The sequence below is a fragment of the Rhea americana genome, unplaced genomic scaffold (assembly GCF_003343005.1).
Source record: "Rhea americana isolate MKP2758 unplaced genomic scaffold, rheAme1 scaffold_9, whole genome shotgun sequence".
Taxonomy (NCBI): domain Eukaryota; kingdom Metazoa; phylum Chordata; class Aves; order Rheiformes; family Rheidae; genus Rhea; species Rhea americana.
Genome location: NW_028187088.1, coordinates 156,571 through 218,479, shown reverse-complemented (window position 1 = coordinate 218,479; position 61,909 = coordinate 156,571). Strand labels below are relative to the sequence as shown.

The 61,909-nt window shown below is 38.5% G+C and overlaps 2 protein-coding genes across 2 annotated transcripts; one reads left to right on the top strand and one right to left on the bottom strand.

Moving 5' to 3' along the window:
- The first annotated feature begins 1,177 nt into the window (after positions 1-1,177).
- GYS2 (glycogen synthase 2) lies at positions 1,178-50,069 on the top strand. Its single transcript, XM_085323958.1, has 16 exons — positions 1,178-1,362; positions 10,504-10,685; positions 13,406-13,597; positions 16,701-16,886; positions 28,328-28,472; positions 33,507-33,624; positions 34,041-34,161; positions 36,854-36,960; positions 39,723-39,782; positions 40,515-40,593; positions 41,316-41,429; positions 43,054-43,180; positions 45,056-45,151; positions 46,644-46,807; positions 48,015-48,095; positions 49,174-50,069. Exons 1-16 carry the CDS (start codon positions 1,242-1,244, stop codon positions 49,393-49,395), a joined length of 2,115 nt encoding a protein of 704 aa, XP_085180084.1. The 5' UTR covers positions 1,178-1,241; the 3' UTR covers positions 49,396-50,069.
- Positions 50,070-53,982: 3,913 nt separating this feature from the next.
- On the bottom strand, positions 53,983-59,693 carry SPX (spexin hormone). The gene is made up of 6 exons (XM_085324131.1): positions 59,629-59,693; positions 58,624-58,704; positions 58,439-58,496; positions 56,963-57,025; positions 56,281-56,367; positions 53,983-54,041 (listed from the first exon to the last, which is right to left on the bottom strand). Exons 1-6 carry the CDS (start codon positions 59,632-59,634, stop codon positions 53,983-53,985), a joined length of 354 nt encoding a protein of 117 aa, XP_085180257.1. The 5' UTR covers positions 59,635-59,693.
- Between the last annotated feature and the right edge of the window lie 2,216 nt (positions 59,694-61,909).

Genomic DNA, 61,909 nt, shown 5'->3' with positions numbered 1-61,909 from the left:
TTGTCTTAAGCAAGGTCCAGCCATGCTGTTATAAAGTCCACGCTTGACAGCACAGCTTTATGTTTAACAGTCTCAGAGACATGTCTAATCTCACCTGGAGATCTGATCACTCCTGAATTCTGGATTTGGGCAGGTTGCTTTCTAAGCTCAGAATTAGATTCAGCATACACAGCTGTCTCAGAAACACGGGATTCTTGACTAGACACATAGGCATGTAAGTACCTTCGAAGCAGGCAGCCATCCCATGGAGYCTTGAGGATCTTAGGTTTGGAGTTAGCAGCCTGCATCCCCCCCTCCCCCATCCCCGATATGAACACAGCATCCCAGCGGTGTCCTAGAACAAGACGGGCATACTGTTCCCTGCCTCACTACTCACTAGTTAGTTTCTCTAGGTAGGGAATCTGGGCCCAGAGGCCAGAAAAGACACAGAAAAAGAAAAAAAAAAGATGAAAAATYGGGGAGTAGGACTGCAGGGAAAACCACCAAGAGTGTGCCAAAGTAGGGGCAGAGCCTTTGTGTCTGTCTTTGTAAAAGTTCTCAGGGCTGAAGGTTGCTCGAGAACAGAACGAAGTTGACAGCCTGGAGATGCAAGAGGAATTAACTATTGAAAAAAGGAAAAGCTCATAGATTGTTGAACCAAGTAAGAATAGGTAACAGTGTTTAACCTCGTAAGTCATCTTCGAGATATCATGCAGAAGAGTCTACTTATCCTGCTGGTAAGTAGCCAGGGGAAAGAGAAGGTCTATGAGTGTTAACCGGAAGGGTTTATCTCGAGGGGAGGATTTGGGGGCCGGGCTCAAAATCAGGTGGTGAACTCGGAGTGTCCTCCCAACTGGAGTTTGCTCAGGGCAGTGCTGTGTTTACAATTGGCGAGTTTCAGTTATCCCTGAGGTGGTAGATACTGAAAGCTGTGGCTGGGGAGCTCAAAACTGTTTTTTACCTCCCTCTGAGGGAGAAAACAGGCCTAGCCCCAAAACACTCAAGACCTTGCTCAGTACAGTCTTAAATTCTTACCTCTACCAGCAGCTGCTTCTCAAGCCCTGAGGATTTCACTGAGCCAATTTAATGCTGGTGGTCAGACAGTTTAAACCCATTAGCTCCCAGCTATCTGAGTAAATTTTCTGCTCCGAGCCCAGCACACCGACAGACTACTACAACCAGAACTGCAGAGAGCCCCCACAGTAATCGGACATTTGATAACTGTTGTGGCCTGTGTGGTCAACGTTAAAGGGCTGAAGAAAATGCCGCTGGCTAGATCACTGTCTATGACCTCTCTTAATGGTCTTCCTCAGTGGGAGGATGAAGACCTGCCAGTGGAGGACTTGTTACTCTTTGAAGTTTCTTGGGAAGTTACCAACAAAGGTTTGTACAGCACTCAGGAGTGAATGTTGCTATTTTCAGGTGGAGGGTGTGGAGGGCGGCATGAAGGGCTTGGGCACAAAAGATATTAAGCATAGACTGGGTGAAAGCTGGCTGCGGAGTTACTGTATTGGAAGAAGTGAGTGTGGCATCCATTTGTGATTATGCATGCTGTGTATGGGCTGCATCTGCATGTGCTTATATGGAATGAGCATATATGAAAGCAGATGTCTATTCTATGTCTTTACATGTTTCAMCATCAGAGCTAGGGTGTTTAGGTGAACATCCAAGTGTTACAGTGGAGTGTGCACATGTATGATACGTAGATGTTGCTGTGTTTGTATTTGTGTTTTACCTTCCATGCAAATCCTCTTGGGAACATAACATAAAAATAAGCTGTAAAACAGACATCAGATTGAGAGAAGTTTATCAGTCTCCCTCTGCTTTCTGTAGTAGAATGGAGAAGAGGCCAAATTTGAAACATAGCTACATTGAAGCCACAAAATAAAAAACGTAAGTCAATGACCTGTAGCCTTTGTGCCAGCTGAGACTCTTTGGTCTGGTCTTAGCACAGATGGTGCTAAACAGGGACTTCATGCTTTGTGCATGTGTACAGTTTTGCAGTATGCCTACTACATGCAGCTTGTCATGCAAATTGTACACTGCTGGTCTTGCAAAGATATTTTTGCTTCTATTTCTAATTTGGTCATGAAATTGTCCAGTTTCAGTTAGGCATAGTTCGCAAATGGGGAACAGGCTCCTTTTTATCACAAAAATGAGCTAATATGAGTAAATGATTGACCTCATATAATCTCATTGTCCTGGCAGATAAATAAAGAGATTAGTTAGAAGAGTGGATCTATAATCTCTAAGCTTTTAACCCTAAGGGGGAGATGTGTGTGCGAGGAACAGACAGTGTTAGGGCTTACCTTTGTGGTGAAACTGGAATTGCTATTCTGTGATACCTTCCAGTATTTAATCTGCACTGCAAGTGCAATTTTACTTTGCTCTTATTAGTGCAAGGAGCAGTATTAATTCACAGAGGTAGCAAGGAGTAACTTCTGCACTTTGAATTTCTGTAGGCTTATTTTTCAGTAGTTTCAGTCAGTGTTTTTGAATTAATTTTACTGCTGTTGGTATTTGGGACGTGTAGCATTTGCTTTTTAGGCACRCTATAGAAGCAAGCCACTTGCAAGTAGATGGCAGCAGAAATCTAGCTAATTCCAGGTGTTCTTACTAGCATCCCAGTGCACTCCATGGTATATAGATTTGGACTCACTGCTCCAGGCAGTCATTTGTACTTACTGCTTATAGAAGGTTATAGAAACCACACAATACTTTTAAGAAACACAACTAGATTAATCTGTCTTTCTCTGTATGTACAAAATACAGTGTCATCCATATAGCTCTTGTTGATCTCACTGAAATCAGATCAGCTTGACACAGCTAAAATTTATTATTCTGACATTTTGTGAGAGAATTAATGTTTGTTGAATTAGTTTAAACAGAAAGGGCTATTAATTACACCACTTACTGAACCCATATATTCAATCAGAGCTGACTGAGCTAGTTGTAGCAAACAATTTCTTCATTAGGACTGTATCTCTACAAAGTTTTCATTAACCAACCCTGACTGTAAGCATTTGTGCAAAAAAAAAAAGAAAAAAAAAAGAAAAAAAGAAAAAGAAAAGTTTAAGCTTATTTTTCTGAAACTCTTGATTCTAAAGTTTTTTCTAAAGCTTCCATGCAATTGAATGTCTAAGTCACATGGTGAGATACTGTTCCCTCATGACCTAACTTTTTATAAACAGTTCCTGGAAAATGTTAGGGCACTATGTTTCTTAGGAGAGAGTGTGGCTCCAAAAGTCAGGGACAGGCATCATGGAAGATATATAGGCTTAGGAAATTGTAGCTTACACTGTATTTTCCCTGCCTTCTTTAGCATAGGGAGGAACTGTTTATTTGACTAGTAGGGTGACCCACATAGATTTAGTATTGCTATTTGTTTTAGTGTTTTAGTTTTAGCTTGAGTGATGCTATATGTATTACTAATAAAGAGGAAAAGATAAGCATTAACTGGGTTTATTGCCTATAAGGCTAGTTTTGATAAATTACATGAAGGTATCTTTCCCCCTTTCTGACAATGCAAGGTGTATCCAAGTAGTTCAATAGGGAGCTGCTTCACACTGCTCAAAAAGTGTAAAGCTGCTGCTGCCTACAGGAGCAAACTCAAGGCTTTATATAAACTTTATGTACATTGCTATGTGTTTGGCTATGAGTGAGGTGCTTCTTAGTGATTCTTTCATTTCTCTATGACAGTAAGACTAAAAGCCTTTTTCTTYGTCAGGAACATGCTGCCAGAGCTCACATGCAGCCATCTATCCCATAACAGTAAATGGTACCCTGTACAAGTATCTCTGCCAAGCTATTTTCTGAACCTCTCAAGTACTCTTCAAGAACTCTTCYAGAGTGTGAGGATGATAAAGGAGTCCTGCAAATTGAAACATATCTGATTACACTGTGAGAAGGTCTCTGTGTGCCAGGCTGCCATGGGGAGTGTATGATTACTGGGATTTCCCCAAGCGGGAGATGAGGCTGGTTGATACTGAGGCATAAGATGCAAGCTGTTAGCGAAAGATGAGTCAACTCTATGAATTCAATGCTCAGTGATCTGACAAGGCGCTGTTATTTCCATTGTCGTATAATTTCTGTCTTAGTGGCTAGCAGAGTGAGGGTGTCTTTTTCTCTTTCCTAAGCCTGGATCTTTTAACACAAGCTCTAAATAGGTAGAATTTTCTATTTCTTGCTTCCTTTTTGTATTCTCTAAGGTGATAGGTGATACACTTTGACATATTTGCTTCTCACTTACTCTTCTTTCTCCTTTGCTCACGTCCTCTATCTGGAGCAAGCAAGTAAAAGCAAGAGAGCTGAAGGAGAGAATAAGAAATAAAAAAGCTTATTTACAAGTGTCACTATTCCCCCTCCTCCCCTCTGAATCATATGAACAGGAACTTGCCACCTAGAACATGCCTGAAATCGTCTTGCTCTGAAATTCTCCTGCCAAAGAAGTAGGAAAAGTGTAGTCTGTGATGCAAGATTTTCCTTACTTTATTTAACTCTCCACTGATGGGCAAGTCATGTACTGTGAATGACTGTTTCTGTGGTAGAGGGAGAAGAAGAATGGGTAGGGCAGAGCCCCATTGCACTACAGTGTAGCCTCCCCTGCCACGTGACCTGGAGCTCATGGTGGTAATCATGGTGACGCTCGGATTTTTTCACTCTTCTTTCCTCTCCTCTTCTGGCCAGCCTGCTTTAGTAAAGCCAAATCTAGTCATATGTCTGTGCGTGTTGCAAAGACGGATTGGTTTTCTTCCATAATATGAAGACTAGTAAAAACTTCATGGACAGGAGCTCAAACCAAGTGGCTATAAGCTATTTAGATCTAGTGTCCAAAGCCCCACAGATGGAAATTGTCAAGAAGGAGCAACCAAAAGCCATTACAGGAGCATGAAGACTGCTGCAGCATTCCTGGAAATTTTCCACGGTGATCTTTTGTCCTTACTCCATCCCCTTAAAACTCTTTTAAATGTTTCCCCACTGAAAATTTAAGTATTTAATCTGGGCAGGGGACAGGAGAAATCTAATTCTATTAGCTACTGTTAGAGCTGAGGTAGTGAGTTTTCTGATATGTTAATGGACAGAGCTGAGAACTTTGAAAATCTGATATCTGTTCTATAAAGATGTCTTTAAAATCATTCCATTAATATTTAGATTAGTATCTTCTTCTGGGTTATTTCTCAACACAGCTTTTACATAGAAAGTAGAGGAAAGCTTGAAAATGGTGGGCTGGTGGCCAGTTTGTATCATAATTCAGCTGTAAGTAGATTAGCCACTAGTAGATAAATCTTAAAGATTTTCTTCTATCCCTAATGAAATGAGGACTGTGGTAAAGCAAACCTTGGTTCAGACCTCCTTTAAGCAGAACTCAATATTCAGGTTTTATGGTGCAAATCTGGAAATGCACCCTTGGAAATGAAATCCTGCATGCACTGAAGTCGGTAGAACCAGTGTTTCACCTATTCCATGTGAAACACCTTTCCATGAAGAAAAATCTTTGAGAGAAGGTAAATGACTGAACTACCACATTGTGGGGAATGGGAATATGCTGGCATAAACTTAGCATAAGCGTAGCATCAAAGCCCTGTGCTTTCCTGGAGCTTGATGGTATGTCAATGTCAAAGTAATCTCAAATGAAATCTTTTAAACTGGGAGACACAAACAGAAATAGCTTCCATATTATGGACATCTGTAATAATTTTCAGTGTTTCTGTATTACTTCAGGGTATATTTGGAATACCAGAATTTCACAGAATTTAGAGAACTTCTATCTTCTGATAAGTCCTGACCACAAATGTAGTCAAAAACATGAAAATCTTCTGCTTTCTGAAGATACCATGTATTTTTTCATTTGACAACCTTATTCAGTTTATTCAGTAGTGCCCAGATATCTCAATAGGCAAAAAACAAACAAACAAAGAAAAAGCGTCAACACATCCCAYTCCAAAAAAAGCCTAACCAAATATTAGGGGGGGAAAAAGGAGTTTGAACCCTATTTTATCATTTATCTTTAGGGCAGTTTGAGGGAAAGGGGTGAAAGGATAGCTGATGTAACTAGTAGTTGTTGCAATGCAATTAATTTGAATTCAAAACCTGGGATCCCTCTCGGATTCCACAGCAACCTCAGCCCTGAGGAAAACTTCAGTGCTATCAGAATGGGCTGGTCAGTGCTTGCAAAAGATGCCGGAGAGCTCCCTGATTCTCTGTCTCTCTTTGTAGCACGGGTTTGAGAGGAAGGACTCCTGCACTGATCAGGGGTAGTCTCCACTTCTCTCAATTGCATCATTTCTCTCCATTCCTCTTTCACTTTTGTTATCTGTTCCTCCTTTTCTTTCTCCTCCTGCAGTGGTGGGTAGGTGGAAGGAAATAAAATGAATGGTAGACATCTCTGGTAGCTTTGAGAAGTGTTGGCCATTCCATACTCAGTCTCCCACTTCCAGAAAGCATTTTTTGGTAACACAGTTGCTCTGTAGCCCAGGAACCTACAGCCCCTTTCTCATCAGGTGACAGAAAGTGTTTGCAATATGTTTTTCCATATAATAGCTTGTGTCACAAAGAACAAATCACCTATTTTAGATCTTGCACAAAGCTAGGTCCACTTCTGCCTAATGCTGTTCTCAGTAGCAATATGATATGCGGAGACTGTTCTTGACTCACAGTCCATTTTTAGGTAGTTTTCTAGTACTATCCAAGTAGTACTACAGCCTATACTACTAATACTACCTACCTTAGGTAGTTATTYAGGTATTTAGGGAGTGCCATATTAAGGGAAGAATAAGGAAGTTAACCAAATTGTTGGAAAGTAATTTAAGAGTTTGGTCATGGTTTACATATTTACGTAGAGCCTTAGCTCTGTTACTAGTTASGATGTGCATTGCACTGCTTATGCACACAAGTATTTCCAGTCAATTCTAAGTAACTGAGAAGTTTTGAGAGGAACTTCCAATGAGCAAAATATAAGCTATCTCTTCACAGAAGATCATGTGTTCCTTGAATTTGTTTTGGGAAAATGTAATTTCCAAAGTCAATACATTATTCTAGATATTACTCTGTTCTTTTGTCAATGTCTTTTTAAAGGTATATCCAACAGCTGCCACACACATACAGTTTCATTTGCTCACTTCCTCTCATTAAAGCTCATGCAGAGACATGCCCTGTGAGTCGTATTTCCACAGTAACAGAGAAGACAAAAGGAAGTTTGGGGAACCAGGTAACCCAGAGCTTTTAATACAGCCATTTTTTGAACAGTCTTCACAATCTGCAAAAGCTACACTTTTGGTTTTATCCTTTTAAGAACTTTTCATGATGTTTCTGGCAAATCAGTGCCCTGAAGTGGTTTTTTACCTTGCTGTGAATCAGATTATAATGATAGAGCATTACTGTCCTCTGCTCCCCTCAGAATTCTGTGACCCTTCTCTGCCTGTCCTAGGCTTTCATGGGCTGACATGATCCAGGCTTGTTTTTTCATGTGCTGATGTGCATGATGATAAGTAAATACTTCTGTGAGGCACTTACGGTGGCATCTGTCTTGAGTTAAGTAGCAAGCAAAACCACTGTCATCAGCTGTTGGGGCAGGAATGCCATCACATACAGAGATACTAAGCAAAACCTTAGGAGAACAAACAYTCAGCTGAAGGCTATACAAAGAGAAGTTCCAGGCTGTATTCAGCTCCTGAACTTCAGCTTTCTCATCAGTGTTTCAATATTTGTGGATACTCTGCTACCTTGATGACCCCAACATTGAACACCTTGCCATGCGCAGGAGGGTGGTCAACTAACTGTCCCCAAACAATGTATGACAACTGTTCTTGTCATATATGGCACTATCGTATCATTGCAATTAGATACATTCTCTTTTTTCCAAGCCATCAGGCTGCTTTGCATGAAAATCTTCCCTTTTTGTAAGCCCAGTATTTCTGTCAATTTATACCAACTAGTTTTATGATTAAGAGTTCTACCAATCCCCTTATTTATCCATATACAATTAAAGTGCCTTATGTTCATATAACATATTTACCATGCCATTAGAACAAACAGCTTTTGTATCTTTCTAACTACATCATGTTAGTCATGAATATTTTGACTTGTTTTATATCATTAAATTAGATGTTTTTCAGTACTTAAGCTGTTCAGTTATTCCATGTCAGCTTGTGGGCTGAGATCTCAGGAGGGAAAATACAGTGTTACTCACCTAAGATTTCTCCAAATCCCTGTCCAGAGAGCACCCATGGTAGAGATGATGACTATAGGTTATTTTCTTAGCTTTCTGGTCCTARTGAAGTGTAGAAGCAAGAATGGTCCAAGGTATAGATTTCCTTTTGGAGTTTCATGGTGTGAAATTCCTGAACTGTGAGGCTGATCCTAGATTTTCCTAGGTGAGTTATTATGTTGTGTAATATTTTTTGTAATAATTCTGCTTAGCTAGCTGGTAGATTAGAACTGTTTTTTTTCTTTGTAAAATATCTAGGACCTAGCATCCTGAGACATCTTCATGTAAAATTAGTAGGGCTAGGGCTCTTTCAGGTGTTCCAAATGGGATACTTTTAATGCAAAGGACTTTAGATGCTCATGTTCGATGTGCATACAAACTTATGAAGTAAAATGGGTTCTGCACTTAGTGTATGTCTGTAATGATATGTAGAGAAGATACCCTTTCTTCCAGAGTAGATTGCCCCAGCAGATGYTTCCTGCTAATGGAGACATACTGCTGTAGTACTTAGGCTAGCACATTAACAGCTGGTGTGCACAACACTGCATTATGCAGTACAGACCATTATAGGATCTTCATTAAACTGAATTAACTGAAACATACATGCCTCTTCTAGGAACACAAACAAAAAATGTAGTTCTGACTGTTCACTTCCTCAGGGCTGCAAGATACCAAGCTTGGGAAAGGGCTTGCCACAGTTGTCAAGTGATACAGTTTACTACGTCTGGAAACAAATTTCCAAAGTGCTGAGCAGCTTCAGGTGCTCTACTGTAAATAGGGGCAGATTTTTAAGGTGAGTCAAGTAACCTCTGAAGATTCTCACAATCTTCAGTTGCACCTCTGGATATTCAAGAACCTTTTAAAAAGTAAGCCTGGAGTGCCTACTGTCAATCACTGGCTCCTTGTGTGAGTTTATATCATTGCTGAAAGGCATAATACAATCATCCTGCTTGGAGTAACACAAAACATTTCCAGATTCAGTGGAGGATGAAATTTCAAGTAGCTGTTGCACTAATTCTATTTTTATTATTTACAGGTCTGCAAACTTCTGCCAACTTGTATGAGTGTGTTGTTTGCTTGTACTCCTTGAGCTCCATCTATCTTTACCCTGCTTTAAGATCACTGGAGCTGTGCCAAATGTGCCTCTCATGTACAGCAGCTACCTAGCATCTGAATGTCCCTTCTCTTTTACTTTCTGGGTACAAGCATTCCATGTTGTTCTTCTGGAACTCTCATGGTGAAATGTCCGCTRTCTAGCACCATGGGCCCTGTGCCAAAGGGAGGTTGTAAGGCTGCCTGGCCAGTGCATGAATTAAAAGGCTGACTGTGGAGAAGTGTGAGATGAAGTGAAGTGAAGGTGAAGATAAGTGAACTTTGTGTACCATGTAGAAGACTAGACATGTCTGCATTTACTTATCAGGGGATGTTACTGTCTTGTTCTCTTCTACATTTTGATACTGCATTTACTTTTAAAATGGGAATGTTTTGGTGGAAGGTTCTGCAGGCACTTATATTGGCAGGGTGGGCTAAGTCCATTCAAGCTTTGGCAACTCTTTTGAGAGTTTTTTGGTGGCAGAACATGATACCTTTTGCTTTAAAAATACTGCTTTAAATCCATTTTCATGATCAGTGGTCAATAGAATTCACCAGTTCCTCAACCTCTCTCAGTGGTTTGTGTAAAATAAGCTGGAAGCACAGCTTGAGTTCTAACCACATGTATTTCCACATCACAAAGAATGTGTTTGGAAAYGATGACTGCTAGAGTAAAAAAGCAGGATGCTGCATTTGGGGTGCAGGAAAATCAAGGTTAGGCAAGGGAAAATGAAAGTGTGGACCTCAGGCTTTGAATACTCCAGTCTGGATTTCAAGATCCAAAAAGGGAACAACATAGGAATAAAGGTGTATATTTGATCCGTATTAGTGGCATGATTTCAAACGCCTAGGAGGAATAAAAGAATCACAGATTAGATAAAGTAACAGTGAAGGCTGGAAAGTATCCATCTGAGATTACAGAAGAAATTTAGGGCATCCAGATGCAGTCATTCAGGAGTAAGCAAAGCATTAGGAAATTACTATATAAGGATCACGCATGGTCTGCCATCACTAGATACTGTTAAATAYCGAGGTTTAGCCCTGGTCCTATGTAAGAGATTTAACTTCTGTTTATTTGACAGAATCTGGATTTCACTCTAAAATCTGAATGTGTAAAATGTTTTAACTAGAGGCATTTGTGATTCACAGGTGGGTTGGAGCCTGTTCCAGAGCTTTGTGTCCTATGCCCCTTTCTACCTTCTGTTCTTTGTGATCTTCTTTTTCAGTGGGAGGCATTTACACTGTGATCCAGACAAAAGCCAAAATTACAGCAGACGAATGGGGTGAAAACTATTTCCTGATTGGCCCCTATTTTGAGCACAATGTGAAGACACAGGTAGAAGCCTGTGAGCCTCCAAACCCTGCAGTTAAGAAGGCAATGGACACCATAAAAGGCCAAGGGTGTCAGGTAAATCAGATGTGCTGCTGCTTCCTAAAGCAACTAAGCTGACTCTGAGAAGATTACAGTTTTGGTTAATGCTCTTGCTGTTCCACTTGACACAGCAGTCCTGGTCAATGTCACAATGGGAAAGGCTCAGAATCTACTGTTAGAGCAGCAAAGTCAATTCATTAAAGGTTATTTTTGAGGAAGAACTAGTTTATCCAATTACAGGTTTTAGCAGTCATCTATCTACAAGTCTACTTAATTGGATTAATGACTTATTTCTCTGGTCTCTAAATGCAGTGAGATTTTAGTAGACATAATATGACCTTACTTTGACTGAACTTGTATATTACATTTGGCCTTCTTGTACTGTTGAATAAACTTCACCATATCACAGTTTTTCTCACATAGCACTATACTGAGTTGAAAGCCAGAAAAGGACAAATCACGAGGGGATTTTTTTTAAAAAAAGTATCCAGCTCATGAAGAATATGCTTCACCAAATCAAAACAACTAGTTTTCTGTTCCCTAGGCAGAGAGGTTAAGGTATTGCACAGAGGGTGAGTTAATCTGTTTTTCCTACACAGTTTTTAGCTAATGTTTGCTGTGTGATCTTAGTCGATGTGTGTGATCTCATAGCCTGTCCATGACTCTGTTTCTGCAACCACAAACTAGGGAGAGGGGCATAAAAATGCTTGATCTGCTGCAGGGAATAAAATCTGTGGTGTGGATAAAAAAGCTGTTAAGTTGCGAACAGTTACCGCCTTGAGAACAACTGATTACTTGAAAAGTGGTGAAAGATGATACAAGCCAGATATGACCTCCTTTTTTGAAAATCATGATCAGAAGTATAGAACCCATCTTGACTCTGGTTCAACATTGAGTTTTCAGGGAGTTAGCTGAAAGGAGAAAAAGTTGCCTGCAGGTATTTAGGACAGATGTGAAAAGCATTGAGGGTAACAGCCATGAAGCATTCATACAGCACTGTATTGCAGAGGAGAATGACACACTTTAATGTAGGAATTAATAAACTTCTCACACTGCCACCAGCTGTGGCACTGGTGATGTGTATCACCTTTGGAATGGCAGTTCCTGGTATGTAATGCCCTTTTATGTGTTAYGTAGAAGTGTATTGCCAAGTATAACTGTGCAACAACTTGGGAAAGTATCTATGGGACAATAGCATTATGTGATGCTTGGCATTGTTCATGCGGAACTTCAAACTTAAAGGTCTAATTTAACTACCCTTTCTTATTTCTTCTTAGATTTTCATAAGCAATTCATTAAGGTTTTTATGTTGCTTCTGCTGCTTACAAAGAGGGGTCTCTGCAAGCTATGGAATACACTTTTGTTTGGAAAATATCTAAAGACTTATGAGGTAGATTAATTGTAATTCTGTATACACTTTACGCTGTTTCAGCAATACATTCAGTTTAACCAGCCAATCCTGCCAGTCTCACATGTACATAGTGTTGCTGGTGTACTCATTTATAGCAGCAAATCTGTCCCAGGTACGTCAAGTATAGTTTTGATCTGTAATAATGACGCGCTAATTTCTAGAAGCTGTGCTTATCCTATTAACATTATGTCTGGATTTTACTTACGTGTCATAATGGATCCCTCCAGGGGACCTAGGAATGCTTCCAAACTCCTAGGTCGGGTGTGGTCCTTGGCCATATCCTAATTCTGTATTCTTTATTCCCTTTATTCTTTGTGTGAACAGGTCTAAGAGCCCTTTTCTCATTGTTTTCAAGACCCAACCTCTATCCAGCTTGTTCTAGTGTCAGTGTTGGGTTGAAGTCTTGAGAACCAAGGGGTAGGTGAATGAAAAGAGACTGAGTAGTGGCATAAAATATTCCCTCCTGTGAGGTACAAAGMATAAATGCACTGGACTCCCTGTAGTACCTCATTCAGCCTCTGCTGCTATAGCTGTTTTGTTTAGTGCAATTAACATGAAATAATTTGATTGTACAGACTGGTACAATCTGTAGCGTGAGCTCAGTTGTGTTGTGTTGTCTGTGACAGTTCAGTCTACTGTCCTTGGGCAGGTGTAGATATTGATAAGCAGCACTGTTTTATCAACATAGTTCTAAACACTTACAAATGTTTAACAGCACTGATGCAGTTAAACCAGGATAGCTATATTTTCTAGGCTGGTGTGGTTTTAGATATTAWTACTCATTCTGGTTGATCCTCCCACTCTGCCAAAGGACATCAACTATGCTGGATGGGCAGGAAGAGGAAATGTGGTGCTCCCAAGCTTCTGTCCTACAAATGCCATCATTGGTAATCTCACATAAGTAGCAAAGAATTGGTGACATGTYTGTTTGAAAGAAAATAATAATATTGAAATAAGAATAAAAATAGCATAGATATCTCAATAAGAATATAAGATAAGCATTCAACCAAGTATAGTCTTCCTAAACTTTTTCCATAAAAAATTTAACATTGCAATGAAAATGTAGGATAAGTCTTTAAAAAATTGTTCTTAAAGATTGTAGTTTCCTTTTACCCCCAGCCATTATTACTCCAGTCCATTATTACTCCATTTATTCTGCAAGCAGACCACAAATCCTGAGAATATGGGACTGTTCATAAATTTCCAAATAATTATATAACCTTTATGTATGTAATATAAAAATATATCAATATTCAAGGCTTGATGGATGAAAGTAGTGGCAGGAATTGTCCTTAACGTTCACTTTGTAACATTTTCTGGTAATATCCTTGCCTCTTTTCCATAGGTCTTTTTTGGAAGATGGCTGATAGAAGGCACCCCATATGTCTTACTGTTTGATATAGGATCAGCAGCCTGGAACCTGGACAGATGGAAAGGCGAATTTTGGGATGTTAGCAACATAGGGATCCCTTTTCATGACAGAGAAGCCAACGATGCTGTGATTTTTGGATCATTAACAGCCTGGTTTTTAAAAGAGGTATAGTTTTTAAATCCAGAGATTTTTAAAACCTTTGACAGCACTGGCTTTGCATTGCAAATTGGCTTTGGGATGTGACTGCTATTCTCCATACAGTTTGAAATCTATGACATTAAGAAAGTTCTGCTACTTCTAGATCAAATTTGTATTTATAACTGAGATCTTTACTGAATCATAGAATCATAGAATCAGTCAGATTGGAAGGGACCTCTGGAGATCATCTAGTCCAACCTCCCTGCTCAAGCAGGGTCACCTAGARCATGCTAGACAGGGTTGCATCCAGGCGGGTTTCCCCAGAAAAATATCTCCAGAGAAGGAGACTCCACAACCTCTCTGGGCAACCTGTGCCAGTGCTCCGTCACTCTCACAGTGAAGAAATTCCCCCTCACATTCAGGTGGAACTGCCTGAGTCTCAGTTTGTGCCCATTGCCTCTTGTCTTGTCACATGGGACAACTGAAAAGAATTTAGCCCCATCCCCTTGACACCCTCCCTTCAGGTACTTATACATGTTGATAAGATCCCCCCTCAGTCTTCTCTTCCCCAGGCTAAAGAGGCCCAGTTCTCGCAGCCGTTCCTCATAGTGCAGATGCTCCAGTCCTCTGATCGTCTTCATAGCCCTATGCTGGACTCTCTCCAGTAGCTTCATGTCTCTCTTGTACTGGGGAGCCCAGAACTGGACACAGTACTCGAGATGAGGCCTCATCGGGGCTGAGTAGAGGGGCAGGATCACCTCCCTCCATCTGCTGGCAACACTCTTCCYAATGCACCCAAGGAGACCAYTGGCCTTCCTGGCCACAAGGGCACATTGCTGGCTTATGGTCAACTTGTTGTCCACCAGCGCTCCCAGGTCCCTCTCTGCAAAAYCGCTTTCCAGCAGGTCAGYCCCCAGYYTGTACTGGTGCCTAGGGTTATTTTTCCCTAGGTGCAGGACTGTGCACTTGCCCTTGCTGAACCTCATGAGGTTCCTCTCCACCCAGCTCTCCAGCCTGTCCAGGTCTCTCTGAATGGCAGCACAGCCCTCAGGTGTATCAGCCACTCCTCCCAGCTTGGTATCATCAGCAAACTTGCTGAGGAGGCACTCTGTCCCCTCATCCAGGTCACTGATGAAGAAATTGAACAGGATGGGACCCAGTACTGAATCCTGGGGGACGCCACTAGCCACAGGCCTCCAACTAGACTCTGCGCCACTGATGACGACCCTCTGAGCTCTGCCTTTCAGCCAGTTCTCAATCCACCTCAYTGTCCACTCGTCTAACCCACAGTTACTGATCTTGCCTGGGAGACAGTGTCGAAAGCCTTGCTGAAGTCAAGGTACASAACATCCACTGCTCTCCCCTCATCTACCCAGCCAGTCATTCCATCATAGAAGGCTATCAGGTTGGTTAAGCAGGATTTCCCCTTGGTAAGTCCATGCTGGCTACTCCTGATCACCACCTTTTCTTCTGTATGCCTGGAGATGACATCCAGAATGAGCTATTCCATCACCTTTCCAGGGATGGAGAGGAGGCTGACTGGCCTGTAGTTTCCTGGGTCCTCCTTCTTGCCCCTTTTGAAGACTGGAGTGACATTGTCTTTCTTCCAGTCCTCAGGCAYCTCTCCAGTTCTCCAGGACCTTTCAAAGATGATGGAGAGCGGCTTGACAACAACATCCGCCAGCTCCCTCAGTACCCRTGGGTGCATCCCATCCAGGCTCATGGATTTGTGGATGTCAAGCTTGCCCAGAAGATCTCTAATCCTATCCTCCTCAACCAAAGGAAAGTCTTCCTTTCTCCAGACTTTCTCCCTCACGTTCAGGCTGCAGGATTCCTGAGGGCTGCCCTTAGCAGTGAAGACTGAAGCAAAGAAGGCATTTAGTAATTCTGCCTTCTCTGTAGCCTTCGTCACCAGGGTCCCTGCCCCATTCAGTAGCGGGCCCACATTTTCCCCAGTCCTCCTCTTGCTACTGATATATTTGAAGAAGCCCTTCCCGTTGTCCTTAACGTCCCTTGTCAGACTCAATTCCAGCTGGGCCTTAGCCTTCCTCGCGGCTTCTCTACATACTCTGGCTGCATTCCTATAATTCTCCCAAGTAGCCTGTCCCCTCTTCCACATTCTGTGTACTTTCTTCTTCTGTCTGAATTTGGCCAGGAGCTCCTTGCTCACCCATGCAGGTCTCCTGMCCCCTTTGCTGGACTTCTTTCTCCTTGGGATGCACTGCTCTTGAGCTTGGAAGAAGTGATGCTTGAATATTGGCCAGCTCTCCTGGACCCCCCTTCCTTTTAGGGCCTTAGCCCATGGGATTCCTCCTCCAAGTAGGTCCCTGAAGAGGCCAAAGTCCGCTCTCCTGAAGTCCAGGGYTGCAATCTTGCTTGTTGCCTTACTTCTTTCATGCAGGATCCTGAACTCCACCGTCTCGTCGTCACTGCAGCCAAGTCTGCTCCCAACCTTCGCATCTCCAGCCAGTCCCTCTCTGTTGGTTAGGACAAGGTCCAGCTTAGTTAACAATATTTTTTATGAGGTGCTCTATGTTCAGTGTGATGTGTCTTTACTGTCACATCCTAACTCCTTTACTTGACACTGGATTCTCTTACAGGTAGGATCTCAAACTACCTTTTTCTGTCCTGTCTACTCAGGTAGCCACACACATGAACTGTCCCTGAAGCCAGTGAGCACAGTGTATCCTAGTTTTTAAAATATTACCTTGCACAGGGAATTTAGACAGACAGCAGGAAATGATGACAGCATTGTGACTTCAGATATTACTCTACTAAAGCCTACCTGAGGAGAGAAAACTTTGTTAATCTGGAGAATCATCAGTCCATCAGAGGAGCATATGATTTTCTTAGCCAAATGAAATTTTCAACAGTAGAAAAGCAGACTGGAAAAATGAGGAGTGACTGTGCTTACCAGAGCCCCCCAGTGCACTCTGAGGTAGTAACACAGCTTGTGCTTCTCCTTGGGCTAAGGCTGGTGGGAGTTAAGACACAYGGCTAGTTAAAACACTCTACTTTGTTATATGAAAGAAGGCAAGCACACAGAAGAAGGCATGGAAGAAGTTTCTGAAGCTGGGATAATGAGAAGGATTGTGTGTGTTTCATCTGTTTTCTTTCTAATTATTTTCAGCTTTCCTGTCAGTTTGATGACAAGCCCAACATAATTGCCCACTTTCATGAATGGCAAGCAGGTGTGGGTTTAATCCTTTCTCGATCTCAGAAACTTGCTGTTGCCACAATTTTTACCACCCATGCAACTCTTCTTGGAAGATATCTGTGTGCAGCCAGTATAGATTTCTACAACAATCTTGACCAGGTAAGAGACTGTTTTTCTCATTCCTTCTGTTTTCAGCTAATCAGCCCTGACTTCTTTTCTGTTTATTGTGTTACACCAAATATTGCATGTTCTGTCCTGTATCATCATTTGTGATTGTCTCACAGCAGTGATAGCTCATCAGTTCCAAAGCACAAGAAATGGTATTAACCATTTACTGATACCTCAGGCCATGAGTTTTCTAGGTCTGAGCATCTTTGTCTCTGTGACTGGTCCTAAACACCGTGAAGTCAAGAGTGTTTACACTACCTACTGTGAGCTTTGRATTACCAGATTTTACATAGCAGACGACTGCAACTCATTCAGCTTCTAGTCAAGTCAGTGGTTTATTCCAGTCCACTAATTCATGGAATAATGGTGCAGCACTACAAGGTTTGCCAGCTGAGATTATTAACCTTCTTTTCAATAGTATGGGAAAATTCAAAAGCAAGGGGAGAGCAGTAATGTGCCCAGTCAAGTGCCTAGTCTAGTGCCTTTGCAAATCTTCCCTTTGTGTTCAGGAAAAGGAATTAACTCAAGAGCAATGGATGCTACTGTTTGTGACTTACTATAGCAGAATGAGTAATTAGAGTATGGAAAAAACATTCAGCAGTAGTCATCATCTGACACTGTAGGTGCAGTCTAGCAGCACTCTTTCTCAGTGAAAGCTGTCAGAAAAAAATAGTCAATAGCCCTCTCTTTGGTAAAATTATCCTAGGACCCTATGAAATGATTGTTTTTAATTTTCCCCAACATGCCTCTTAAATCTTTGTAAGTCATAAGAAATCTTTCTACTTTCAAGCTTTTCAGACTAGACTTCATTTGCTAATGAAAAAACATTAACAGGAGGTATTTTCTGAGATTAAAATACCTGCGTCTGATTTTTGGACTTTTTGTAAGCCATCTAGTAATTTTGGTTTTCACTATTCTCTTTCTATTCAAATCATAATGCAAACCAACATTTCAGAGACCCAAATGTCTTTAGCGTCRCTCTCAGCAGAGATAAATTGCACGATATGTGATTTTCTAATGTGATTACAGATGGGCTGAGTTCAAGAGCTTTTTGCATTCCAGCATTTATTGAGGGTAGAGGTAATTAAAAGGTTAAAACAACTACATCATTCACTATCTCATTGCAATTGTTTCACTAAAGTCACTAAAGAAGATCACTCAGTTGGCAATGTATTTGATGTCTGTTCCATAGTGTGTCAAGCTTGTGTGTTTTCCAAAGACAAGGCCCAAGCAGTAGTGTGCTATTATCCTCATTCAGAAGCACAGAATAGATTACTGTTCCCTTCTAGTCCAAGAAAACAGTCATTCACATTCCTACTCTTTTTTTTTCATTCTTTTTTTTCTTCACCAAAGGCAGCTACTGAATTACTGAACATGCTAAGGGTAAAGGCTGGCTCTGCTCATTACTGATAAGCACACAGGACTGTAGCATGGTAGTTTAGGGGAAGATCTTTCTACCCAGTCTGAGGTAACTAACATCGGTGCCTCCTCTTCCTCCTCGACAGCCTGTATCATCAGAGATACACTGGCTCTTCTGGAGTCAGTGTAAGGCAAAGATCTTTCAGTTACCATCTCAAAGATTGACAGATCTTTCATCATCTAGGAAAACTAGTATCCTAAAATAGATACCTTTGTTAGGTGCGTTAATGAGGCAGCATGAATAACACAGTGATGCCGTTARACCCAAGTTTCAGTAGTCTAGACATTCCTACCCCCTCATATTCRCCCAATGTGCATATGTGAAACCTAATGTTAAGGTGCATTAAATTTTCTTCACTGAACACAACTAAAATGAAAGAACATGCAATTTCAACATTAATGCTTTAGAAAGTGGGGAATTTTCAGCAGTAACTTTATTAATAGATCTTTGCATTCTTGTATATATTATGTAAATAAAGAAGCTACAATAAAAACATTTTAAAATAAGTAATTGAAATGAAGAATAGAGAATTCCAATAGTTTTACAGACTGATGTTAAAAATACTATGTCAGAGTACTATGCAAGGGAAATTCCTTTTTTTTTTTTTTTTGTATTTTGGTTAATTTGGTGACCTATAAATAGACTGGCCAAAATAGCCTGCCTTTCTTGAAAGCAACTTTTTTTTTTTAAAAAAAATACATTATAACTTTGGGGTTCGCACCCTTGCCTGTGTACTCAAAAGAAAGTCGTGGTCTTCCTCTGAACAGACTTACAGATTTCTGTGTATTTATATACTAGTCACAGTATTCATATTGTTTGTGCTTCTCACACATGTTATGGCCAACTTTATTTGATAAAGTACTGTCCATCCCATGGCAAAGCTTTAGAAATCACTTCATTAACTATATGATAGTTAACACTTCGTTAACCTATGTGATAAATATAGAAATATATATTCAGCTTTTATTCTAAGAATACACTGAATGAAATATATGTATCTGTTWAAAATACTATTATAAAATGCTGTTAACGTAGTTTAAGGGAAGAGACTTGTGCTTTTCTACACCATAATCCTTTATGCCTTCCAGGTAGAGATTGACATTTAAAAGTACTAATAGCTTTACACTACTGTTTCACATGCTTGCAGGGTGCTAAATCTCTTCCTAACAAAGTTAACATTTACTAAGAGATCAGCTGTCTTAATGAAGGCTCTTTTGGCTGTAAAAAGGTCAGCCTGGCCCAAAAGCCAGTTGAGAAACAGAAGGAGTTGATCTAGGGTGCAGTCATTAAATGATACAGATAGCCAGACTTCGGAGGATATTCTTGTTGCTGTCTTCTAGTAGTAAACTATTAAGGTCAAACAAATGATTTTTCCAGTGATAAAGATTCTCTAGGGCTTCCTAATGTTTAACCTTTGGATAAGACAATGTATTTTTAAAGGGCATGTCACATTCCTCCCCACCACCGCTTACGTACAATAGCTGGTTTTCCTGTTTCAAGACAATTGCCTAACTTTTTCCTTTAAAACATGATAATAAATGAATTTAAGCTCTCACTTCTGATCAGAATTTCATGGTTAGAACATATTTTCCACCAGATTTAAATACAGCAGCTGAGATGGGTGGGAAAGATGCAGTTCTGCTATGTGCTATGCCAGAGATTGCAGGAAAATGATTGCGACGCAAGAGGAAAACTGAATGATCTAGTAGTGCCTAGAAGAGAGGAAATCTCGTGTTCCCTTTTCTAGTCCTCCTTTTCTAGTACCAACGCAGTCCAAATAAAGCTATGTTTGAATGCCTGCTAGAGAGAACTTTGCTCAGGTCTCTGAGACCACCTGTGAACAAAGAAGAGCTCAAGTCACCATTCCCCACTAGATGATAGACCTGGAAGGGAGGGCTCCGTGTGGTGTTCTGTTAGCTCTCAAATCCTGGATCCACAGAAACTTGCCATACAATCTGTCCTAGCCCTTTGGGGAAAAATTAAGAACTAATTATTGAAAGATGTTGAGGCAAGATTAGTTACAGACTCCTGAAACCTCTTAGAGGTCTGAACTGTAGGCCACCAGAACCAAAAAGATAATTCTCTATTTCATAAGCTGCTGTCAGTCTGTGAGTTATAGCAAGCCATTTTCAAGGTTTGGGAACACAAGAGGGGATTTAACAATCAGTTCATATATGAGTAGCAACAATGTTATGGAACTGATGTTGTAGATAGCGACCAAATCTAAATGGTGGGAAGAAGAGAGGGAGCTGTGTAGCCTCAGTCCTGTTATGTGTCGCAGAAATGTACCCTACAATGGCCAGAACAAATGGGGGACCGAAAACTTCTTCAGCCTGGTAAATTGGAGCTGTAGCTTGCTGGAAGCTAAAAGAGTATACTAGAGATGTAACGCAATAACCCTGTCTGGTTCCAGGCCTCTTACTGAGTCATCTGCTGTTTGCCTCTATCAGAGATAGGATACTGGTTCTCATACTACTGTACCGTATGAGAATATACAGTTCTTCTATGCTTACAGACTTAGCTCCACTGAACTGGGAGGAGCTCAGCTGCTCCTGCTCCACTGCAAAAATAAGGGATAAACCCTTAACCATATTCACAGGAGTGCAGTGYATACCAAGAGTAACACTACTCCGTTCTCAGCAGCATGTAATAGCTGTCTGACCTAAGGATCCCTGAGGTAATAGTCGTGAAACAGCTGCTCTGTGTAGGTTTGATTTATTTACTTGATTCACATTTAAATCACACTGATGCTGGAGGCAGGAAGGCAGRGAAAGCAAAAAGAACAAAACAGAAAGTGACTTGAGCTGTAACTGCTAGTGTTTGATATTTCTATTTACTTTCAAGCACCGGAGGAACTCTGGGTAAAGGCTGAGTCAGGGACTGCTTACCTTACTAATAGGTTACTGGCTTGAATTCTTACAAAGTCAACACTTTCTAATTTCAGTAATAAGCAAGGCATGTTCTGAGCTTAATTCCCAACAGAGATATTATCATAGGTTTAACTATACTTAAGAAGTTTTGCAGGTCTAAATAGTCCAACCAGTAATGAACTCTGTGCCAGTGTCTTCCTATGAAGAAATGTGTAGCTTTCACTGCACAAAATTAAAGTTTTCTTTGTTGCTAGGGAAACTGAACCAAAATAACTAATCTAGGAGGTAGGAAGTTCTGTAGATAAGATCTGAGTTTTTTGAGCCTTTTTCCCTTCAGCAGTAACTGACTTCTTAGTCTTTTCAAACTGAAGATCAAAAATCTTAACCTTTATAGCCATCCCCTCTGTTTATAGGGGTTGGCTTTTTTGTTTTTGTGGTCTTACTTCACCCTCCTGGAGTTTCAAATAGACCAACRTCTTTCATAAACTGACTGAGAGACACTAGCTCCAGGTTAGTTCCTGGATGAGTAGGTGGCTACTTCAGGAGTAGTTTTAGGGGCAAATGGTCTAACCTGAAATTTCATCTGAGAGGTGATCATCTGAAAATGGTTCCATGGAGTACTCGTCAGGCAAAGTGGAGAAGTTTGTAGGTTTCATTCTCTGATGTTTCTCATTAGAAGAATTACATTGAGTTATAAAGTAGAAAGTGYTCTAAGGAGAAGAGAAAAAGTTTAGGCTCATTCTTCATAGCTTTTTATCTTATATAAGGATGCCCTGCCAGTGTGTAACATTTCTGTTCAGACCTAGCAGCATTTTACATTCAGATCATACAGGTATAACTGAATTTACAGTTTGCAAAATAGTGGAGAATTCTGCATTAAGATATCTAACAGGAAAAGTACTAAAATCCCAGTWGAAATGAACTGTTTTATGCTGGTAATACAGGAGCACAAGATCTTATTCCTTTTAGTACAGTGCTGTCACTGAGCTCACTGTTATGCAAAGTCGATCCGCTTTATTAGTAGAACAGCTAATGGAAATCTGACTTAAGCCAGGAAGTGTAAATTTCATTCTTATTTGGCACATGAGCCAAAGCACAAGATTTGGAACAAGAATTAAAGTTCTGTTTGGACAAGATAACAATTGGTTGGAGTTAAATTTGATGTAATCTGGATTTTGAAAAGAGGAGTAATTCTTGAATGCTTCAGACAATAGGAGCCCAGTGCGATTATGCTTGAAGTGAAGATCTTTGTTTCACCTCTCAGTAGATAAGAATTTTCAACTTCTGGCCTACTCCTGACTGTTCCTGCCTCCATTTGAATATGTCATGGATTTTTGAAGACCAGACAATATCATTTCACTCTCTAACTAAAATCCTCAGCTAACAATTCCTAACAAACCTAAACCATGAGATAACTAATTTTAAAAATATCATTAACTCTTGCGGCAAGGCTCAAGTGATGGAGGGAGTCTACATTAGCTATACAGAGTTGTCAAAAAGCTGTTCGTTATCAAAGCTATGTAATTTATTTCCAGTATGAATTTGTCTTGGTTTACCTTCCATTGGTTTTCAGCATGCTTTTTGGCTCTGTGAAAGCACAGGCCTATGTAAGAATCTGGAGGCTGTATAAAGACAAATAAGTTACCTGTCTTTCAGACAAGTATTTACATAACTAGTGCAGTCTTTATCCTTTTCTGCACTCAAATTGTTCTTCCTGTGCATTTCAAAATCCATTGCAGTTGTCTTTTTCAGTTTGGTATGTGGAAGTCTGAACTGAATTTATTATCTTGGTTACTGTTTCACTGACTCCAAGGGAAATGTAATATTACTTCCCCATAACTGCTTGGTTATCTCTTGTTTTTACATTCAAAGATTGTATTAGCTCTCTTAACTGGAAATTCATTCTTGGAGTTTCAGTCATTACCTACTATGCCAACTGTTACATAACATGCCAACTCTTAAGTCACGAATGAAATGATATGCTCATCCCATGGATCTATAGAAAGGAGAGAAATTAGTTCTTTTTTTTTCTCAGGATTGCCTTACAGCAAATGCAACCTTTAGTCAAGAATGTTATGTCTATGGAACCTCTTCCTGTTATGCTATGAAATTAGTGTGGCTTTATAGGGGAAGCATTTTCCCCTCTAATCTTTGCCATCATTTATATTTAGTCTGCTAATTTCTAAAAGTCAGAATTGGAGGGAACCCTCACGAAGAGCAATGAAATATTTACACATGTACAGTGAAATGGATATTGAAGAGTTTAGCCCTTAAAAGTTACAGATAGGGAAAAAAAACAGAGTTCAACTTGGATCTGTTTTTCTCTCAATATAGCTTTTGTTTGTGCTTTGCTAGGGTTCCTATTTACTGATATATAGAAAACAAACAAAAATAAGCATGAGGCACTTCACAGATATTTCACTTTGCCCTCTCTGAACGTGAAAGCTTTAGAGCATGGTTTACACATGCCTGAGTCAGGGTTGACAAGCTGGTGCATCCAGACCGCAGAGCACATTGCTGAGCAGAATCACTGGTTTGGGGTTGAGAAGCAGATTAGCTGCACTGGTGTTCTCCTTTGTTTCAGTGTATTAACTTATTAGCTCAGTACAGAACCATGCCCCATGTTGTTTCTAGTTCTGGTGTTAATACTGTCATAGCTGGCTCAGCTGCCTCTGCACACTGCACTTTATGTGGCATAAATTTGTCTCCTGAATTGTTGTGATGTCTCATCAGTTAAGTTCCATTCAACCTGTCCTTCAACTTGTCAAAGACCATTATTTTCTGAAGTTACTCATCTAGCCCTCTTAGAGATACACAATGCAATTCCTTGCCTCACCTTATAAGCGAGGTCAAGGCCAAGATACTGCAGTGTCAATTGGTGGCTGAAATTGCAGGAGGAGAGTGGATGAAATGTGAGAACAATGGGACATCAGTTTTTACCTGCTAATAGATTTGTGTACCTTTGAAAAATGGGCCAGAAGTCATATGTGCATCTCCATAATAAAATCTTTCCAGTTTCCAGAAGATGAAGAATTTAATAGCAATGGAGAGAGTATGAGCATGTGTTAGGTGTTTTCATGCACTCATAGAAATAAAAGGTAGCAAGAAATAAGCAGTACTTTCAACAAACCTTTTACAAACCTTTCTCCCAGAAGTATTTGATGGACTATTTGTCTACAGCTAGCCAACATATCCCAAGCTTAGTTTTGTAAAACTGAGTATTTGTATTCTTGGTGGAGAAGGAGACGAAAAAAATCTTTTTTTGAGGTTTGCCTACCTATTTGTTTATCAGGCTTTTTTCAATATTTTGAATAGAAAAAAAATCTGAAATAATTCTTGCATAGTTTTGACTGTGCAGTGGTAATTCATCCTATTTGTGCATTTGCCCAGCATGCTGTAAGGAAGTAGCCATTTTACATCTTTGGTACACAGATTGTTTGAACAATCRTAGTGATTTTGGAATTTACTGTTCAATGTGCAGCATCCTACCTTATTTACTACACGAAATTAAGATTTCTGCTCTGAATACCAGATCTCTTATTTTCTTAAGAGCCATTTTACTGTGTCCATCACAGTGGTATCTGAATGCTCCAGAAACATGAATTACAGTTTACCACACTCCTATGAGGGGAGGTAACTACATTGTGCACAATTTTAAAGGGAACTTTTAATGTTTTTAGTGGAGTTGAGAGTATGTAGGACTTTAAAACTCAGAGGTTTGGATTAGGGTAAGCCAACCATCATGCTGGAGCCATATGGCACTCTAAGGAGTCAAATAAATTCAGCTTTAGTTTTGTCTTCCCTCTACCCTCCTGCCTTGTGTTTTTCCTACCATTCAAATTCTGCAACAAGTAAGGTGTATATTCTACAGGAAAGACCTTATTTTGTGACATGGCTGTATTTCTTGCATTAAAATGTTCTTGGGGATTGTGGAAAATGTGATATATGATGATACAATTGCAAAACAGTGTAACAGGTTATGTCAAGAGACGTGGAGCTACTGGAGAGAGTTCCGCACAGGGCTATGAAGATGATCAGAGGACTGGAGCATCTGCACTATGAGGAACGGCTGTGAGAGCTGGGCCTCTTCAGCCTGGGGAAGAGAAGACTGATGGGGGATCTTATCAATGTGTATAAATACCTGAAGGGAGGGTGTCAAGGGGATGGGGCTAAACTCTTTTCAGTAGTGCCATGCAAAAGGACAAGAGGAAATGGGCACAAACTGAACCACAGGAAGTTCCACCTGAATGTGAGGAGGAATTTCTTCCCTGTGAGAGTGAGGGAGCCCTGGCACAGGTTGCCCAGAGAGATTGTGGAGTCTCCTTCTCTGGAGATATTCAAAACCCACCTGGGTGCAACCCTGTCTAGCATGTTCTAGGTGACCCTGCTTGAGCAGGGAGGTTGGACTAGATGATCTCCAGAGGTCCCTTCCAACYTTACCGATTATGTGAYTCTGTGATTTTGTGAAGTGTATTTCCTAGCTTCCCTAAAAATCACATTGACAGGCTTAGAAATTCAGACATATTGCTGATATCAGAAGCAGTCACACAGTGGGTCAGGCACCTCAGTCTACAACAAGATCCTCCACCTCTTGAATTAATGAAATAACGGATAGCAATGGGAAGTAGATATCTTGTTTGTTGGCCTCTTCCTCTCATGCATGTCCCTGCCAGCCTCCCCAACATCTCCTCCTCCTAGGCTTGCACCTTGTTGCAGTTTGTGCTCTCTCCTTTACTCTTGTTACATGTGTATTTGAGTTAGGCAACTTTCTCCACCATGATCTTATATGGCACTAATTGCAGGAAATGAATTTCCGTGTTTTTAATTTCATTGTTTGACATCGTATGTCTAGATTGGAAGAGTTACTATAGAGCGAGGCTTACTTCACTGTTAGCAGACTCTTTAGAGAATGCAGGTAATGAACTGCAACATTTCTCTGGAACTTTTCAGCTGAGATTTTTCAAGGCTACTTTTTTGATCACATTAGGGTGATATTTTCAACAGATATAGTGGAAACCCCTTTCCCACCAACTATGGAGTGTCACTGCAAAATTAGAGTGCTATGTGGCTAAAAGCACTGATTTTTTCAGCAAAACAATTGTAAAATATCAATAGCTACATCTTTATCTATACCTATCTATCCATATAGATAATTAAAAAATGATTTTCTTAAATCTTGTTCTCTAAAGTCATTCACATTTGGTTAAATTTCTCAAAGTATATTTTATACCAACCTTAAGCATAGACTCAGTATGAAAGTAAATACCTTTACTTTTGTCTCAGTGCTGAAGTATTGAAAGCAAAGACTAGCCATGATGAAGGTCAAACTATAGCTAGTGCTGTCTGCTCCACCTATAATAATGGTTAAACCCATTTAGTAAGTAGTAAAGGTAAGGAGTCAAATGTGGTCAAAATCATTCTGTGCACCTAGCATTAGTTAGTGATAATGATAGAGCTCATTATTATAATGATAATGGCAATTATGTCATTAGAATTGCACTGGAGATAAAACTTGGATCATGGAAGTTATTTTTAATATTTGATCTCTTCACAAATCTTCACAAATCTATCTAAATGCTTACTTGGAGTATCAAAGCACAAAGCTCCTACTGAAGCACATGCATTCTGTGTCAGGCATGCCAGAATGATGAAAAATCTAGTTAAGGGAGAGTCTCTGTAACTTTCTACATAACTCACACAATTTGCTTGGTGCCCACGCTGTTGACCTTGGGAGGGTATCCTTGATATTCCCAGAAGTGAAGGATCATGTAAAACTGGGAGAAAATGTCATTTAAYTGTAAGAACACCTGATTAGCATTATTCTTTTTTAGACTGCATTGTAGTGAGTTTGTAGTGGACATTGGTGGTCAACATTTGAACCTTTAGGCATGAGCTTCGTAGGCATTGTGCATTTTCCTCCCATCAGGATAATATTCCCATTGGACAGCTGTTTCATATTTCTATTTCACTCATTTCTTTATGTGCCCACAAGTCTGTGCAAGAGGGACAGAAAGGATAGCTTTTATTGCCCAAATGGTATCTTTACTCCCAGTCCTGGAAGAGTTTTGCAAATACAGCAATCTAACATGAAGTTGTTCACATGAATCTCAGCATCCATGAGTGAAATGCTGCCATTTTTAGCTGAAAGCCAATACGTACTTAGCAATGCATAATAACATTATGACACTAATAGGGACAGATTATAAAGAATGTCCTTTATAATTGCAACCATGGTGGGGAATTTAAGTTGGAGATTGAGAAAAGATGAATCCTTTGCATCTGACTTCATAGTTAAAACTTGGAGTGGTCCAAATATGRGTTTTATTTGCTTGTTTATTTTTTTCATTCAACTCAGTAAGAAAAATGACAACTGCAAGGTTTAAAGGTGAAGTAGAGATATTCTTTTATCTTTATTCTTTATTTATTATCTTTACAATTTACTTTTTATTTTTATTATTTGCTTCTTATTTACTTTGGATGTTTTTATCTGAGAGTTTAACTTAGGTTTGTCTCTAGAAATTAATGGAGTTCAGATTTAACCGAAAGGAACAGCAAGTAGTAGTGGAATTGGTGAAACAGCACTTCTGAATATTAGAAAATACACATTTTCCCTCTTTTTTTTTTGTTTCCTTGTGTATTTGTGGCTAAGTCCTTACATACCACCTCTCCACGGCAATAACTATTTCTCTCCTGCCTAGCTAGTCCCCAGATCCTCTCTTCATCCTCATTCTTTTTGTCCCTTCTCTATATATGTACTTTCAGTCACTTTCARTTTCCCTGCTCTCCCAAGTTCTCCAAAATGTCCAGGCAGAAGGCAACACAAAATGTGACCAGCCAGCAAGCTAAACAGTACAGATCCCCAGAACCTTTCATGGGATCATTAATCTGGGTCTCTGTCCTTTTCTAAGCTGCCTTTTTTTCACAAACATGCAAGAACTGAAACCAATTGAAACCTCCTTGAAAGTCTGGAAAGTCTGAAAGTTAATAAAATGTCTCAAAAAACAGCCAGACCAACAGCATAATCACATGAGTCTTATTTCCTGAGAAAATGAGACTTAAAATGAGAGACCTACTTTGTGGTAACAAGTTTGACATGGAATATCATTCAGGTGTCTTTTTTTGTTTGTTTTGATGTTCAACAGTTTGACATTGACAAGGAAGCAGGAGAGAGACAGATTTACCATCGTTACTGTATGGAACGGGCATCTGTACATTGTGCCCATGTGTTCACCACAGTCTCACAGATAACAGCTATAGAAGCAGAACACATGCTTAAAAGAAATCCTGGTAAGACCTGGATTGTTTTCCTATACTATTTCCTCTCAGAACCTACATTTTCTCCAACTGAATGAAAATGATAGACAGAGACAAGCATACAGACATGAAGAGCAAGGCACACATGCACAGGTATGTCTGGCTACACTTCATAAAATAACCAATTTTCAACAAAATATGCAAAATCACTTGAAACAGATTATAGTAGCACATATAATCCAGGAAAAATCATTTTCAGCACCATTTAGTAACTGCATGCAGCACCATTTCATGGGAACATTTTTTTACCTCCATAGATGTCAAGCTTTTTTTTTCAGAGATACCTAGGCTTCAGGAATCTTGTCTGTATAGTAGGGCTCCCAGTGATAACAGTGCATTCAGGTCAACTGATGAATGTGGAAGCTGGAATCTTTGTAATACATTTCACCAACTTATATAGAATCTGAGATTTGTTACTCTGATAGSAATGAGTGATACATTAGTTTAGAAATGTAGGAAAAAATATTCTAATTTGAAAAGGAATGCTAAACTTGATTTGCTTTCCTGCTAATGCTGTTTTTTCTTTGTTTAGTATTGAAAGAGATAAGAAGCCAAAAAACAAACTGTAAATCCATACGGTTCATTTCTCTGTGTCTCTCATGGGTAGGAGTGGCAGTGTGGTTGTGGTCTCGGGACCTAACCATGACAAATATTTTTCATTAGACCAACTGGTAGAGATTAAAAAAATAGTCAAGATACTAACATGCCCAAAAGTTTGTCTGATTTTCCCCATCATATTAGTCTCATAAAAGATGGTGCTTTTTAACGAACCTAGTCTTGTTCTGTGCATGAGGTTTGACTAAGGTAATGATTCTGGTTTGATGTGTCATTAAAGTACTGTGTAAATCAGTATAGTGCTTTGTAAAGGCAAGCCATGATACTCCGTCTGCAGCTATGCATCACAGGGGAAAAACTGCAAAACAATTTTGAGACTTATTTAGCAGGTGCATTCACCATCTGAAATAGCTTTGGTGTTTTTTTTCAGTTGGCTTATTCTTTATAGTTTTGTTCTAGGTGAATTGCTAATTAAAGGTTTGGGACTGATAACTCTGATAACTGCAGTGCTTCAAGCTACATCATAGTTKTTACATCAAAATAACAGAGAAATTGTCCATTCGATCCTTTGCCTTATTAATGACTATCAATAGGGTGATGAACTTAGAAAACTTTTCCTTTTTCAAATTAAACATGAAAGCCACATCTTAAGAGTAATTCAGGTGTTTGGTCATCTAACTTGTGATATCTCTGAAATGTCTTGCTTTTACCAAGTGCAGAGCACTTGACCTCTGAAAATCAGACTTTTGAAGCTGTTTTATTGGCATGAGGCTTTACCTCACAACAGCTACCCTTGAAAATCATAGTTTTTGTTTTGAGGATTTTAGGAGACTGAAATGAGTCTTAATTTTGGAGTTGAATTTGGGAGGTAAAGTCTGCAAATTGCTTAAAGAAAGAATTTCATTTGAAGTTGAAGAGAATCCCATGCACAGAGGTTTACAGGCCTGAGCTTTTTCTGTTTACTCTTTCAACTTTGAAGAAATCCAGTAAATAGATCTAAGTTTTGGCTTAAAAATTAATGACATGTATCATGCTTCATGCTGAAAGAGTGAGAAGGAAATTCAATCAGAAACAGTACCCTAAATACTAGAGACAGTTATGAGTGGAACATATGTACTGATGGGTATAAATACTTTAATAGTTTTCTTTCACTATTAGACCATTAGAGTAAACAATATAAGAGTCCATTCTTACATTATTTAGTCTTGCTAGAGTTCTGAAATCAACATAGACATTGGCTGTTCAGAAAGGTCAGCAAAACTTCAGTAGGTCATTAAGCTTGACATCTACAAAAGGACATGAATGTTGCAAGAATTTGTAAAATTAACCATTTGATCCACTTCAAAATAATTTTTAAAAGGGTGGGGGTGCAGAATTGGCAYAAAATAGCATACACTTTTATTTGCATTTGAATTTATTGAGAGGTAAACCTGATAACAATCAAGCTAACCAAAACAGCTAAGGAAAAGTATTAAGTAGAGCAGTCTCTGCTGCTTCTTAATAACATTAAAATCAGATTAAAATTTACATTATAAACCTCATCACTTGGAAGAGCCTACCTTATAATTCAGTAGACATAAATGCACACAGAGTTTTTGCACTGGGACAAAGGACAGTCTGCCATGCTGTTTAGGTAAAGTGCATAGTCCACATCTAATACAGTGATTGCTTGCATTAGACTGATTCCGCTTGTTGCTGTTGTGCTTCATATTTTGATCAATAATTTATAGCAAATCATATTTATCAAAAACTTGCATCTCTAAAGTTGCCTGTGTTTTCTCTGAAGTATCATGCAAGGTTCTATCATTGATCATAAACTATATTCGCGTGATTTGAAAACTGCTATTATGGGATTTCTAATTATTTTCATTCAGATATGAAACAGATATGTCATTAGCCRTAGAGAAGACCTTCAATCGAAATTACAAGAGACTTAGATATCAGTTAAGATSTAGGCCTAGACTTTGTATCTGTATATATTTGATCAAACCCATAGAACTAATCTCTGAAAAAAYGTGAGTCAGTGATGAATCTTTGTGATTTATACATAGAAAATATCATCCTGTGGTATTATTATTTATATATTTGTATAAATGCAAGTTTCTTTCCTGTAGACACAAAAGTCAGATCATTCTGATTTAATCTGCTTGGGGCAATTTTGAAACAAAAATGTCATTCACTCATTAAATAAATAAATAAATAAATAAAAATTGAGAAGCAAGCCCTCTTCAATCATTTTTCCCCAGTGTAGGGGAACATTGTCTTACAGATTTTTGAAATATTTTTAATGTTGAACAGATATAGTGATCTGGATGCTTTGGGCTACTACATCCATTCTGAATCTCCAAGGCATAAGTAAGAGACAGATTCAGCCCCARTCCAGATGAAAGGGTCAATAAAGCTGCTGTTCCATCAAAGAACGTGGGAGCAGATGATAAGCTGGCTGATGATGATGGGGGGAGTGTCTTAAACTTTCTCATAAATAAACACCAGAGGGCAGATGGAAACTGGCCAAAAACAYCCAGTCAAGGATGCTTACCTTGTTGGGAAGAGCTCAGCTGTCTTTAAAGCAGTTGAAGTATCAAAGCTATGTCCTGCAACAGCCAATTCTGAACAATTCAGCCAATGCTGAACAAGAAGCAGGTCAGAGGAAGGAGAAGACTTGGTGGTAAAGAGAAAGATAGATAGAAGGCATTTCTGCTTTGCTGACCTGACACTCTCCTAAGACCACAGCAGGCTTTGTTCAGAGCAGCTCCTGTGTAGTCCTGTCGCTCTTGGCAACAGAAGATAAGAACAACACGGGTGTGTTTGTTAAGCCAGCCAATGTCCTTCTTTCTTCTCACTGGGAGCCAAACCCTAGGAACTTAACCAAGTAAGGATTTCCTGGTAAACATTGGTCTTCAGTTCAAAACATGTTATTTCATGAGAGGTCCRTCAAAATTTTTGGTATTTCATGGTTGCTAGTAAGGGCTGTAATTTTATCTACTGCTGTTTAAACTGAAGAGTCTTGAAATGCTTTATAAGTTAAACAAAGAGCAGTCACAGATCCCTAATCTGGCAGGGTAATATACATACTGCCAAAGTAGACTATGAATTTTAAGGAAGTCATTAAAAATGGCTGTGGTGTTTGCCAGGAAAATGTTAGCCAATTATACTGGACAATATATGGAGAACAGATTGCACTTATTTTAAAAACATCTCAGTATGTATTCAGCCAAAGTAGCCATACATGTTTTAAAGAAGTTTCTGGTAGTCACTCCAGAAATAAGAGTTAGTTTTGTAATAGGTGACATACTTCATGTTATAGGCATACAAACCTTTACTTTGGGGAGCAGAGATAGGAATCCCTGAATGTCAGACACCCATGGTCGAAAGACCACAATGGCAGTAATGTTCAAGTGATATTTTGATGGCAGGCAAAAGATACCATGCTCACATCAGTAGCCCTCATCAAAGAAGATGCTGTTTTGTCTACATGAACAATGTGTGATACTAGGGAATTATGTATTTTGGAAGATCTTATAGATCTTGTATAAAACTGAAAAAGTGACTACAGTAGGGGTTGTACTAGAGCGCTGATGACACATGCCAGATGAACAAGTATTATGAAATCAAAATCAGTAAATCCTTTGAAAATTAACACTTCTTGCTTCTCTAAAGAGTCTTTGTACTTGAGTAATCTGTGGAAATTACTTAAGGAATCACCTGAGAAGACACTGAAAATGAACAAATTTTAATTGTAAGATGCTTTGAAATCTGTGAGGAGAGCTGCCATCAAAGTGTAAATAATACTGTTCTGTGACTGTCTGTAGGAGAAATCCAGCAGATTACTGAAAGATAGTCCTTTCGAAAGGGTTTCTTAWATTCTCTCTTTTCCAGTAAATTCTCAGAAGCCTTCTTAGAACAGAACTTTGTTGTGCCATATAGTGAGCAAGGGCATGGTACAAAACAGCTTCTGCTGTCAAGAGTTTTCCATCTTTACTGATAAAGCTGGCAACAGTAATACTAAGAATAAGGAAGTAAATGGATGTACTGCACAAAAAAAGGCTAAATGGAGGTATAACTTCAGTTGAGATAGGACAAAATAGCTTCCAGAGCTTTCTGAAATAGCATAGAGAGACTTAACTGTTTGGTATGGCATATTCTAAAGTCAAAATGATACAGAGCCACTTTAATGCTGTAGATAGTGGAGGGCCTCATGGAATGGCTTGGTAGAGTAAGCCCAAGCAGTTGCTTTAGAATTGCACCCGTGTAATTATACATCTAAAATCTCCTAGAGTTCCCCAGTCATCAGGCTGGCAAATATCCTTTTGTTAGACAATGCTGTTCCCTACCCCTGACTAGCAAGAATACACTACCTCTTCACATATTTGCAACTGAAAGACACATTGGTTCTTTCCTTAAAGATTTCTCTTACTCYTAGCTACCTCTGCTTTTTCTCTGCTTTTCCAGATGTTGTCACCCCAAATGGCTTGAACATTAAGAAATTTTCAGCAATGCATGAGTTTCAGAATTTGCATTCCATGTACAAGGCTAGGATCCAAGAGTTCGTTCGAGGTCATTTCTATGGGTATGCTTTTACTTTTCAAAAATGAGCAATGGTTGTTCAATACTATTTAAAGCAAGCACCAAAGCAGGAAGCCTGCAAAAAATACTTCATAGATAAGGTGTTATTACCTTAGTCACTATCTTAGTGAAATATCTGTCTGGGATTTCTGTCAGAAACTAAAAGAATTCTAGAGACTGGCTCTGGCTCTGTTTAACAATTTGTGGGATCAGGCAGAAAGCCTTGATTGTTTACATTATTTACCCAAAATGGAATTTGTTAGGTTAAGGTTGTCACCTTAATTTAAAAAGTGCAGAAAAGCCTCGCTTTCATTATTATCATGGGATCATAAATTCCTCCAGAACAGAAAATTATTGTGCRTTTTGTTTGATCACATCTTGAAACATTTGGTACTTATCTCTTTGCTTGCTTGGTTTCAGCCACCTTGACTTCAGTCTTGAAAAAACCTTGTTTTTCTTCATTGCTGGAAGATACGAGTTTTCCAACAAAGGAGCTGATATGTTTCTAGAGGCCTTATCAAGATTAAACTTTTTGCTGAGGGTAAGAAAGCTTTTGGAAATGCAGATGACATAGAGCTTATGCACATCTTACCATACTATAGAAGCCACACGTAAGAATTTACATGCCATGCTTTGATTTGTAGGCTAATAATTATGGTATATTTATTTGGAGTTTTTGTTAAGCTTTCTCCCTAAATCATCAGATTATATAAAAATCTCAGGTCGCTTAAAAATATGGTTGTAAATTACATCATTAAAAGATTACTTTTATTTGCCTTCTTTTGACTAGACCTTTACAGTGCATTCCTGAGTCACATTTTCAGTATTTTTCTATAAAAGCAAGAGAGGTAACCACATATTACTTTCTTTAATCATTAACAAACTACTTTATTTCTAAGTCAGTTATTTAACTTATTAGGACCTGACTATGATCTTCAAAAACTTTGAGTACTATTATTGCATTGGATGGAAATCTTGCATGAAAATTCACAGTGTGGCCGTGGCCTGATGAGTAACAAGCCATTTGCTCCTTCAGGTTTCTGTTTCTTCAACAAACTGAATGCAATGTTTTTAGATGCCTTTATGCAGTACTGTAATGGAAATAAGACCTAGGCATTGTCATTACCAGAAAACAGAATACTCATTTCCTGCAAATGAGGTTGTTGAAAATATCTCCAAGTGTGTCCTGATGCATTAAAAATCAAAARAATGTTAATCAATTTTCAGTCAGCAAGCAAAGATAATTGGCTGTTTTCCCAGTCTGTCTTTTTAGTACTCTATCATTTAAATTACATGGAAAATCTGAATAAAAATCTTGATACTGTATTGTCAGCAAAAGCTATCAAGGAATTAATGTTCAAAGCCCTAAGTATACTTGTTCTACCATCACCATCTGTTAAAGCATTAAAGTTTGTGGGCTCTCTGGAAATACTTAATCCATTCACCTGCACAACAATTCACCTCATTTAACTTCAGTATTTCCTCCACAACTTTCCCAGATACCCAAGTTCTATTGTCTTGGAATGCTGTACAACATCAGATACCTTTTAATACCATTTACACAGCTGTGAACTATAAAGGCATCAACAAATAATGATTGAAGCTTTCTGTTACTGTACCTAAAGACTGACATGACCTCAGAAACTTGGCTGATAGGAAGTGACAGACAGCTGAAGCTAGTCTTCAACCACAGCACTGTAGAACGATGTACTTGGTCTTACTTCTCCCGTAAGCTGAGCATAGCTTTATTATGTTACTGTTCCAACATACATGCCAGCATCTGATTGCATTTAAAATTAGCCCTTCAAAGAACACTTGTTCTGTAATTATTTTTGGAGACAATCCCATTGGGAATAGCAAGATACCTACTTGTTATACTTCTTAAACAAGTCTCCGGTGGAGTGTCTGAACCTCAAAAATAGGTAACATTGGATAGAATTATTTTATTTTTATAGTGCTCTTTTCCTTTGCTACTTGAAAACCTTACTGATATTTTTTTAAGATAAAATGTATATATTAGGACAGATTGTTAACACACACTCAAGAAGATCATGGCATAGTTGGCTTTAAACCTGCCTTAAAGAGAGGAAGGGCAAGAATCTTAAAATGGCAGATTGCTGACAGAGCTTATTTTATGTCATATATTTTTATGTCAGACTATACCTCAGTCTGAGAAGGCATGCTAGTAGCCATTGTCACGAAAACAATATTAGACAGTATCCCAACAACTTTCAACTATCAGAGAAACATTCCAAGCAGACCAGCGTAAAACTGGCTTCAGAATCATCCCTCCTTCTTTTCCCTCTGACTCTACAGCATCAAAAGGAAAGGACAATTTAATACTAAGGATCTGGGCRGAGTAAGGCTTACATAGGCAACCATGACAGGATCCGGGCTGGCACCCTTTCCTCATAATTATATCTCTAAGCATCTTTCAACATTTTTTGGAAAGTGACATTAACTCGTACAGTCACTTTGTGTGACTAAACTTAAAGTTTAGAATGGAAACATTTCCAAAAACTTAATTTTTACATCTCTGAACTGTTCGCTCTTAGCTTTTCTTTAAAGCATTGCTGACAGGAGTACAACCCCATTCTTCTCTACGCAAAGAATCCCCCAGGGAGTTGGTATTCTGAACCTTGTTAGTGCACAAGGGGAAGATAGAAAATTGAATTGTCTATAACCAAAGGGTCAGATTTTTTAGCACATTTTTTGCCTTGCAGTGGCTGGATGTGATAGATGAGAAAGAAGTTGCTTAAAGCCTTTTGTGTGTCTAACAAGTTCTTTGCCTGATGGTTCAGGTAGGCATAAGTCAGCCAGTGGGGACACTAYTGCTAGAGCAAGTAGTTCTACTTACTTCAGGGAATTTCATCTATGCCTAGGCAAACCTCAGATAGCTAATTTCTTACCTTTTTGAATGAAAAAAAAAAAATTGTGCCAGATGAGAAAATCTGTCTGACTTTTATTTTCACAGTCTATCTTCACATCCTAAACCATGTTCTCTATGCCATGAGAAGTGAGGAAGCCCCATATATTATTTATACTTATCCTCCACTATCTCTCTGACTTGACATAAACTTCACAGGTAAAGGAAGAAGGATAGGATCAGAGCCTTCCTGGAAAGCCAATGGAAGTGTAATGAGTTTTGCTGTGACCAACTCTCAGTATTAAAATTACTCTGTGATACCCTGTAGTGATGTAGTATTTTTTCTCTCCATCTGATGTCTGTATAGGTTCATAAGAGTGATGTTACAGTTGTTGTGTTCTTCATCATGCCAGCAAAGACAAACAATTTCAATGTGGAAACCCTGAAAGGACAAGCAGTCCGGAAGCAGCTCTGGTAATTGCCATTCTCATTTAGGACCTTGTAACTCCCCATCCAATAACCCTTTAAATGCTATGTGTTTTCACAAAGAGGGAATGTAGATGCTATGAGGTACTTCTGGACACTGTAAAGCTGAGGGGTCAAATTCATTAGGGAAATCAGTGGTAGGATATCAAGGATTAATTTTGTTAAAAATTTTATATTACTCATCATATTCACAGATTAATTATCTAACTGGGGAAGTGAAAATGTGCTTCTCAGGTGGCTGGAGCAGTTAAACTGCCGCAGAAGTAAGGAGTTTGGTCTTAAAGCTAAGGGACTAAAACTGACAAGACCTGGTTTCTGGTTTTATGCCCATGTCTCACTGTGTTTAACCTCTTCCCAGTGACAGTTCTGTATTTATAAAATGACAGAAATCTAAATGGCTTAGAGATCTGTAGGTGAAAGGCATTAAGAGAAGGATAGTGTTTTTGTTGTTATCCTGTTAACTGCCTCCAGCAGATGATCCCTGGCTGAGTTTCTCAGTATTCAGTAAACAAGGTGAAGTCTTTGAATGATTGATACTAAAACTGCACAATAACAATGGCAAAAATAGTGTCACAATAGCAGCAACAGAAATAGTATCACAAGGGTCATAACAACAAGGTCTTTGACATATCTGGAAAAGAAGGCAGATGGGAGAAATCAGTCTACTCTCTAGACTGTCTATACAGTTATCCCACAGMAACTTCTTGGGACTTCCAGAAAACATTCTACCTGGTTACCGTTCTGGAAACAGGTGCCACAATGATATATGCAGAATTACTTGTCTAACTTCGGCTACCTAAAAACAATGCATCTGAGCTGYCTTCGCTTCTGGTGGAGAGTGATGGTTGACTCCAGATAGTGGTTCACCATATACCACTTAGGAAAGTGTCTAAGGTGGCTGAAGTGAAGCATCCTCTGAAAATGACTGTCACCATCTGGGGACTTGTGGAGGGGCCACACAGCTAGCCTAACCTGTAGATGATAAGATAGTTAGAGTTTTTAATGAGAACTCTAAACTCAAGAACTAGCTATCCAGATGGAAATAACTYCTGAAGTAAAGCAGAGCCTGCAGTGAATTCAGTGGGCAGTACCACTGCTGTAATAGGGCAAGGACTTGGMTCTAAATCAATTCTAGGAAAATAACATGAGTGCAGTGAGCAATAGCTATGCTTGGAACAAGCCTTTTGGCCTCGGGTGTCTTTTTTGGTATAAAGTATGCAATGATTGAGTATAATACAACAGGTAGAAATTAAATAAGAGATGATATATTAGGAAAGTTGAAATGAAATGAAGTATGCAAAGGTTTTTGCCTGTTTTAACTCTACTACCTGGTTATTCCTGTGGGTGCTCAGTAATGCAGGAACAGTAATAGCAATAAAGATTACCTTAAAAATGTGAAGTCAGAAAAAAATACTGCTTCCAGCTATTCTTCTCACTTTACTCTGTGAAAAACAAAAGACCATCTGTGTCATCCTGTGCAGTATTGTCATAGTCATCATCTGCATCTGCTGGATAAAACAACCTGACATCAGAATGTCATGATTAAATTAGTTGATTTTAAGTATGGCACAGAAATTAAATCCAAGAAGTGGTTGGCAGTTATCAGGAGATAGAAGGTGGCTGATTTGGGATATAAAATCCCTGTTTCCTGTGCTGCTGAAAAAGCAGCCTATCCTGTCTGGGTAAGTTTCAAAGACGATTCATGGCGTGAGTCAGTGAAAACACAGTCATGAGGGGATTAGCTTGCTGGGATTTGGATCAATTGGTCTGGCATCTAGCCACTTTACAACTCACCCAAAATTAATGCTGTTGCAACTCTCTGAGTTGAGAGAGAGCAACTAAAAACAAGTATGTGGATTCCCAACTCAGCAAAATTCAGAATTTTACTCAACAAGTTTTATCTCAGACCAAAGTCAAATTCTTAGAAATCAGAACAGCTGGAAAAGTTCTGAGAAAGTGGATATTTGAGTTGAATTGAAAGTGCGTTTGCTATTTTGAGAGGAGCATCTTCACCTGTACTTTCAAGCGCTGTGCTATTCCATCTAGGGGCAGGATAACTTAAATTGCCCTTTGCATTTAGAGTAACTGTTCCTTGGAGTTCATTCTCAACTAAAATATAATACTTGTCTGGCACAGGTTTTATTATTAATTTAAAGCATGGCCTGAGTTTTCCAGAAAATTTCCTGGTTTGCAAACTAATTTATGAAAAACTACTTTTAGTCTGATGCTTATTTTTGAAAGTTTTTGAGTTAGGAAATAGAAAGAGAAGGAAAGAGCTTTCTTTAAAAGCCCTATTTGCTCAACTCTTACATCTAACTTCTTTTACTAGACCAAAATTAATTTGGAAATTTCTCAGTCTGATTAGTCAATTAGCATGTTTCTCTGCTTATCGTCATACATGCTCTTTTTCATAGTGGATAAAGTGTGGTCTAGTGATGAGAGCAAAGTATTGGAACTAATTACTACCAAGGTCCACTCCTGGCTTTAGCAGTGCATTTGTCTTTGGATGCAGATCAAATCCTCAGCTGCACTGAAATAGATCAGTATGGTGGCTAGTTGGGTAAAAGACCTTTGAGAACCAGACCCTTGTCTGATTCTGCATTCTTGGTTCCATCAGTATACATGATATATACATGATACATGATATATATACATGATAAGCATATTTTACTTTCCATCAGCAGGAATCTTTTATTCTGTCTTTGTCCTGGATGCGCCTATTTTACACATATATTTATTTATTTTCCTAGGGATACTGCACAATCTGTGAAAGAAAAATTTGGAAAGAAACTCTACAATGCCTTGTTAAAGTGAGTGTGTAGGTTACTTTGCTCTGCCTTGCAGAGCCGTGTATTCAGTTGGCTCCCCTGTGGTGTTTCTGTGCTTTTACTGCTTGTGTAAGAGGATTTTGTTGTGCATAGGAAAGGACATAGGAGAAGGATATGGGACCCTCTGCTCCATATACAGGTTACTTGTACAACAGGAAAGTCACAAAGTTMAAAAATAAAATCCCTAAACATACTAGCACCCCATTGTGGAAAGAGTCTTAAGAGACATGGAAGATGTCTAAGTGACATTATGGCTTTCTCACTGGTAAAGTTGAGTTACCTCAGTTTAAAATACCAGTGAAGACAAAGAAATATGGATTAGTGACTTGTTCATATTGTTTCAAAAGACAGGGTGAGTTGGAAGTGAAGCACAACTAAGATGGAATGGAAAAAAMCAGCAAAATAAGCAAAAATAAGTCTGTCTCTGACTGGAAAAGAAAAAAGCACTTCTTTTAACTTTATTGGAAGCTAATTGGAAGGTCAGCAAATTCAGACATTATTCCATGTTAAGGATAGAGAGAATAAAATGAAGATAGTATGTTAAAAAAGAAAATGTGAAAGCAAAGGAAAGATTCATGTTGATACAGTGGGCTTCAGATCAGACCCTGTTTGCTGTTTCTTCATTTTCTTTATACAATTTTAATGTAAGCTCATAAGCTCAGAAGGACTGATAATAAACTRTTTGGTAAAATAGGCTCTGTATTGCCTCTACAGAGGAGAAATTCCAGACTTGAACAAGATTCTTGACCGGGATGATATAACCATTATGAAAAGAGCCATCTTTTCAACTCAGGTCAGAAAACACAAGTCATTATTTATACAAACATCCAGTACGAATGATAAATATAACTATATACAWGGATTGTGTATGACATATAGTGATATGTATGCACTGAAAAATAAGTTTTCAGCAAATATATTTCTCATCAGTAAAATTTAAAGCTGAGTTGTGATTGTTTTCAATGAGAATATGACCCCTAATAATTGTTTTGGTCAAATTGTTTCATGGATCTTCCCACAGTCATGTGCTGGACACAAATCTTCCTTGTTCTTTTCTTCTAYATTAAGTACAAAGTCTTTGTAGTGTCCTTAAGGAATTTTTTKTTCTGTTTTGTTCTTGCTTTATTTCAAGTATATTCCTGAAGTCTGAATTTTTCCATTTTTATGGAATATATAAAATCAATTTCTTGATAAGAGGTAAGATCAATCCTTCATCACTAGAAACCTTTAAAGGTAAATTTTAGGTCTTTCTAAAAGTTAGTGCAAATACATATGTTTTGACATATATGAAACATGTCCTGTGACAGCTTTTATAACCTCGCTTGAGGGTTGAGTTACGTAGGAGACAACATTATATGATCATAACATTCCTTTCTTATCTTAAAATTAAAGGATAAAATTCTATTCAAGTCAAAGGCAAAATCTCCCATTGACTTCTACTAGTCTAAGAGAATAATAACAGGACTCTTTCCCAACAGTTTTCCCTGGCTCATGGAGTGTCTTTACATTCTTTAGCGACATTGCCTGCCTCCAGTGACCACTCACAACATGATTGATGATGGCAATGATCCAATCCTCAATACCATCCGACGCATTGGTCTTTTCAACAATCGGACAGATAGAGTAAAGGTACAGTCTTTCATTTTTATTATAAAGTGGAATTTCTTTAAACCATCTCGGTCTGGCTCATCAGCTCATAAGTCAAATTCTTAGTAGACATGCAATAAAATATTACTAGAATACTTCCTCCCTCATACTCCTTTTCCAGGAACAACAACTAGTCACTTCACAGATATCCTCATTTGCTGTTTAACCAAGTTAATTTCAAGTCTGAAATCTAACGTTAGGAATTTAATTGTTCTCATCACTGCCTCCTGTAATACTCCAGAAATATTTCCTTTTCGTGCTGCATGCACTTTCACAGGTTTGCCAAAGCTTTTTTGGTCTCATAGCCTCTGGCATTATACCTATTAATTCTGACTTTCTCTGCATCCACCTATTCAAAGTGACACCTAAAACTGCAGATTGCTCCTCTTCCAAACCTTGACAGGCAGAGCTATAGTATCTCTGACAATGATACATCACTTGTCCTCAGTGTATTGGGTTTTAAACCCATGAGGATTACTCAGTAGATGTTTTTCTATACTTCCTAGAATACCTATTAGTGGCATAATATAGTCTTGGTTAAGCATATGTCTCCACTGAGCTCTGAGAACATAATATAATATACTAGATATAACAAAAGTAGGTTGGCAGGATACATTGTATACAACTGTAATAAAAAATTCCTCAAAACTCACTCCTGGAAGTTATTGAGAAATCAGATGACATATAACGCCTCACATACCTCTTCCTGCTTCTCAGCAGACTTGATTGGCTGGGTATATGTCAAGTTTGTACAAAACTGTCATTATCATCATCATCAGGAAAATTGCCTGCTTAACAGGCTTAATGCTTAAAAAGCTGCATATCATGGACAAAAATTCTGTGAACCTGAAACAGAAAGTCATCTTGAGAGCTGCATCACATGTCTGTACAGACAGCTGGCATGTGAAATCTAGCCTCAGTGATCTTTCATCATAGAAGGGTAAGGTTGGAAAGGACYTCTGGAGATCATCTAGTCCAACTCTCAGCATAGCCCGTACGGGGATTGAACCCATGACCTTGGCATTAGCAGCACCACGCTCTAACCAACTGAGCTAAACCTAACCCCCAGTGGGATGATACATAATGAGCTTACAGTCCATTTATTCGTTGAATACATTCATGTGTTGATTTATCCAAATGAGTAACTTGACTATTAAGGAATGATAAAAGCATATCCTTTTATGTAATAGTGGCTGAACTATGTTTATTTGAGAAAGAAAAGCCCAAAGAATATTAAATGCATTCCTCACCCCTCTTTCTCCCAAAGCTGACTGGACAGCATTACACAAAGCACTTCTGCACTGGGCGGTGGAATATGGGGCAGTGACCCCAAACTCAGCCATGGGAATAATCCTCAATGTACATGGTCTTCCTTGCTCGAAGAGGATAAAGCCGAAGAGTTGTCCAGAAAATATTTTGATATCAGTAGTATTTTTAGGACAAGATAGCATGCAGGCAGGATAAAATACATTCTAATGGGATAACAGGATGGGCAAAGGAGGTGTTAGGCAAAGACCAGAGTGAAGAAATTGCTTGAACTTACACATAATTAAAATGTATTGATGACAGTTTTCTTTCAGCTCTAATGTAAGTTTTGAATATCCAGGTGATCCTACATCCAGAGTTCCTTTCTTCAACAAGTCCATTGCTGCCCTTGGATTATGAAGAGTTTGTCAGAGGCTGCCACCTTGGTGTATTTCCATCATACTATGAACCCTGGGGTTACACTCCAGGTAGGCAATATATACAGTAACTACTATCAAAGGATGAATATCCATTCTGTTGAAGCAGAATAGCTTTACAGACAGTATCTTCTGGAGTGCTGAAAAAACTCTTTTGACTCTGTTTCCTCTGCAGTGCAAAGCTCTTACTGCTGGCAAAATTTGGGGGCCAGGTGGTATAAAATGGCATCTACTGACTGACAGCTACTCACATTTGTCCCTGCGCTGGACCCTTTCCCATACTAGCATGTAATCTTTTGATTTTCTGTGGCTTTAGAACAAAAAATCATTTTTAAAAATTTGATTTTTAGCCTAATTCAAAGATTTAGAGAGAAGATTTAGAGGAATGTAYGTACAGAAAAAATAGGAAAAGAAATCTGATGCTACCAGCAGACATATTTCAGTGGATGTAATTCAAGATAACCGTTAAGTCTGATAGACATCTGCAAATTTACAGTAACTACCCTGCCACCTCCACCATACCTTAGATATTTACAATAAACACTTACAAACCATGATAGAGGATTTTTTAGACTTAAGGGAAATTTCTAAAGTTACAGAGAACATGTAATTTCTAACTTAAAAATAGGGCCCAGATTTTAAAAAGGCACTTACCTATTGAAATCAGTTCGAACTATGAATGGCTTTGAAGATCAAAGTCTAGGCACCTGTCTTTTTTCGAGCTCCAAAATATTTCTTGTAGTCTCGATAAGCATCTGAAAGTTTGGACACGACTCTGAAGTGCATTTGTTCTTAAAAGAAATCTTGCAAAGCTGATCATTCTCCAAAGCTATTTAAATATTTTGTCTTTCCAAGTTAAGAGTGCTATCTAATTCCAAGCAAGACAACTGTCTTGCATTGAAGAAGTTTCACTTCCTGTCCTAGTCTCACCTAAGATATAAATAAAAACATGTGACAGCCAGGGACAATTTTGAAGTAGAACTTTAACCTAACCTAAGCAGAAAAGTTACTGTTATTTACCAATTTGTAGGAAAACTATGATTTATACTATTTAAAGTAATACTTTCTATTTCCTTTATTAATGCAACAGTGATTCTTTTTATTGATATCCATGTAATCCTCCCAGAAACTATAAGTGATCTTCTTAGGTGGATTATAGCTCTACTGTATAATCACCAGTTTTATTGTCACATAACTCAAAGTCATATGGACCACCTTTAGCATTTTGAAGACCAGAATATTTTACTTAATCTGTATGCTCTTTTAGATTAGGCTCAAGTTCAGCAACACAAACTCTTTGACCTGAATAAATAGTTATTCTTTCTCCCAGTCATGATAACAATAAAAGATGCACACATTTTATGATTTTATAAAATAAGCTCCACATCTACTTTGAAGGCAGTCCRAAGATAATGATGTTTTATTTTCTGCTATAGAAAGCAGTTTACAAATAATGAATATTAAAATATAAAGTTTAACACACTCCTGCATTTAAGAGATTCAGTTTTGCAGATAGGCATGAACATCTAATGACCATGTGTGCAGAACAGGCTGCAATTTAAAATCAAAAAAAAAAAAAATCCAAATCCAAAAAGTCCAGACATTACATTGGGGTTCTCTATTTCAACATTAGACTACTAGAAAGTGTTCAGTTTTGGGAAACAAAAGTTTTTAGAAAGAAAAAGATGTGTTCACAAAGCAATGTGAAAATTTTTCTTTAAACTTCTTTTTTTTTCCTTTCTTTTTTCTTTTCCTCCAAATCCACAACAAAGCATAATAGTTTTCCCTTGACATTTTCAGAGCAGCTCTAGTTTTATGGGACCTTCTATCAGCCTTTTCTTTTTTCTTTTTTTTTTTTTTTTTTTAAGGTGAAATAATGAAAAGCATATTGACCTGAAACCCCCTTTTCTCTATTTTTTTGGGCAGCTGAATGTACTGTGATGGGCATTCCCAGTGTGACCACAAACCTTTCTGGATTTGGCTGCTTCATGCAGGAGCATGTTGCTGATCCGGCTGCTTACGGTAAGATTTTTAACAGTGCATCAATAATACTACCTTCCAGTTAGGAAACAAAAAAGCACAGTGAGAAGGCTGTGACTCCTCAATTTTGTGCTTTCACTAGTGCAAGCACACTCTTGAATATATTCATTGGGAGAATATATTCAGAGCTCTGAATACCTGGTTATACTGAATGACTTGTTCAAGCTTTGATATTAATCCAAAATGTTTCCAGGTTCTCTCTCTCTGTCATTTCTCTTCTAGCCTTTTGTGTGTTCTTTCAAACCCAGCATTCCCCTCCCACCTCTAGAATCTCCCAACACTTCTCTTCAGTACCTCTGGTTACACCATAACATGTTTAGCTCTTTAAAATAAGCAGTAAAGTGCTTCTCTTTGAATAGTCTTGAGAGGATCTACTGGGACTTCAACATACATTTTTAGGGCCAGTAGGACATGTCTTCACTTTATAAGGAGTTAATTAACATGTGCAATAGAAGATAAGCCTGTGATGATAAAAGGAGCTTACTTACAAAGAATCTGCTCCTAAGGCTTCAGAAATGGTGCATGATCAGAGTGTGATGTGGAGGAGAGTAGGCAGCTCCTGGTGTATCATGACAATATTTGAATGTGCCTAAACTAGGCCCCCTTTCTAAATACCTTGACTTGTCTGCCCAATCACATGGAGACAGCTCTATGCTAGTGCCACCTGCGTCCTAAGCTGATTGCCAGGATAAAGCCAGTTGCTGATTATATCTGCACCTTCGGGAAGGTCACAGACCAAAAGGATGTGTCACTTGCTCTTCTCTGCCAAAACATTGATGTGGAATAACTTACTGTACAATCCTAGAGTAGTAGCTGGGAATCTGCCTTATCCATTAAGACAGCTGAGGTCTATTCCTCTGTTTTTACCAACAGCCTGATGTAAGGGACTAGTCAAGAATTTCCTCTGGCAACAGAGGGAAATTTTACCTTGACTCTCTCTCTTCCAGAATTCTAGATCAATTGATGTGTGTGAGTTAGCCATCTCTATGGAAGACATTTGTAATTGTATTAAAAACAGTATCTGTCCTACAGGCTGATTCTGACCAACCTCACTTCTAAATTTTACCACAAACTATGAAAGCATGAGATTTTTTCTTTTTAAGCAATCAGTATTTTAAAAATGATGAGCAAAACTGATACCTTTTTATCCATAAACCCTTGAATATTTGGGGGGAAACTTAAGCAATAACACCAGCAGCAAAGCCTCTGAGCTATGAATAATTTGATGAATTTCAGCTGGAAAGGTAAAGGAAGTTAAAATACAAAAAATACATATTTCTCTGCCGCTTTCCAGGCCATCAGAATAGAAACAACTGTTCCAGTTATAGCTGCCACTCTGACTTCTCACATTAAAAAAGACATCCAATGCATGTTATGTTTGTAAAACTGTGTGCTACAGAAGCTGGATTAGAAATGTAGGTGATCAGATCCAATTTTCAATTGCACTCATATTCTCCTTTTTTGTGTCATTCAGGCATTTACATAGTTGACAGGAGGTTCCGCTCTCCTGATGAGTCATGCAACCAGCTGACTCAGATACTGTATGGATTTTGCCAGCAGTCCCGTCGCCAGAGGATCATCCAAAGAAACCGAACCGAGAGGCTTTCAGACCTGTTGGACTGGAGATACTTAGGCAGGGTGTGTGAACTATGTGATAGAGATACTAAAAATTCCACATGCATAGTGTCTAGCGAGCAGTCTTYGGCATCAGGCTGCAATGAAAGGAGGCAAGGATTTCTGTAAAGCAAAGTCAAAGGTGTCACAGTCAAAACCTGCCTTTACATTTGAGTGTTATGCTGCTTCTCCAGTGCTAAGGAGAGACCTGACTTAATTCAGTAGGTTAGAGCAGAAGCCAAAGACATTGTGGTCTTTGCACTCCTGGTGCTAAAGACAGTGCAAAAAGCTTGTATCTCTGTTGGCTTCGGCATTCCCATACTGAGCTGAGTAGGATCTGTGCTCCAAAGTCATCTGGACTCTTTCAAAAATCCTGCCTATTCTTCCTAAAATACTGCTGGGCCTTCCAGCTCTTCAGCTTTTCTAAGCTACATTTGTGCCCTAAAGGCARATCAGCGTTTTTATGAGATACAGAAAATGCTGCGGTACCATACACTAAAATGACCCTAGTAAAGTCAGTATTCATAAGTTCCCAGAAGCAAAGGAATGAGTGCAGRTGTATCAGTCCTGTAACTGTTCTGGACATTGTCATATTCTCGTATCTGTGTGAGAACCTTTACATTTATATGGATCCCAGCACAGCACAAGGCTCTGACAAAATAAGCTATTTTTTCAGTGCACATGATGGAGGCTGGTGAATATAGTGGATTTGAAGTTCTGTGAAACTATCAAGTAATTTTGCCAAATTCATAAATAACAAGCATCAACAAATTCATAATTGTATCTTCTCTGCAACATGCTTCCTATGCAAGGATGAGCCTGTGCAAGGAAGTTTATCTGTGTACACAGACTGTCTTRAGAATGTACATTTTCCTGATTAAAAAAGAGCCAATTCTATCATGAAGAATAAAGAATGTCTGTGCCTCACTAAGAACTGCACTGACTGAGATGAGTGCTGGTTTCCRTCTTGGTACACCTTAATCTTGCAGAAACGTTATCTGGCTTCTGTTCCAGACTCTGCTGCACTGTGAATCTGACATTAGTGGTTCACTACTTCACAGCTATGTGTTCATTACAAGTGGCAAAATCAGATGGATTCTCCTCAGCTGGAAATATATTCAGCCTTTGTTCAGTATCATCTTTGAGGAGACACACACATTTTATGCTTCCTTTCCTATGTAAATCTATTCTAGATTTTCTTGACTTCTAAGACCTCTCTTTTTTGTTACAGTATTACATGCATGCCAGACACTTGGCCCTCAGCAGAACATTCCCTGACAAATTTGAAATGGAACCAAGTGCTCCACCAAAGGTAAAGTCTGCTTCTGGAGATGAGTTAATCTGCCTATTAGCTGCTATGCAGAGAGAGAGAGGGAGAGCATGAGAGAAAGAGAGAGAAAGAGAAAGAGAAAGAGAAAGAAAGAAAAGGAGAAAGAGAGAGCACATGAGAGAGAGACAACAGAGTTATGGCTTTTTTTAACTGAAAGGGAGCAGAAAGTCACAGTTACAAAACTAAGTTCCAGACAGGAATTGTGATGGTATACCATGCAAAATGGTAGGGGCACCAGGTGCAGTGCAGGCACAGTTCTTCAGGTGATTTAGAATTACGTGGATGGAAGTATGCCTCTTAAGACAAGCTGAGGAAGTAGCCCTTGGTGTTCCTATCGGAAGACTGGTAGCTTCTAATTTTGTTGCTGCTGAGGGCCATGGAAAGGTTCGGTAACCCAATAGAAGGGGAGTTGTGGAGGGATATTCTGGAAGATAWGAGGCAAAGTATTGTTTTCATCTGATCAGGATATGTGAGGAGGAGACTGTGGTTGGAACTGCAAAGGGCACACGCCTTCAATCAGTTCTTGCGTAATGCATATTAGCACTGCTTTGAGAATGCAGRCTGCTTGATTCAAATCTAGGAATCATATTGTTTGAAACCAAATTTCCAGACACTTCCAGAGAGCAGGTCAATTTCTGACATAGTAAGGAGAAAAGAGGCTCAGAACAAAATCCCTTTTTTGGGTCTACTTTTTGCAGAATTTGACAGTATAACTAAGAAATTGTTTTAAGACTGCAGACTAATTCTGAATTTCTGTAGGTCCATTCTGACTGCAGAGTTCAGAAGGATTTCATGTAGGGGGTGAGGATTCTAAGGCTCAATAAAGATAGAGTTATATTTTGCAGCAAGCAGTGCTGCAACCATATTGTTGCATGTACTTACTAGTGCAGAAGAACTGAGGGAATCTGCATTCAAGGGAATTTAATTTTAGAGTGCAGAGCAGGTCTAGCTTACATCTCATCACTAGTGGTTTGCCTTGCAGTGATAACAGCCTTAAATTCTTGTATACAGCCAAATGAACACTGTGATAATATATATAACTTGCTTCTCTCTCTGCCAGACGGAAGGTTTCAGGTACCCTAGACCTTCATCAGTGCCGCCATCACCCTCTGTCTCTCAGCATTCCAGCCCTCATCATAGTGAAGGGGAAGATGAAGATGAGGATGAAAGATATGATGAGGATGAGGAAGCTGAAAGGGATAGGCAAAACATCAAGTCTCCCTTTTCCCTTGGAGTATTGCCACAAGGAAAGAAGAAGCAGCATGGAGAATACAGGAACTGAATTCATTGCTCTCACCCTGGCAGGGTCTCCATCCATTCAACAATTTCTCCTGTAGACTTGGCAAGCTTTGCATTAAGGACAATGTGGTATAATTAGGGGAATCTTAAGTGTTACTTGAGCTACACTGTTGGGGAGCCTAACGTTATTTTACTCTGCAAGTAGTTTAAATGACAATTCTTCTGTCCCCCCTGGAGATAGAAGAGATTTTTCAAGCTTAATAAACCTAGAGAATGTGACAGTCCCCTCATGAGCTTGTATGTACTGTAGATAATACTTCTGTCCGCATAATCATCTATATTAATCGTAGTCCATGCTGATAGTTCCATAATGGTTGTTCCACATGCATCTCTACTTCATTTATGTCTCCCCCTTTTCCCTTCCCAAACTAACATGAACTTTAAGCCAAAGCTCAGAATATTTAGAGAAAAAAGYGTTACACTGGGGAAACCTTGGCAGGGTTAAAAAAGATAAATTGAAAAGAAAATGGTCTTTCTTCTTCTTTACGCTGTTTATCTTATTGTAAACTTACATCATTTAAAATATTTTTTTTACAGCACACAAAAGTGTCTTGATCCAGTTGTAAAACATACTTTCTGTGGAAAAATATGCAGTGGGCATTTTAATTTTTAGAAACAGATGAAGTCATGTTTCTGAAGTCCTTTAGACCCACAATAAACAGCAGACCGTTTATTTTCTGATTATTCTGGTATGTTTCTTTTTTGGTTTTATTCTGTCCTAGATTAAGTTTGTTAACAAAATAGTTTGGGGAGGATATTAATGTGGCTTGGCTCAAGAAAATGACAAAATTTGCAAAGTAATGCCTGCCCCTGTAGACAAACCTACATGTCATAAAGCAATGTGGCAGCATTCAAAATATTTCTGCCAAATGTCCCRTTAGTCCTTGATCTTTTCACTTCTTCAGAAGAGACCTAATCATAATATTTAATGTTAAAAGAATTTCAGGAACACAGCTACCCCAAAGATATAATTTTGAAAAGCATCTGAAACTTCTTTTCAAAGTGCTTAGGGAATAACTGAACCTCTCCATGAGAACTAGCCATCTAGATTGCCTTACAGATAGCTTCTAAAGTTATTTCAATTCCTAGAGATGCAGAGAATGCCTGAACAAGATCTTCAGAGGTAGTTCTTAACATGAAGACACTACGAAGGARATCCATCTTTTATTTTTAGAAGTTTATCGAGGATTTCTCATGTTTTTTAAGATCCCCAGGAATTGATTCAGCCTTTTCTTCAGGAGGTAAGATAATGTAACCAAGGGAGGTATTTACCTTTGCTATCAATTCTAAAGGGATGGTGAACTTTGATTAGTCACCTAACTTTCAAATGCTTAACTGTTATTAGATGAGATGGATGTTACTAGAGGTCATTAAAAAAAAAGGTGATGGTGCCTATCTGTATTTTTGGCCACCTAAAATCAGTTTTTAAATTCAATTTTTGTTCTTAAGCTACTCCAGGTATCTGCATACCTGGATACCTGAAAAATAACTATTCTCAGAGGACAGACTCAGATTTTTATGGCAAAAGCTTAATTTGTATTTTAAAAGAATTGTCATTGTTTAACTATTTTAAAATAACTAAAAACAATTAGCAGGTAATTATTTTTTGATGTGAAAATTCTGAAAGCAAAGACATAGCAAATATTTTTCTTCATGCAGTTTTCAAAGTGGAGAATAACTGCATTTTGTCAATTCAAAAATGTAGTTTATTTCCTGGAATTATTTATCTCAATTAAAGTTCCTTTGCAGAGTTAAAGAATGTAATGGCTGAGAGACTCAACAAAACAAAATTTAAAAGGCACATGAAACAGCAAAAAGATGTGTGGACAGAGATTTTAAACAAGTTCCTGTTTTAAAACATAGTGAGAAATCAAAATCTTGAAAAAAGAAAAAGGTCCAAAACCTGGAAGGACAAAAATGGATATGGTAGGTCAAAACAGATTTTTTGATACTTTAGCAATATTTTGTTTCAATTTTGACCTTTGTAAGTGTTTCCAAGCAAATAATTTACCTTTTTGAAACAAAATACACTTTAACATCAAAATAGGAATTTGTTATGTTTCAAAATGTTAAAACTTTTTCCTCAAACCATCATTGATTGAAAGCTAACTTTTTCTTTCAAAAAAATAGTGATTTCAAGAAAATTGACATTACTGTTTGGACTTCACTGCACCATTGCACTAAATCCCCATCACCAAAATTGCATTAATTAATATCCTCTGAAAATGATCCAGCACTTTCCTTCCTTTGTTGCCTAAAATTACATGGTAGCCACATGGTGATGAACATTTGTTTATTATCATTGCAGACCCAGCTTCACTGCAGTGCATGAAGACATGATCACTACACATGCACTGTAAGTCATGCTAAGTGACTGAGACAAAACAGACAATATGCAATATGGAAGAGTTTTGCTWGGGTTGCTTTAAGACAGCTTCCCTTATTCTTGCTGAACAAGTGAACAACATGCATGGTCCAGGTTGCAGGTTTTCTTAGACATGCCTATGGTGTTTGAGTTCTTTGGGAAGAATAGAGAGCTATCATGACATCCCACAGAAATTCAGCTGCATTAGTTTCAACGCAGTCCTGTGCTGTGAGCACCCACCTAGCGACAGAAAGTGCACAACTTTCCAGATACGACTAATACTAATGCTGTGCCCATTCTTCTCAGAAATGGACCTGCAGTGGCCAAAACGACCTCTGCCTCATGTCTCTAAGCTTATTTTAGTTCCATCTTGAACGTTAGAACTAGTTGTCAGTAGCGAGGCAATATAGCTATGGCAAAATGTTTTTGTCCTTTGAGCCTATAGCGTTAGAGGGAATGGCTTTTAGATCATGCAAGATAACAGGTTGTCTCACTTGAATGCCACACATTTCTAACTGACATCTGACAAGCTTGATAGCAACTATCTGTTATACAAGCAATCGTCTGCCATAGTGAAGGTTTTACAAACACCACCTTTCCACGGCAGAACTTTTATTCTGTTTCATAACATTTGTAAAGAATTGTTTAAATTAGTGAGCTTAGATTTACATGAATATATTGAGAAATCAAGCAGTGGAGAATGCAATTAGTATAGTTTTTATATCTCTGGGACATTTAGAGGCACATGAGTTTCATGGTACTCAAAAGATGTATAAGCCTCTGTCTTGGGACTTTGTGTTTTATGTTATGCTGAAAAATATGCTGAAAAGCAACTTAGATTCACATGAAACATTCAGAGTAGGCTTGAAACAAAGAGCAATTAAATGAATGAAAAGATTCCAGTGGAYACCCTTGATCTTTAGATGAAGTCCGTAGCGAATGTGATAAGCCACTTAGTATATACTGCTTCTGATGAATATACTAGCACTTAAAAACAAACAAACAAACAACGACATTTCTATTTCTCCAGTTATGTTCATCCATGAACTGATATAAACAATAACTGAAAGTTCCTATGACCTCATAGTAGGAATTAATTCCTGTGTCACTTCAGCTATGTTCCTTTGTGTTGAGGAGAAGCTACATTATACTTAGTGTGAGTTAGTATAATTAATTAACAGTGTCATGAGAAAGATCAGAGAAAAGTAGTATTGAAAGATCAAGAACACAATTAGGGTTAAAGGTTAAAAAATAAAACATAGTTACTTGGACACAAGAGTCATGTGGCTACTGTTTAATTACATGGGAAGTACAGAGGACTTTCTAATAATACTACGCAACTCCATAAATAATGTTAAATATATCCTTATCAGCATGGAATGATAATTAACCAATTTATGTATAATTCCAAATTTGCAGCTCAAAAACCAAACCCACAAAAAGTACAATAATGATACAACAAATATTCTATGTTCCTGTTGTCATGCATGATGCTAAGTTCATAACCAGTACATCACCACAATACTGTTGTATTTCCTGACAACAGTAGTAACTGTATACCACAGTCATTAATGAAGCCCTGATCCTGGTAARAGCTATCCACACACTATGTGATGGGAGTTGTTCAGTAGGATTGTTTAGAGTCTACATTTTAGAATGTGAGTAACTCTGAGGCAACACTGAGGTCTGAATAAGCACTGTTGCCTGTTCTCTGTGGTGACAGATTGCCCCAGAAGAAATCACCTGCTTTGCTGTCAAGAACAGCAGGATTCTTTTAATATCTCAATGACTTATTTGGACTATCAACAAAATACAGGGCCAATCATGAGGTGGTGGAGAGTCTACCTATGTCAGAAGTAAAGAGGCTTTAAAGTAGAGCTAGGGGAAAGTGGTAAAAGGCTTTCTAGTGGCTTTTGAAAATTGCTTTTAATGAAAGAGTTGTCAGGAAAGATGATTTTAATCACTCTTTCAGCTACAGCACATTTTAAATTTTGGGTGGCACATGTAAAAATAGTCTAAACAAGATGGAACTTTGCAAATAATTTCTTAGCTGAACTCATAACTTTTAATCAGTTTGCTTTCAAAGTATGGAAATGAATGTACACATCATTCTTTTGGAACTTAAGTGGTGATGGAAGAAATGAAATATTCTATTCACACAAAACATGTTGTCAGCATACAAATGCTAAAGCAAATTGAAATATTTCACCAGTTTGATAGTTTGTGTGTCAAGTATCCAATGTGATCACTGGTTTCTTCTTCAACTGCAAGACAAGATACAACGGGGAAAAATAAGCTGTAGATAAAGGAAAGTCCATTCRCCCAAAGTTTCCAGGAGAGAGATAAGCCTCAGGCACAAGCCTACTGTTACATGATTATCTAGGTAGAGGGTACAGACATCTGTAGAAATGATCATGCCTTCTCTCATTTTCAGTACAGGAAGTTTTGCACTTGCTGAGCGGCAGAGACACAAACMGTGTCCAGAGACATACTTCCGTACAAGACAGGTTTTACATGCATAAGAAAAAAAGTATATATTTTTTTAATGTGGACATTTGCTTTAATCAAAAGTATTCTAAAATCATCTGAAAGTGATCTGCTGATTGTACACAGCTTATCCATACTTAACTGTTTTGTTATGTCCTACTGCAATGAAGGCAATGTTATTCCACAGAGCGTTTTTCAAACAAGCTCCCTGTTTTGCTTAGCTGTCTCAGATATGTCACCTTTTTTCTTAAGGAGTTATTGCTGGCTATTTCCTTCTTTGGAGTAGCAGCAGCAGGCAGGAAAATACCACTAACATTTATGAGTATTGAATTTCAGAGGATTTTCTCGTTTTGTTAACACACAAATGACACTGGTTTATCTTTAGAACTTCTTATATATTTTGTCCAAAGCAAAAMATTCATTGTTAATTCTGCCATTCTTTCTTAGTCAAAATGCCACTGAATTTCTTGGTTAGCAGAGTACTGCCTGGGCAAGGAAGAGAGAGCTGAGCACAGAGTCCCAGTGTTATGTGAAGAACAGTCAGAGATTTTAGAAGACGGAAAAGTGTGGTTTCAGCACWTCTGCACACATACCGGGTAAATTCTGTGAGGTATGTCTCACACTCCAGTTCAGGAAAGTTGTATACATTAGATAACTAAGGGCAGGTGATAGCCCGGTGATGGGAAAGCACTTGTTACCACACGGTTGGTTACATCAAAGGCAGTAACAGGCTTACCTTAATTACTCATCTATGTGAAATGTATAAAACTACCTCATATTTTACTTGAATTTTATTTCACATTTGCTAAATCAAGACAGCTATTTCTTCCTGTCATGAGGAGAGTGGCCAAGAGGCTGAAAAAACTTACAACCAAGACAAAAAGTACTGAGCTTCTGTTTCTCCCTATCCTCAAATCAGAGACAAGCATCATAAGTTAGATAAATTTCTGTGTTTGCATGAGCTACCACAACTGCCTCAGCATCCAGGGATCAGAGTATAGCAYAGCACTCCACAGCAGTGTGTGGTGTGTACCCTTCACAACTTCCCTGTTCTCAACTGCATTTCCAAACAGAGTAGGGCTTAAGCAAAAAACTATCCTRTAACTGAAGATATAAAGGGTAGAAAGACATAGGGAATGGAGGACATCATATATTTAGGGTCTATTTTGGAGAGCTGTAGGTATGCAGTGAGAAGATGAGGTGTTCAGGATAACAGATTTGCAAGGAAACTCATCTACAGAGTGAGCTATAGCAGGGTGAGGGAGAAGGGGAACATAGGACCTTGCCCAAGGGAGTGCAACAGGTATGAAGGAGGTGGGGAAACACCAGTCTTTCAGGTTTAATGCAGGAGGTGGGTCTCCCTGGAAGATGCTATGGAAGGGAGGCATGTATTTTGAGCTTCTGATTCAAGAAGCTGAAATATGTAGCAGGAGCATGAAAAAGCAAATGGTAAGGAGACAGAAATGGAAGGGTTTGACAAGATCTCTGAGAAGCTGGGAAACACGTAACTAAATACTATTTTTTTCAGAACACATCATGGCTCTACCTATAAATCTTATTTGGATGCCCTGTCAGCTGTGCCTGAGACAGAGTTCTCAGGAGACAGAGGTGAAGCCCACAGTTCCTGTGCTGGCACTTTTTAGGATTTTTTTTATGCCCTTCTACCAGGATAAAAGACCCAACATAAAAATGAAAATCTCATAAATAAATAATATTCTGTAGAAAATGGAGCTCCAATAGAAAAGTTTTGTTTTGGAAAATTCAATTCAAAATAGGCATTCCCTTGAGTCTAAATCAATAAAAATCTGAAAAGCAAATGAAAAGCAGAATATATAAAAGCTTACTTACCATCACTTTTGAGCAGCATGCTCTAGTCTGCCTAAATGTACATTCCAGTACAATACAGGGAATACTGTCAGATTTTAAACTGGATCTTTAAACTGGATGAAAGTGTTAGCAAGTGAAATAGTGAAAACCTCTTTTGAAAGCWCAGAGTAAAACAAAACATGCATTTACCTTCTTCTTTTGCTTTCTGTAAGGAACTAAGAAATAGGGCTGCAGCTTCAGGAAGAGATAAAGGATTTGTGTTTTGGCTGCGTGTTTCTAGAATCACAAAATCAGAGATACACAGTCAGTGTTTGATGGCAATTCTTCATTTTGCTCTTTGCTTTTTTGTCTTTACAACTAGAGAGCCAAAGAGAGGGGAAAAATTGYTGTCTCCTTCACATTGTAACAATTGCTGCTGAGAACCCGCCCAATAAATGCCTAATGCAAATGTTCTTCCTACTTTATTTTTCCATGTATTTCTTATTTTGCTGCAAGGTTACGTTTCCTACAGAAACATTGTCTAGGACTGATCAATGTAGTCTACCTTGGTCATTTGTCAGTTGAGCAAAATTAATAATTTGATTTTATTTTTTCTAGCAGAGAGAGAAATGCAAAGGGACTGATAATCTCACTTCCACCCAGGTCAATATGCAACATCATCTCTTACATCAGGGAAGTCACAGTGGTACACAAGAGAGGAAAATCAGATACATAGTCATGTACTTTTTGGAATGAAGGAATAACATAAGGTAGTTTAAATAATTCTGTGAATATAAATACAGTAAAAAAGAAAACCTTTCCGTTTTCACAGATTTCTCTCCTAATCTATGAAAGATTGATGTGTTACATGTACCTGTGCATGTTCACTTACCAAGCTGCATTCTATCATACAGATCCTTTTGCTGGCTCTCATCTGAGATGAATCGACGTCCCTCTACAAAAACAGTGGGAAAAGGATAAAAACAGCCTCCAAACCTGTAGTAATTCCCACAATCAGTATTTTCAAAAACAAAACAAAACAAAATTAGAGTAATTCTTATACAAACATAAAATGAGATGTGTATCTCCATCCTTCTGGGGACTTTCCAAATCAACAATAGCCCATCCTGAACTGGAATACACTTTATTCCATAGAACTGGGGTTTCAGCTTTTCTCATTCTCATATTAACTTGCTACAGGAGCTGTAGATATGGAGAAATTTACTGTCTTTTGCTTCCTCTTTCTTTGACTACTGTACAGTCAAGTCCCTCCTATCATCTTTTTGCTGGTCTATAAATGAATAGCTTTTAAAGCAATATGTCTATTTAAAAATGAAAAAGAACTATATAAAAAAAGACTACTTCCGGTTCATCAATAAGATTGATGTAAAAGAAATAGAGTATTATTCAGTYGGAAGAATCAGACAATACAAAAAAAGTGATAAATTATTTGTTGTTAGCAGTAGAAATAATTTTATTAACATCGCTAGAAATCCATCCAGTTACACTTATGGTTGTTTGGGCCYTAGATCTAATTCATGTTGTTATTATTTTTATTGTCTCCTTTTTCTCTCAGGATTGTGAGCTTTCTCTCAGGATTGTAAGATTTAATTTTTCTCTTTTTTCATTTGAAAGAAGCTATTCTTCAAGCTTTTTGCTTTCTTAATATATTTCCCTGCCTGATAGTTTTAAATTTGAACTAAAAATTTACAATAGAATTATTTTAAAAAATATTTCTGTTAAATTTTGTATTTTTGTCTCAGCAAACAAGTCCTTTCTTTGGATCTAAATCTTATTTTTGTATCTAATGCTCCTTTAACTCTGAACTAAGAATGCAAATTCAAAAATTATTTGCACAACCTTAACACCATGATATTCATAACCCTGACATCTAAGCTCTTCTAAGAAGTGATCTGAATACCAAGTATAATGCAGGATGCTTGCAACAGGAACATGTATTCTACTTGCTTGAGAAGGTGTTTGAATAAAGCTTAGGTGAGAATGAGGAATGATAAATATATCTGGTGTATCTTAAACCCTTTTTAAGATCATTTCAGGTGAGGAAACTGTTTTCCAATAGGTTTTACTTTACACTCCAACTCTATACATTTTAAGTACTTTTTGTTTTGCTTTTCTTCTCCCAACAGTTGTTTTCTTCAATTTTGTTTCTTTAAAAAATAGTAATAATACCAGCAATGCCACTATTTCAAAATCAAGAAATAACAATTTGTATGTCTCTGCAAGCCTCTGAATATTTACCACCATAACATCCTCAGATATTTTCTACTTGTGTGGAGCACAGCAGATCAGGAATAATCTAGTGGTAGAGAACATTATCTCCTCAAAACTGAAAGAGCTTGGGACTTACGTGCACCCTTTAAATAGAGCATAGCTTGAGGTGTCCAGTTTCTCCTTTGGAAATGAGCCTTTTTGCCAAAAAAGAAAAAAGACAAATTAGCCATGCATGCCATTAYTAACAAGTACAAATACTTAAACGGCACCAACCTGTGGGTTTCGTGAATGCTTCACATTCAGTCTGAGTGAGCTGTTTACCTGAGGAGCACTCCAGGAGAAAGATATGAAGGACGYTGCAAGGAACAGGGCCATCACAGATGCTGTCAGTTTACGCAGTCCCTGCACATGACAAAGAACCACAAGATACATGAAAAAGCTTTTATTTCTGTAGATCTTCTCARCTTCAAATCTAAATGTGAAGATATTTCCAGCCCCTTGCTTCTCCCCATCTTGCTACCAAAATTCCTCTAGTTCAGTGACTACTTCAGCTTCAGTTCACAGTCAACTGATAAGAGGATGAATTTTGAATCAGACCTATTTTATTCATTTCATTCATATTATAATAAAGGCTCCATAAAGGTGAGAGCTGTGGTTGAGAAGCACTTTTTGTGCTCCTATTTACAACACCACTAGATCCTGCAGAAATGAGCATAATATACAAACCTAGGGGAGGAGAGGATATAACATGTATTTTGATTTTATCAAACCATGAATGATAGAGACGAGACAATAAGCAAATGTAAGAGACTTGCCATTTCAAGCAAGCGAYCCATAAGAGCAGATCACTATCTCCTCAGGAAAAGAAAGTTTTTAAACTTAGTATCCAATTTGCATCAACCATGATTACACGCATGTCAYGGGATATGATTGTTAGATTCTTGAAGTTTGTTCACAGATACAGCACATGCAAATGAATGCTTTGAGCATGAATCCTCTATGTACAAATTGCATCTCTCCTCCTTCACACAGACCATCTTGCTACTCATGCATTAATAACTGTGATGGGCAACAAAGAGTATCTAACTATTATGATTCACAGTGGTTTATTTCATCCTGTTTTTGAGAGCAGATTGTGCTATTAATTGTTTTTTTCTAATGCAGTGGTTTTGAGCATACTGAAAATAACTAGTTTACATTTCTCTCTAATTATTTTTAAGTTAAAATTATTAAACTCTTCTACAGGTCCTAAAATATTACACTCATGTGAAAAAGCATGAATTGCAAACCAGAATGTTTCCAATACATCAGAAGAGTCTCACTCACCTTCATACTTAGTTCAGCTGCAAATCTGAAGTCTTCTTACTTGAGATAGAGTATTACAATATCTCCTGGTGGTTTGGGGATCCCTTTTTAAATCTTCGGAGTGAAGATCCCCTCCCCTCCTGTGGCAGGGCGGAGGAATCTGAAGGGATCTCTTGTCAGCCGTGTAGATGGAGGTCTGATGAGTCCTGAGGGAAACTCGTAGTCTTGCAAGAAATCAGAGAAGTGATTGAAGGGTGAACACACTTGAATATGCACACCATTAACCAGGTGAATACCTTCTGAATATATCAGCATCAACCCTGAGGCTTCTCCCAGTGTGACTGCAATACAACGTCATCTTCTTGCCAGATGATCAATAACTACAGTCAGAAGCAGATATCAATATGGATGATGAGTTCTTACCTAGGATAATTGAACATATATCAGCTTACCATCCACTGTGACAGCTCAAAAAGTTAGTAAGTTACTCTTCAGATTTAGCATCCCAACATGGGAGAAGAAGGTGACTTGTGCAGTGTCCCTAGCTTGAGGTTAYTTCTAGTATACATGTAGAGGATGAAGTCTCATTTGCTTCTCTGACAGTTTTTTGCCYGTAGTTTTCTTACATACAAGTGAAAATACAAAGCTGAATTAAAAAAATATTAATAGTGAGAAACACTTTGTTGTCTCATGGATTGGTTGGAGTAAAAGCCCACTTCCTGGGCTCAAATAGGTCAGGCAATGGAGCAGTAGACAAAAAAAAGGCAGGAAGCAGGAATCAGAGAAGCCATTTTCATAAGCTACTTCTAAGTCATTCTTGGATTCATCATAGTTATGGATAGTGGTTTTGGTCCACAGGCAAAGGACAAGTCATTCTCAATACCTAGCCTTGATGGTTCTGTATCTAGGGTTTTTATCTCTATTCCTTCATTTTATCCTTAGTAAAATGGGAGAGGGAAGCAAAAGGGGAAGAAATGCAAACAGAGAGCTAGAAATTGGCTGATTAAAAAAAGATTGACTAATAGAAAATTTACAGCAGCAGCCTCGCAGGTAGGATCAGCCTATGGTGTAACAGAAATACAGCTCAGCACATAAGTGTGACAAACATGAGGAGTATGCAGTGTTAAGGTTTATTATAGACTTTTCATCTGACATAATGTCTCTGTAGGGACCAGTTTGAAGCACACTATTACTGAGAATGCAGTTGCTGATGGGGGGATATTGCTTGATTATATGCTAATGCCAGGCAAAATTGGGTATACAACAAAAAAATGGCATTAGCTCTGGCATGGATGCAGGAAATCAGAGGGGAGTTAGGTTTTGGCCTCATGTAGCTCTCGTTATGCTGCCATTGAACCTCTATCCTTTAAAAAGATGGTGCCATAGTTCACTTCTAGCTACCAGAAGGGAATCTCCTTGCATCTTCTTCAATGTGAAGTTTACACTTCCCCTGTCATTCTCATTTTCTGACAGAACATCATAGTGGTTAATCCTTAGCCTTTGGAGGCAGTTACACGTTGCATCCAGATGTTGAACAAGCAGAGCCTTACTAAAGATAGAGGTCTTCACCTATTCCTTTTTGTGGTGACTTCAGAGTCATTCTTTCTGCATGAACTACAGAGTGAGAATCAAAACCCACAGCTGAGTCTGTGAAAATTAACCCTTTACCTTCACTACTACTCACTCTAAAATACTTCGTCCTCACAATGGTTCTTCATGTGGTAAAACAACCCGAACGTGTTTGGAACTGAATATAGACCCTGGCTCTCCTGCCACTGCCATAAGTCCAAAAATGGAATGAGATAAGTTAACACAAACTAAATGATGAAAAGAACCAGCTCAACCCCTTCTGCTGGAATTGGGGAGAAGGGAGGAGAAGGAMAAGCATGGAGAAAGGTTTGTATTTTTACCACACTATTAGAAAGACAACCTCAGCTTTTCTTTTTTTCTTTTTTTTCCTTTGACCATTTTGCAAATAACATCTAGTTACTCTAAGTTGATGTTGCTGGGGTCCCACTCTGTCTTCCAAATCTGACTGTGTTGCCAGAGTCCCACTCTCATCTTTGTACAGACTGGTGCTTGTCTGAGGCTACTCAGAGGACAGCAGGGAGCTGAGTAGGATGCATCAAAACTTGGACTGGCTAATTGTGGGATTAGGTGACCATTAGTACCAGGAAAATGCAGGGCCAGGACAACATCCTCTAGATTAGTTAAAATTATTTTACTCCAAAAACCTCAGGTGTCTCAACAGTCCACAAGCTTGGTGCCTAGTTTCAACTAGTATCGAGAGAAAGGCTACATT

Coding starts and splice junctions, on each gene's coding strand:
- GYS2 (XM_085323958.1), top strand. CDS start 1,242: ATGCCGCTGGCTAGATCACTGTCTATGACCTCTCTTAATGGTCTTCCT. Junction 1,363..10,503: donor TTGGGAAGTTACCAACAAAG/GTTTGTACAGCA, acceptor CTTCTTTTTCAG/TGGGAGGCATTTACACTGTG. Junction 43,181..45,055: donor ACCCTGGGGTTACACTCCAG/GTAGGCAATATA, acceptor TTTTTTGGGCAG/CTGAATGTACTGTGATGGGC.